The sequence below is a fragment of the Bos grunniens genome, chromosome 29 (genome assembly GCF_055505025.1).
Source record: "Bos grunniens cultivar Pamir isolate PY7600 chromosome 29, Bosgru_T2T1.0, whole genome shotgun sequence".
NCBI lineage: Eukaryota > Metazoa > Chordata > Mammalia > Artiodactyla > Bovidae > Bos > Bos grunniens.
Window position 1 is genome coordinate 12,194,395 of NC_141193.1, and position 72,089 is coordinate 12,266,483.

General features: G+C 41.5%; 1 pseudogene; it reads left to right on the forward strand.

Moving 5' to 3' along the window:
- Positions 1-15,455: 15,455 nt before the first annotated feature.
- Positions 15,456-54,037, forward strand: LOC147342109 (pregnancy-associated glycoprotein 1-like; annotated as a pseudogene).
- Positions 54,038-72,089: the final 18,052 nt, after the last annotated feature.

Sequence of the window (72,089 nt, forward strand, 5' to 3'; positions counted from 1 at the left end):
TGGGATCAAAGGGCCTCTGGGGGAGGCTCTCCCTCTCCCTGTGACTCATTAGCAGTGAGTACAGCTCTCTCCCCTCCACATCTGGAGCAGGAATTCCAGCAGGAAAGACACAACCTCCAAGTTTAACCGGAAGACTCAAGAAGGTCTGGTCCTCAGGGAGGCCCTTTTCTTTTCCCAGTGCTTCTTCCTTCCCTCCTGGGTTCTGTGCAGGCTGCCCACCTCCTGGTTACTGCACTCTGAATTCCTGCTCATTTCACTTCCAAATATCTATGCAGTCCCACTTGTGCCTTCCACCCTATCCAGGCCCAATCCCTCACCTGCAGATGGCACTAAAGAAGGGAAAGCCAAGACGGGTCTTCCTAGTTCATTCTTCCTAAAAATGTATGCATTCCTTCTGCTTCCAGACCCTGTCCTGAATCATCAATATCTCCACTAGATGACTCAGCTTAGCAGAGGAATGGAGATGCAGATGGGAGAGGGGGGCAGTAAGGGTGTCAGGTGTGGGGGAGAGTTTTCAGATGACAAGAGATAAGTTGGAGTAAGGAGCATATGGTCTTGCAACCACTCATTCATTGGGGACCTGCTTGAATCTGTTATCTTGGTCTCCTCAGGGTATCACTAAGACAGAAATTTCAAAATGGACTTTCTATAAACTTCTTACTGCAAAACAATTTCAAACATAACAAATATAAGAAAGAAGAGTGTTATACACCCTACATTTCATCATTCGGCATCAGTAACTACAAAACTAACCTCTTAGTCCCACAGGTTGTCATAGACTGGAGACTATGCAACATCAAAGTGGTGGACAATTGAGTTCACAGGAAGACATTCTTGACTTGCATCAGTCTTTCTCTTCTTGTTATGTTCTCACATGTGGTGGTTGAAGGGAACAAGAAGAGGGAAAATGAGAGAGGAAAAAGAGGGAGAAGCTAATCCCATCATGAGGGACCACCATCAAAACCCCATCTCAACCAGAATACCTCCCAAAAGTCCTACTTCCTCATACCATCATATTGAGAGTCAAGGGTGGACACAATTCAATCCATAGCAGCTATGCATAGCATAGCAGCTATCTGTTTTTAAATCAAGACAGACTGTCATTTCATTCTCTTTTACTCCTTATTCATTTTTCCTTAAGTATTTTAGGACGAATGAACATTTCATAAGATATACATAATGAGTATTTGTGGTCGAATGATAGGATATGAAAAAAAAATGCTCTTTTGTTCCCAATAAAAGGAATATTTAATATCCAGTCCATGTGAAAATTTCCCTGATTCTCAAAAAGCAGATGTCTTTTCACAGTTTATTGAAAGAATGTATTCATATATTGCACTTGGTTGTTCTCCTTTAGGACTAAATAACTGTTCCTCTCCCAATTTTAATGCCATTTGTTTGTTCAGAAACAAGGAGGAAGCAGGGTGGTTTGTCTTACAGAATGTTCCTATTGGGACAATATCCCAATGTCACTATTGGGTTTAGAGCAGGAGTCCATAATACCAGCACAGTGGGTCAGGAACAGTACCAGTCCTTGGTCTATTAGGAACAAGACCTCCACAGCAGGAGGTGAGCTGCAGGCCAGTGAGTGAGGCTTCATTTGTATTATAGCTGCTCTCCATCACTCTCTCATCACCCCTAGAAGAGACATTCTAGATTCTTTTCCTGGAACTGTTTGTAGTTACATAACCTATGCTTAATAGAAACAAAAATAGCTTAAATATTGATGATTATTTTTCTCTCTCAGTGCTCAGAATAGTGAGTTGGTGCCCCAGTAGTCTATCACAGTGACAAATTGGATGTTGCCTATTAACATTTGGACACATTAAGACAGCTTAAAATTAAATATTAAAAGCCCCATCCTTTATGGCAAATAGAAGGAGAAAAGGTGGAAGCAGTGACAGATTTCTTCATCTTGTAAAACCACTGTGGATGGTGATTGCAGCCATGAAATCAGAAGGCATTTGCTTCTTGGCAGGAAAGCTATGAGAAACATAAACAGTGTGTTGAGAAGCAGAAACATCATTCTGCCCAACAAACTGGTAGATGTTTGGCCTTTTCATTTGGATTCCTAAACTTTCTCTCCAGTCCCCATTGGTCTCTGAAGTCCCTCAGCTTTCAGGTCCTTCAGGAATCCCAAGATTAATTTGAGCATTTCTTTACCCAGTACTGAAATTAGCCATCTCTTTAAGATCGTCTGATGAGAAATGTATTTGGAAGCTAGATGTTAGACCTCAGAATAGTCCCTGTTATCAAGTTGTCATTCCTTTTAGGCTTTACAGTGGTCGTAGGAGGAAGTACACATTTTCCTTAAAAATTAAAATAAAAAGGAATATAATTAGTTGGTACAAAATTATGCTTTCAGTTCAAGATTTAAGACAGCAGGGTTTGAATTAAACTTCTATATGTTACGTATGAACCTCTTTTTCTAGCCACTGAAAGGCTTACTTCAGAACATTAGTTTTAATTGTTGTCGTGCTTTTACCTGTTAATATACATACGATTCTGTCACAATAACAGAAACAATATGAGGAACAGTAAGTTGTTGAATTATTGCTCGCCACAGCTGCGATGGTGGTGCAGATGCATGGCAGCTGCAACAAGAGCGCAGATGCATGGCAGAGAGGAACTACCCCACGTCCACATCAGGGGCAGCAGCCGAGAGGAGCTACCCTACTTCCAAGATAAGGACCAGCAGCTGTACTTTGCTGGAGCAGCTGTGAAGAGATACTGCACGTCCAACATAAGAGAAACCCAAGTAAGACTGTAGGCACTGAGAGAAGGCATCAGAGGGCAGACAGACTGAAACCATAATCACAGACAACCAGCCAATCTGTCACACGGACCACAGCCTTGTCTAACTCAATGGAACTAAGCCATATCCTGTGGGCCCACCCAAGAAGGACGGGTCATGTTGGAGAGATCTGACAGAATTTGATCCACTGGAAAAGGGAATGGCAAACCGCTTCAGTATTCTTGCCTTGAGAACCCCATGAACAGTATGATAAGGCAAAAAGATACGATAATGAAAGATGAACTGCCCAGGTAGGTAGGCACCCAATATGCTACTGGAGATCAGTGGAGAAATAACTCCAGAAAGAATGAAGGGATGGAGCCAAAGCAAAGACAACAACAAGTTGTGTATGGGACTGGTGATAGAAGCAAGATAAGATGCTATAGAGAGCAATATTGCATAGGAACCTGGATTATTAGGTCCATGAATCAAGGCAAATTGGAAGTGGTCAAACAGGAGATGACAAGAGTGAACATAGACATTCTAGGAATCAGCGAACTTAGATGGACTGGAATGGGTGAATTTAACTCAGATGACCATAATATTTACTTCTGTGGGCAGGAATCCCTTAGAAGAAATGGAGTAGACATCATAGTCAACAAGAGTCTGAAATGCAGTACTTGGATGCAATCTTAAAAATGAAAGTATGATCTCTGTTCGTTTCCAAGGCAAACCATTCAATATCATGGTAATCCAAGTCTATGCCATGATCAGTAATACCAAAGAAGCTGAAGTTGAACAGTTCTATGAAGACCTACAAGACCTTCTAGAGAACACCCAAAAAAGGTGTCATTTTCATTATAGGGGACTGGAATGCAAAAGTAGGAGTCAAGAAACACCAGGAGTACACACAAATTTGGACTTGGGGTACAGAATGAAGCAAGGCAATGGCTAATAGTTCTGCCAAGAGAATGTGCTGGTCATAGCAAACAACCTCTTTCAACAACACAAGAGAAGACTCTACCCATGGACATCAACAGATGGTCTACACCCAAATCAGATTGATTATATTCTTTGCAGCCAAAGATGGAGAAGCTGTATACAGTCAGCAAAAACAAGACTGGGAGCTGACGGTGGATCAGATCATGAAATCCTTATTGCCTAATTCAGACTGAAATTGAAGAAAGTGGAGGAAAGTACTAAATCATTCAGGTATGACCTAAATAAAATCCCTTAGGACTATACAGTGGAAGTGAGAAATAGATTTAAGAGACTAGATCTAATAGACAGAGTGCCTGATGAACTATGGACGGAGGTTCACGACATTGTACAGGAGACAGGAATCAAGACCATCCGCATGGAAAAGAAATGCAAAAAAAGCAAAATGGCTGTCTGAGGAGGCCTTACAGATTGCTGTGAAAAGAAGGGAAGCAAAAAGCAAAGGAGAAAAACAAAGATATACCTATTTGAATGCAGAGTTCCCACGAATAGCAAGGAGAGATAAGAAAGCCTTCCTCAGCAATCAATGCAAAGAAATAGAGGGAAACAACAGAATGGGAAAGACTAGAGATCTCTTCAGGAAAATTAGAGATACCAAGGGAATATTCCATGCAAAGATGAGCTCAATAAAGGACAAAAATGGTATGGACCTAACAGAAGCAGAAGATATTAAAAAGAGGTGGCAAGAATACACAGAGAAACTGTACAAAAAGGATCTTCACGACCCAGATAATCACGATGGTGTGATCACTCACCTAGAGCCAGACATCCTGGAGTATGAAGTCAAATGGGCCTTAGGAAGCATCACTACGAACAAAGCTACTGGAGGTGGTGGAATTCCAGTTGAATTACTTCAAATCCTGAAAGATGCTGCTGTGAAAGTGCTGTACTAAACATGACAGAAAATTTCAAAAACGAAGCAGTGCCCACAGGACTGGAAAAGGTCAGTTTTCATTTCAATTCCAAAGAAAGGCAGTGCCAAAGAATGCTCAAACTACAGCACAATTGCACTCATCTCACACACTAGTAAAGTAATGCTTAAAATTTCCCAAACCAGGCTTCAGCAATATGTGAACCATGAACTTCCAGATGATCAAGCTGGTTTTAGAAAAGGCAGATGAACCAGAGATCGTATTGCCAACATCCAGTGCATTATCAAAAAAGCAAGAAATTCCAGAAAAAACACCTCCTTCTCCTTTACTGACTGTGCCAAAGCCTTTAACTGTGTGGATCACAATAAAATGTGGAAATTTCTTAAAGAGATGGGAGTACCAGACCACCTGACTTGCCTCTTGAGAAACGTGTACGCAGGTCAGGAAGCAACTGTTAGAACTGGACATGAAACAACAGACTGGTTCCAAATAGGAAAGGAGAATGTCAAGGGTGTATATTGTCACCGTGCTTATTTAACTTATATGTAGAGTACATCATGAAGACTCTGGGCTGGAGGAACCACAGGCTGGAATCAAGATTGCCAGGAGAAATATCCATAGCCTCAGATATGCAGATGACACCACCCTACTGCAGAAAGTTAAGAAGAATAAAGAACCTCTTGATAAAGGTGAAAGAGGAGAGTGAAAAAGTTGGCTTGAAGCTCAACATTTAGAAAACTAAGATCACGGCATTGGGTCCCATCACTTCATGCCCAGTAGATGGGTAAATAGTGATGACAGTGGTTGATTTTATCTTTCTGGGCATCAAAATCACTGCAGATGGTGATTGCAGCCATGGAATTAAAAGACATTTACATCTTGAAAGGAAAGTTGACACCAATCTAGACAGCATATTGGAAAGCAGAGACATTACTATGTCAACAAAGGTCCATGTAGTCAAGGCTATGGTTTTTCCAGTGGTCATGGATGGATGTGAGAATTGGACTATAAAGAAAGCTGAAGCCCAAAGGATTGATACTGTTGAGCTGTGGTGTTGGAAAAGACTCTTGATTGTCCCTTGGACTACAAGGAGATCCAACCTGTCCATCCTAAAGGAAATCAGTCCTGAATGTTCACTGAAAGGACTGATGCTGAAACTGAAACTCCAATGCTTTGGCCACCAGCTCTTGCAAAGAGCTGACTCATTTGAAAAGACCCTGGTGTTGGGAAAGATGGAGGACAAGAGGAGAAGGGGATGACAGAGGATGAGATGGTTGGATGGCATCACCAACTCAATGGACCTGAGTATGTGTGGACTTTGGGAATTGGTGATGGACAAGGAGGCCTTGTGTGCTGCCATTCAAGGGCTCACAAATAGTCGGAAACGACTGAGCAACTGAACTGAACTGAAGTTCTTGAATATAGTTTCAGATTTCTTTCCTTTTTTTCTTTTTTTTAAATTTAAATTTATTTATTTTAATTGGAGACTAACTACTTTACAATATTGTACTGGTTTTGCCATACATCTACATGAACCCACCATTGGTGTACACGTGTTCCCCATCCTGAATCCCCCTCCCACCTCCCTCCCTGTACCATCCCTCTGGGTCATCCCAGTGCACCAGCTCCAAGCATTCTGTATCCTGCGTCAAACCTGGACTGGTGATTAGTTTCTTATATGATATTATACATGTTTCAATGTCATTATCCCAAATCATCCCACCCTCGCCCTCTCCTACAGAGTCCAAAAGACTGTTCTATATATCTGTCTCTTTTGCTGTCTCACATACAGGGTTATCCTTACCATCTTTCTAAATTCCATATATATGCGTTAGTATACTGCATTGGTGTCTTTCTTTCTGGCTTACTTCACTCTGTATAATAGGCTCCAGTTTCATCCATCTCATGAGAACTGATTCAAATGTATTCTTTTTAAAGGCTGAGTAATACTCCATTGTGTATATGTACCACACCTTTCTTATCCATTCATCTGCTGATGGACATCTAAGTTGCTTCCATCTCCTGGCTATAATAAACAGTCCTGTGATGAACATTGGGGTACACGTGTGTCTTTCAATTCTAGTTTCCTCAGTGTGTATGCCCAGCAGTGGGATTGCTGGGTCGTAAGGCAGTTCTATTTCCAGTTTTTAAAGGAATCTCCACACTGTTCTCCAGAGTGACTGTATTTGTCTGCTTTCCCACAAACAGTATAAGAGGGTACCCTTTTCTCCACACCCTGTCCAGCATTTATTGCTTGTAGACTTTTGGATCACAGCCATTCTGCCTGGTGTGAAATGGTACCTCATTGTGGTTTTGATTTGCATTTCTCTGATAATGAGTGATGTTGAGCATCTTTTCATGTGTTTGTTAGCCATCTGTATGTTTGGAGAAATGTCTGTTTAGTTCTTTGGCCCATTTTTTGATTGGGTTGTTTATTTTTCTGGAATTGAGCTGCATGAGTTGCTTGTATAATTTTTGAGATTAGTTGTTTGTCAGCTGCTGCATTTGCTATTATTATCTCCCATTCCAAAGGCTGTCTTTTCACCTTGCTTATAGTTTCCTTTGTTGTGCAGAAGCTTTAATTAGATTGCATTTGTTTATTTTTGCTTTTATTTCCAGTATTCTCAGAGGTGGGTCATAGATGATCCTGCTGTGATTTATGTCGGAGAGTGTTTTGCCTATGTTCTCCTCTAGGAGTTTTAGTTTCTGGTCTTACATTTAGATATTTAATGCATTTTGAGTTTATTTTTGTGTATGGTATTAGAAAGTGTTCTATTTTCATTCTTTTATAAGTGGTGACCATTTTTCCCAGCACCATTTGTTAAAGAGATTGTCTTTTCTCCATTGTATATTCTTGCCTCCTTTGTCAAAGATAAGGTGCCCATAGGTGTGTGGATTTATATCTGGGCTTTCTATTATTTCCATTGATCTATATTTCTGTCTTTGTGCCAGTACCATACTGTCTTGATGACTGTGGCTTTCTAGTAGATCCTGAAGTCAGGAAGGTTGATACCTCCAGTTCCATTCTTCTTTCTCAAGATTGCTTTGGTTTCAAGGTTTTTTGTATTTCCATACACATTCTGAAATTATTTGTTGTAGCTCTTTGAAAAATACTGTTGGTAGCTTGATAAGGATTGCATTAAATCTATAGATTGCTTTGGTTAGTATACTCATTTTCACTATATTGATTCTTCCAATCCATGAACATGGTATATTTCCCCATCTATTTGTGTCCTCTTTGATTTCTTTCACCAGTGTTTTATAGTTTTCTATATATAGGTCTTTCAGTTTCTTTAGGTAGATATATTCCTAAGTATTTTATTCTTTTCATTGCAATGGTGAATGGAATTGTTTCCTTAATTTCTCTTTCGATTTTCTCATTATTAGTGTATAGGAATGAAAGGGATTTCTGTGTGTTGATTTTATATCATGCAACTTTACTATATTCATTGATTAGCTGTAGTAATTTTCTGGTGGAGTCTTTAGGGTTTTCTATGTAGAGGATCATGTCATCTGCAAATAGTGAGAGTTTTACATCTTCTTTTCCAATATGGATTCCTTTTATTTATTTTTGTGCTCTGATTTCTGTGGCCAAAACTTCCAAAACTAAGTTGACTAGTAGTGGTGAAAGTGGGCACCTTTGTTGTTCCTGACCTTAGGGGAAATGCTTTCAATTTTTCACCACTGAGGATAATGTTTGCTGTGGATTTGTCATATATAGCTTTATTATGTTGTGGTATGTTCCTTCTATCCCTGGTTTCTGAAGAGCTTTATGATAAATGAATGTTGAATTTTGTCAAAGGCTTTCTCTGCGTCTATTGAGATAATCATATGGCTTTTAATTTTCAAATTGTTATTGTGGTGTATTACACTTATTGATTTTTGGATATTGAAGAACCCTTGCATCCCTAGGATAAAGCCCACTTGGTCATGGTGTATGAACTTTTTAATATGTTTTTGGATTCTGATTGGTAGATTTTTGTTAAGGATTTTTGCATCTACTTTCATCAGTAATATTGGTCTGTAGTTTTCTTTTTCTGTGGCATCTTTGTCAGGTTTTGGTATTAGGGTAATGGTGGCCTCACAGAATTTGTTTGGAGGTTTACCTTCCTCTGCAATTTTCTGGAAGAATTTAAGTAGGATAGGTGTTAGCTCTTCTCTAAATTTTTGGTAGAATTCAGCTGTGAAGCCGTCTGGACGTGGTCTTTTTCTTTGCTGGAAGATTTCTGATTACAGTTTCAATTTCCGTGCTTGTGATGGGTCTGTTAAGATTTTCTATTTCTTCCTGGTTCAGTTTTGGGAAGTTGTACTTTTCTAAGAATTTGTCCATTTCTTCCACGTTGTCCATTTTCTTGACATATAATTGCTGATGGTAGTCTCTTATGATCCTTTGTGTTTCTGTGTTGTCTATTGTGATCTCTCCATTTTCATTTCTAATTTTATTGATTTGATTTGTCTCCCTTTGTTTCTAGATGAGTCTGGCTAATAGTTTATCAGTTTTATTTATCCTTTCAAAGAAACAGCTTTTGGCTTTGTTCATTTTTGCTGTGTGGTCTCTTTTGTTTCTTTTGCATTTATTTCTACCAGAATTTTGAAATTTCTATCCTTCTACTAACCCTGGGGTTCTTCATTTCTTCCTTTTCTAGTTGCTTTAGGTGTAGAGTTAGGTTATTTATTTGACTTTTTCTTGTTTCTTGAGGTATGCCTGTATTGCTATGAACTTTCCCCTTAGCACTGCTTTTACAGTGTCCCACAGGTTTTGGGTTCTTGTGTTTTCATTTTCATTTATTTCTGTGCATATTTTGATTTCTTTTTTGATTTCTTCGATGATTTGTGGTTATTCAGCAGCGTGTTGTTCAGCCTCCATATGTTGGAATTTTTAATAGTTTTTCTCCTGTAATTGAGATCTAATCTTACTGTATTGTGGTCAGAAAAGATGCTTGGAATGATTTCAATATTTTTGCATTTACCAAGGCTAGATTTATGGCCCAGGATGTGATCTATCCAGGAGAAGGTTCCGTGAGCCCTTGAGAAAAAGGTGAAACTCATTGTTTTGGGATGAAATGTCCTATAGATATCAATTAGGTCTAAATGGTCTATTATATCATTTAAAGTTTGTGTTTCCTTGTTATTTTTCTGTTTAGTTGATCTACCCACAGGTGTGAGTGGGGTATTAAAGTCACTCACTAGTATTGTGTTATTGTTAATTTCCCCTTTCATATTTGTTAGCAATTTTCTTACATATTGTGGTGTTCCTATGTTGGGTGCATATATATTTATAATAGTTTCATCTTCTTTTTTGATTTATCCTTTGATCATTATGTAGTGTCCTTTGGCTCTTTTCACAGCCTTTGTTTTAAAGTCTATTTTATCTGATATGAATATTGCTACTTCTGCTTTCTTTTGGTCTCTATTTGCATAGAATATCTTTTTCCAGCCCTTCAGTTTCACTCTGAATGTGTCCCCTATTTTGAGGTGGGTCTCTTGTAGACAGCATATATAGGGGTCTTGTTTTTGCCCATTCACCCAGTCTTTGTCTTTTGGTTGGGGCATTCAACCCATTTGTGTTTAAGGTAATTATTGATAAGTATGATCCCATTGTCATTTGCTTTATTGTTTTGCATTCGAATTTATACACTCTTTTTGTGTTTCCTGTCTAGAGAATATCCTTTAGAGGATTTGTTGGAGAGCTGGTTTGGTGGTGCTGAATTCTCTCAGCTTTTGCTTGTCTGTAAAGCTTTTGATTTCCCCTTCATATTTGAATGAGATCCTTGCTGGGTACAGTTATCTGGGCTGCAGGTTATTTTCTTTCATCACTTTAATTATGTCTTGCCATTCCCTCCTGGCCTACAGAGTTTCTATTGAAAGATCAGCTGTTTCTTTATGGGAAACCCCTTGTGTGTTATTTGTTGTTTTTCCCTTGTTGCTTTTAATATTTATTCTTTGTGTTTGATCTTGTTAATTTGATTAATATGTGTCTTGTGGTGCTTCACCTTGGGTTTATCCTGTTTGGGACTCTCTGGGTTTCTTGGACTTGAGTTATTATTTCCTTCCCCATTTTAGGGAAATTTTCAATTATTATCTCCTCAAGTATTTTCTCATGGTCTTTCTTTTTGTCTTCTTCTTCTGGGACTCTTATGATTCCAATGTTGGAGCGTTTAATATTCTCCTGGAGGTTTTTGAGATTGTCTTCATTTCTTTTAATTCATTTTTCTTTTTTCCTCTCTGATTCATTTATTTCTACCATTCTATTTTCTACTTCACTAATTCTATCTTCCGCCTCCATTATTCCATTTTTTGTTGCCTCCAGAGTGTTTTTGATCTCATTTATTGCATTATTTATTATATATTGACTCTTTTTATTTCTTCTAGGTCCTTATTAAACCTTTCTTGCATTTTCTCAATCCTTGTCTCCAGGCTAGTTATCTGTGAGTCCATTTTGATTTCAAGATTTTGGATCATTTTCACTATCATTATTTGGAATTCTTTATTAGGTAGATTCCCTATCTCTTCCTCTTTTGTTTGGTTTGATGGGCATTTATCCTGTTTCTTTGCTTGCTGAGTATTCCTCTTTCTCTTCATCATGTTTAGATCTCTGAGTTTAGGTTGGCCTGTCTTTATTCTAGCAGTTTGTGGAGTTCTTTTTATTGTCGAGTTTCCTCATTGTGGGTGGGGCTGTACGGGTGGCTTGTCAAGGTTTCTTGGTTAGGGAAGCTTGTATCAGTGTTCAGGTGGGTGTAGCTTGATTTCTTCTCTCTGGAGTGCAGTGAAGTGTCCAGTAATGATTTATGAGATGTCAATGGTTTTGCAGTAACTTTGGGCAGCCTGTATATTGAAGCTCAGGGCTGTGTTCCTGTGTTACTGGAGAATTTGTGTGGTATGTCTTGCTCTGGAACTTGTTGGCCCTTGGGTGGTGCTTAGTTTCAGTATAGGTATGGAGGCGTTTGATGAGCTCCTGTCGATTAGTGTTCCCTGGAGTCAGGAATTCTCTGGTGTTTTCAGTATTTGTACTTAAGCCTCCTGCTTCTGGTTTTTACTCTTATTTTTACAGTAGTCTCAATGCTTCTCCTTCTATACAGCACCATTGATAAAACATCTATGTTAAAGATGAAAAGTTTCTCCTCAGTGAGGGACACCCAGAGAGGTTCACAGAGTTACATGGAGAAGAGAAGAGGGAGGGAGGATGGATTTAGAGGTGACCCAAACGAGATGAGGTGGAATCAAAAGAGGAGAGTGCAAGCTAGCCACTAATCACTTCCTTATGTGCACTCCACAGTCTGGACTGCTCCTAGATGTTAACGGAGTTATACAGAGAAGAGAAGATGGAGGAAGGAGACAGAGGTGGCCAGGAGGATAAAAGGGGGAATCAAAAGTAGAGAGACAGATCCAGCTAGTAATCAGTTCCCTATGTGTTCTCCACCATCCAGAACACACTGGTGATTCACAGAGTTGGGTAGAGAAGAGAAGGGGGAGGGAGGAGACAGAGGTGAACTGGTGGAGAAAAAGGAGAGTCCAAAAGGGGAGAGAGCAGTCAAGCCAGTAATCTCGCTCCCATGTAAAAATGGGCCTGAAGATTGGGTTCTCAAAGGTACAAAATTTATAACAAATACCAAAAAGCAAAGATTAAAACACTAGACTAGAGGTTGGATTTTCAAAAATACAATATTAAAGAAAAGAAGAAGAAGAAGAAAAAAAAAGAAGACAAAGTCACAAGAATTATAAATATGAATATATATATATATATATGTTTGCTATAAAAAATAGGGTCTTTTTTGCAAAGTAATAGGTTATAAAAATGAAAATTAAAGGAGTAATAGAGGACTTAAAATTTTAGAAAAATTAAAAAAATAAAAGAATGATTGTAAAAATAGTAAAAATATATCTAGGACTTTCTCTGGTGTTGTAATGGGCAGTGTGGGGTCCGTTCGTTTTTGGATAGTTCCTTGGTAGGGCTTATATTTCTCAAGATCTATAGGCCCCTTCCTATGTAGTTGGTACTAACTACAGGGTTTTAATCTATTGCCCCTGTCACTTCCAAGGTGGTTCCCTCTGTTTTAGCTTCTTCTCTTTGCTAGTCTCTTCAGTGTCTGATTTCCACCCTAACACAAGGGGGGCTGTAGTGGACACTTTTTTAGGATCACTTGTTCAGTCGTGCTGTGGGGAGGGAGGGATGCTGCAAACAAATAACACTGGCGTGTGCTCGCACTGTCTCAGCCACACTGAGCCTGCCTTCTCTCAAGGCTCATGTGCCCTCCCTTCCCACAGTGCTCAGGCTGTGGTTGTTCTGCCGGGACCGTCGGAGGCCGGCCCTGGGCTGCATGTACCTCCCAGATCTAAGCCACTCAGGTTCAGGCGCTTGGGTAGTCCTCAGAGGCTCAGACTCTGTTGGGCCTGCGTTTTGTGCCCTTCCCAGGTCCGAGCAGCTCAGGTGATGAGGTGTTTGGTGAGTGCTGTCACTGAGACTTATCACCTCCCCCGTCCCTGCCACTCGGTTTTCTGGGTGTACAGCCGGCACACCTTCTCAGGCAGATGTTGACCATCCAGAACCCCAAGAAGTTTTAGTTAGCAAAGAAGCCTGCTTGCTGTTTGGTAGATAATGCCTCTCTAGGGCTGCGATTGCCCCCTTCCAGTTCTGGCTGCCTGTCACCAGAGGTATGGTCTGCAGCTGGCTAGTTCTGTTCAGTCCTTTGTTCTGTGCATGGGCCTGGCGATGTCTTAGATTAGGGCTTTGCGTATGGTAGCTATCCCAGAGTCTGATTTTCTAGCCCAAGTTAGTTTGCTCAGATTGCCCTCGAGGCATTCAGGCCCGGTCCTTACTCTAAGCAATGAAGCCTGTGCCTCCCTGCTCAGCCCCCCATTGCTAGTGGCGGGTGCAGACATCTGTGGTGCTTCTCCACTGGGGGAGTTACCACTGGGCTCGTAATCTGTGGGTTTTAATTATTTATTTCTTCTTCCTCCCTGTTATGCTGCTCTCTGTGCTTCCAAGGCTTGAGGGTGTTTCCTGGTGTTTGGAAACTTCTCTCTTTTTAAGACTCCCTTCCCAGGATAGAGCTCCATCCCTGCCTCTTTTGTCTCCGTTTTGTCTTTTTTATTTTTTGCTACCTCCTTTCGAAGACACTGGGCTGCTTTTCTGGGTGCCTGATGTCCTCTGCCGGCATTCAGAAGTTGCTATGTGGAATTTACTCAGCGTTTAAATATTCTTTTGATGAATTTGTGGGGAAGAAAGTGGTTTCCCCATCCTATTCTTCCAACATCTTAAGACCACCCCCCTCCTTTTTTTCTTTTGGTTTTCTTTGGTTTTGTTTTTGATGGGCTGTATTTTTGTTTTTCCTTAGAAGATATTCCACTCTAAATGTAGAGTCATAAGAGGAATTTTAAAGCCACTTAAGTAATGTGTTGTTATAGATAGCTAATCAGCAACCTGATGCCATTACCTTTATTAGTCTTTGTTCTCAATTTGTTCAGTTCAGTCCAGTCCTTCAGTTGTGTCCGTCTCTTTGCAATGCCATAGACTGCAGCATGCCAGGCTTCCCTATCCATCACCAACTCCTGGAGCTTGCTCAAGCTCATGTCCATCGACTTGGTGATGCTATCCAACCATTTCATCCTCTGTTTTCCGCTTGTCCTCCTGCCTTTAATCTTTCCTAACATCAAGGTTTTTCTAATGAGTCAGCATGTTTAGTATATATTCAGTCTCATTTTAAGTCAACCAACATGAATTAAATTCCTCTCTGTCCCTACTGCACTCCCAACTCTAGGCCAGAAACAAAAAATTGCAGAGACTGAAGGCTGATTCCAGCACATCACTGTGGAGATTTCGTCCCCCCACCCCCCTTTTTTTTCCCAGAAAAACAAAAATTAGTTGCTAACATTAAAATCAGTAGATTGAAAAAAAAAATCAGTATATTGTACATAAATATCCAAACATCTGATTCTCTTGAAAACATGACCAACTTGCCTGCGTTCCAGCATGGGTGAAGTGGAGGAAAGGCTGCTCCCAGAGATAAGGCCTGTGCTGCCCAGATTCCAACATGGCCACCTAGTCCTAGTATCATATCTCCTGCCTCCTGGGGCCACGAGCTTGTGAGAGCTAGACTTCTAGATCTCTTAAGATAAAGACTACTTTTGTCTTGATCAACTTTGACTTTGAAGCCTTTAACCCAGAACCTAGCACACAGTTCTTCCTTATACAGTTGTTGGATGGATATAAAATATCTTGTGGATGCATATGACATTTCTTCCAGTACTGAAACCATGCAATTGAAGTATTGTTCTGCCCTAAATCTTTGATGCAGACTGGCATCATAGGTGACCCTGATGTCTGCCAATAGACCCACTACCTTAAGCCAGTTGTATGTCCCTGGGCTGTCCCTGAAGTCTTCACTTTGCCATTTTTCAATTTATCCTCCTAGCAATCTCTTCTCCAATGAAGACAGCAATGCATATCTCATGAAATGGCTAGGAAGATGACATGAAACCACAAATGTCGAGCATAGACCCTAGTATCCATTTTCATGATGTTCTTAGAAGTTGTTTTTTTTTTTTTCCATGTAGGCAAGGTTCTCTGTCTTCTTAGATGTCCATGCAGATCAGTTTGATTTTCTAGCTAAGCTTCAAGGAAGAGATTACAGTTCAATTCTCTGTATTCTGAGAAGCTTCAAAGGCCACTGACCAAGGACACTGAGGAAGGTAAAGATTTTATCAAGACCTTTGTGTTTTTTTTTCAGATCTTTTAGTGGCCTAAAGAGAAAAACTCAGGTAGGTCAGAGTATATATAACTGGGGGCTCCTGGTCACCACTACATGCTATGAACCCAAATGTCCCTGAGTACTTGGAGCCAGGAAAGAAGCATGAAGTGGCTTGTGGTCCTTGGGCTGGTGGCCTTCTCAGAGTGCATAGTCAAGTAAGTATAGGGACTGCAAGTCGCATCATATTCCTTTCTCAGATTTTTTTTTTTTCATCTGATTATTGGTCTACCTCTCTGGTCTAGAAGGGAATGGAATATTTCCCCATAGAGTCTTAAAGCTCAACTCTTACTTTCTGATAAGTAACTTGCTATAGGAACTGTGGATCCCAAGGTCTTGGTTGGGTTGCACAAATCTTGGGGTCCAATCATATCATGACCTATTGAAAATGCAACACCTTGTAACTGTTCAGTGCACAGTCAATGCAGATGTCGATGTGGTCTTGTGGAATAGCACTTTCTATATTTTATTCAACATGTCCTCTTTTTTCCCTGCCTACTGCAGTGTGTATATGCCTATGTCTGCATCTCTGTATCACTGTCGTTTATCACTCCATCTCTTTGGAAGTCAGTGGAGTGTATTTCTCTTTGTGTTGTTTTCTTTTAATTTTTCACTTGACTCTTCCTTCCTTCTCAAGCCTCTGAATTTCCCTTACTTGTTCCCTATATCTTGGATTCTTCTTTCAACTCTCTCTTCTCTGTCAACTTGGAGATAGATACACTGTTTTATATCTGACAAGCAGTGTGACCACAGCCAACTCAGAAACCTCTTGCATTTCAAATTGCTCCCTTGTAAAAGAGGATAAGAGTCCCCCTTCTACCTTCTTCCTTGAGATTCTATGAGAAGGAATGAATGGGATGGCAACAGCAATGCTAATGGCTATCATTGTTGAGACTGGAAGATCCTCTGGAGAAGGAAATGGCAATCCACTCCAGTATTCTTGCCTGGAAAATCCCCCTGGTGGGTTACAGTCAATGTGGTCGCAAAGAGTGGAACACGACTGAGCGACTTCCCTTTCACTTTCACTGTATATACATCACTTCACTTATCCCCAAGGTATCCTATTTGGAGGGTTTGTATTGTTACATTCTACTATTTTGCCGAAGGGGAGACTGAGACATCACATGGTCATATGGCTTATTCAAGACTGCAGAACAGAACCTGTATTGAAATCTATGTCTTTGCCATGGTATATGCATAAAATTCTGATAATAATGTGCCTCATAAATATGATTAGAAAATACACAAGGCCATAACAATGCAGTTATACCTTAACACTGACAGCTAATTGTAGCATCTTCTTTGTTTTCTTTGTCAAATGCTCAGTGAAAGAATACCTCTAAGGTGAGTGAAGACCATGAGAAAAACCCTCAGTGGAAAAAACATGCTGAACAATTTCCTGAAGGAGCATGCTTACAGACTGCCCCAGATCTCTTTTCATGGCTCAAATCTAACTATTCATCCACTGAGAAACAGCATGGATGTGAATATTTTGGGAGGATGGTATTCCACAGTGCCCCCTGGTGCTCTAGCTTAGCACTGGGGCTCATCTGGAATTGCCAGGTGGGATGTTGGGGTTAGGGTTCCTGAGGAGGCAGAGACACTGGAAAACAGGGACCCCCCCAACCAGAGAAGAAGGCACTCTCACCCTCAACTGTTGGTCTTTGTGACTGTGGCCTGGAAATTATCAGGTGTCAGGTAAATATCCATTTCTGTGTCAAAGATGTGTCATTTGTTTGAGGGCGATTGTTCTTTCTGAACTAAGTGAACCACTCAGTTACAGATGAAGAGTGAACCACCACTGATCATAAGTTAGAACCAACTGGAAAGCAATTGTGAATCCCCAGGCAGAGGAATTCAGTTTCCGCAGATGCAAGAACGACAGCGCTAAAAAGTTACTGAACCTGTATTCTGTGTATGGACATAAGAATCACTGTGGTTACTGTTTTTAGATTAGACCAAGGGCTTATTTTTACTTCAACAGTGCCCGTGCCAGCCTGAGAAATAGACAAAGAGTAAATACATTTCAAATGAAAGGATCACCTGTGTGGTGTTGATTGATTGCGGTCTGAGTTTGGAGGGAGTGGCTGGGGTTGATCAAGAAGGACCTCCTGGAGACGTGAGTGCTAAGGCTGGGTTTGAAGAGACACAGAACTTCTCAAATGAAGGCATCAGGACTTCCCTGGGTGTCCAGTGGTTCTGCAATCCCAGTGGTTATGCCTCTGGGCTTCCCATACAGGAGGTACCAGTTCAACACCTGGTCATAGAGTCAATATCCTGCATAATGTAGCACAGGAAAAATATATCAAATGCAGATACCTCTGTGACCAAAGTCTGTGAGCTGCACAGTGGTTAGAAGTTGATATCAAGGGATATGTGACACTGAGCGGGAGGCATCAGTGTGGGAATAGAGGGTAGCCAGTTCTGCACTAACCCACTCCTTCTTTCTCCCTGTAGTTGGTCTACCTGGGTAGCATCACCATTTGAACACCCCCTCAGGAATTCCAGGTTATCTTTGACACAGGCTCATCTGACTTGTGGGTGCCTTCTGACTTTTGCCCCAGTCCAGCCTGTTGTGAGTACAGACACCCTGTACCCGGACCATCCTTCACTTGCCCTGCCACCCTGTTTCCACCCTTGGCACCTGATGACACTCATCTCTTGTTTCTGCAGCTATACATGTTAGGTTCAGACATCATCAGTCTTCCACCTTCCAGCTTACCAAATAGACCTTCAGCATCACCTATGGATCTGGGAGAATGAAAGAAGTTGTTGCTCATGACACAGTTTGGGTAACAGTGTAACATATGCTGAGTCAGGACTGGCTAGGGAGTGACCACTACTTGCAAAACAGATGCAGGACCATCTGGCAGGACCCTTCCTAGCCTAACTCCCATAGATATTGGCCATCTTATCCACAGGATCATGTCTCTGGGGAGGCAGTGCCCATGGTGACACACAAGCAAAGAAATTAGGTAACCCAGAGAGTGGCTTGAGGTGTGGACTTGCAGCTCTTCTGCCCATGAGCAGTTCAAGGTTCATTTTGCTGGGAGTGAGAAAAAAGGATAAAAGCACCCACTTTTATATTCACGGACTGTTCCAGGCACTTTCAGGTGATAACTGGTTTAATCCTGCATCAACCCCACACAGAAGTTACTCTGGTTAGCTCATGAGACATATGAGGAAACAGTGCAGACAGCAAGAGCCTTGCTGAGGGCACACATGTGGTAAAAGGTGGAATTAGGCTGGCTTATCAGACTGAAGTTGCTGTGGGGTGGTTGGGGACAGGATAAAACTGATCTGAGGACCCTGGGGGAAGTCAAGGGCTTCAGGTATCCATAGTGGGAAACTGGAGGCCTGAGAAGTCAAGGGGCCTGATAAATGAGTTCTCACTCTAGAGGACCCTTGAGAGTCTAATTAACCTATGGCCTGCCTCCTCCAAATTATTTGAGTAGTTCCACTCTCTCACTTTCTCTCTCATACACACTCACAGAAATATACACATATCCCCAAAAGTGATTTCCCCAGGCAGTAATTTCATAGAACCCTGCAAGCAAGATTGTGTTTTCGGCTTCTGTCTTCCTGGACAGACACAGAATATACCGTACATTACAGAGAATGCAGTCCATTCCTGTCATTAGGTCACAGTGATGCCAAACAGAAGAGTATCTTGCTCTCAATTGTTTTGTCCATAAGGTGGCACCACTGGGACCTGGCCTAACTCTTAGTTGCCCCACTTGTACAGAAGCCACGAGACCAATTTGACTCAGTCAGGTGGTATTATTCAGAGGGGCAGATGTTATAAAATTCACAGCCTCTCTCAAATGGAACCCCAATTACCCTCCCAACTTGGTCTAACCATCTTTGGGCCACCACAGACAGAGCCCAGCCTCAATTCTTCTCTGAGGATCTAATGGCAATGCATCTCAGGCCAGTCCTAGCCCCACTTCATGTATCATGTATCATGTATCATGTAAGTGGGAACACTCTTTTTTTCCCACAGACTGGGGACCTTGTAAGCACTGACCAGCCATTCGGTCTAAGCATGGTGGAATACGGGTTGAGGATATATGTTTTGATGGTGTCTTGGGCTTGAACTACCCCAACATATCCTTCTCTGGAGCCATCCCCATATTTGACAACCTGAAGAATCAAGGTGCCATTTCTGAGCCTGTTTTTGCCTTCTACTTGAGCAAGTAAGTCTGAGATGGACAATCCCTTTCTCCAAATTAGCTGTAAGATGCTTTCAGGTGCATGGAAATTATAGAACACTTGATAAAGAAGTATCCTGAGTGATAACCTAACCCAGGATAACTATGGACCCAGGACCCTACCTGGCTTCACCCCTGGCTTTTATAAATAAAAGTTTATTGGAACACAAGCCTACTCCTGGGCTCAAGATCAGTAACTTGGTCTGGGCGGGGGGCGGGGGGGGTGGGGCGCGGCGGTGAGTGAGGAGAAAGGCTAATGGAAGGCAACAGGAAACAAGTTTAAGTAAAAGGCATTAGGTTATGCTTATGAATTTGATCAGGAAGGAAGGAGAAGGATGGTGGATATCTTTCCTTTCTCATTAGTATTTCACTGGGAGCCCAGGACCAGCTACCCAATTTGTAGGAGCCAGTGAGAAATGAAAGTGTGGGACACAAAAGTGTGGGACCCCTTGCTCAAGAAATATTAGGCACTTCAAGACAGGGAGAGCAGAGGTGGGGTCCCTTCTGTGTTTGGGGCCCTTTTGACAGTAGAGGTCACAGGCCATTGGAGCCAATGCTGGGTGACCTGAACCCACACCCTTAGAATTCCCAGGCCTTGATTTTCCTTAAAAAATGACAAGGGGGAAGCCAAAACACTTTAGCACCCTGTCCTCTGAGGGTGTCTGAGCACTCAGGTTGCTGGAGATCCAGGGCGTCTTCAGAAGACATAGTGGGTGGAGCCCAGCCAAGTGATTCAGCTTCTAACCTCCTCTGTGCCACTCATTAGTCAGTAACAGACTTCAGTCTCGATCTCAATCTCTCCTAGACTCAATTTCTGCATCTGTACATGGGGACCTTATTAGGGCCTTGATGGGTGGACAAGCACAGCTGTCAGACAGTGCTATTGTTACTGTCCTCCAAGGATCGCTCCTCACTTCTCTCTACAGAGATGAGCAGGAGGGCAGTGTGGTGATGTTTGGTGGGATGGACCACTGCTACTACAAGGGAGAGCTCAACTGGGTACCATTGATCCAAGCGGGTGACCGGAGTGTACACATGGACTGGTAAGCCTCTTCCTCTGAGGGTCAGCCCAAGTGATGCTCCCACTACTGTACATGGACACAGAGAGACACACACAAATGTATTCTCAGACACACAGTCACACAGACATATACACTACCCACAATGACACAGACAGACACACAGACACATGGAAACACACAAGCAGACATGTATAAACCTACACAGAGACACATATAAACATGCATAGCTAGTCAGAGATGCACAAGCACACACAGAGACACATACAAACACACATACAGACAAACACACAAGCACATAGATATACAAACAACCCATGGGTTCATAATCCCCAGGCCATCTGAGCATGGCTCTGATCATGGTCCTAAAAGGCACCAGAGAGGTCTGTGTACCTGGGAGAGGGCTGTACCCACTTCCCTTTGAGGTGGGGAGCATGGTTAGAGGATTTTACCATGTGGTGACAGAGGACCAGGGAAAATATCTCCAGCCTGAACAGAGTTATGGTAAGATGACCAACTGTCCAGGGCTACCTAGGACATAGGAAGTTCTCAGTACAGATAAATTTCAATTAGGAATCAGAGACAGTCCCGAGAAAATGGGGAAAACTGGTCCACTTAGGCAGCAGCTACCCAGCAGTGGAGAGAGGTTGGCTGCAGTCTTAAGATGTGAAAGCAACTAATAAAAAAGACACACCAAGTTCTTGGGCACACAGTGGGACAGGGGCTATTACAGAGAATCAGGAAGGTGGGATCCAGGAGTGACCTGAGGACAAGAGGCATAATTGATAGGATTCTGTGTGATACCCACAGACAAAAGTTGACCTGTCCTTTGGAGTTTCTGTGGCCTCATCATGTATTTCCTGGCCAGGGTCTCAGGGTCTGAGCTGGTTGTAGGAGTAGTGCTGGGAGACACCCTCAACCAGAGAAGCCCCTCTCTCTCCCTACTATGAGAATCTGCTGCCCCTGTGAATCTGCATCTTCACTCTGTGTGTGACCTGTTATTTGTTCCCCACCAGATACAGCTCTCTGAAGGTTTCTTATTGTTTTCTCAGTCTTCATTCACTCATTGGACAGACAAGCTTTGGACATCCACTGTGTGCCAGGCACTTTAGGGAGGCAAGGAGAATAAAACTCGCCTTCACATCTAAGAAGGCAGATGTACATGAAGTGACTTGCCCACAAAGTGAATTGTGACTTTGGTACATGCTAGACATGCAGCAGACTTAGCAGCAGCAGACATGAGGAGGAGAAGGCAATGGCAACTCACTCTAGTACTCTTGCCTGGACGATCCCAGGGACAGCGGAGCCTGGTGGGCTGCCCTCTATGAGGTCACACAGAGTCGGACATGATTGAAGTGAGTTAGCAGCAGCAGACATGAGGAAGGGTCTACAGAGAGTGACTAAGACAGGAGACTGATAAACACTGGGGAAAAGACTTCCTGAAAACAATACAATTAAGCTGGATTCTGGAAGATGAGAAGAAATTTGCTAGTCAAAGTGCAGTGGAATCTTCTAGGAAGGAAGACCAGCTTGTGTCAAGGTACAAAAGATCCTTGTGCATTCAAGTACTGCATTCGAGGATGTCAAGAAAGGTGCTATGTCGAGAGCAAAGGAAAAGAGGGTGAGAGACGAAGGGCTGTTTAGGAAACAGTTGGGAAGGGGACAACTCTGGGGAGGCTCAGAGTGACCTTGATGCCCACTTTCTTCCTTTGTCTCTCAGCATCTCCTTTGAAAGAAAGGTTATTGCTTGTTCTGGAGGCTGCAAGGCCTTTGTTGACACCGGGGCAGCATTCATCGAAGGCCCAAGAACACTGGTCGATAACATGCAGCTCATCGGGCCCATGCCACCAGGTTCCAAGGTGAAGGGTCATGCTCCAGGGTCACTCCTAGTCTCCACACATAACAAGAATCACCAGGGCCAACCTCTCACCCTCTCTCTCTAACAGCACTATGTTTCATGTTCTGCAGTCAATACACTGCCCTCTATTATCTTCACCATCAATGGCATCAACTACCCAGTGCCAGGTCGAGCCTACATCATCAAGGTGAGGGGACAATACTGAGGGTTGGTTCTCAAACTGGAGCTTGCAGGAACCCTTGGGCAGCAGCAGCTGGGAGGAGGGCGCCCTCTGGAGGCCATGTCAAACCATTGCAGGTGCTGCTGAGCCCTGTAGCTGTGCCAGTGACTCCCACAAAACCAACCAGTTGAGAGCAAAGGGCCGTGTGGGACACTGATCTTTCTGAAATAAATGTGGAGAGGCCACACCATATGTCATGGTGGGAGTCAGGGAGAGGGGAACACTAAGGTCCTCAGTCCACAAAGAGCTTCAATTCAATCTGAACTCAGAGATGCATGAACATGAAATTTAGCACTTGCAGTCCCTGAAATAGGCCATGTTACAAGGAGAATGGCTGGGGACAGTCCCAGTGTGATGTCCCAGCATAAGTTAACAGGCTCCCTTCCCTTCTCAAAGTTTTCCTTGTTTGGATGATAAATTACATGGTCAGCCTAGTTCTTGGTTGCATCGCCCCTTGCTCCGGCCAGGTGCCTCTTTTGTGAGTTGGGGTACCCGACCCCTCTGTGGTGACGTTGGATGCTAACGTGAATAAAGTGTGCACTGTGACTGCTCAGCCATGGCACTGTGTGGAGGCTTCATGTCAGCTCCCAGTGGGAGTTCAGAGCAGGCTGATGGGGTCAAAGAGAGCTTTGAGGAAGGCAGAGAATTTCAGGAATTCTAAAACCAGAAACTCATTGAGCCATATGGAGGGTTGCTTGGTTCTAGGCAAAACTGCACTGGATTCCATGCAAATGGCATCTCAAGATGGTCTGCACTGGGGCACTGGGGACTTACTTGGGGTGATGAGGGCTACAGACTGACCAGTGGGGTTGGGGAGCCAGAGTACGTTACCCAACCAATCCTGGAGTGGCCAAAGAGGGTGAGTGTGGGCTGAAGGAGGTTTCTCAGAGTTCCTGAGTTAAATCTTAAAGACAGTGTTGTGGGCACTGCTCTATTTAAGATGGATAACCAACAACGAGTTGCTGTGTAGCACAGGGAACTCCACTCAGTTATATGACAGCCTGGATGGGACGGGTGTCTTCGAGACCAGGACACCCGGATACATACGGTTGAGTCCCTTTACTGTCCACCTGAAACTCAGAATATTGTTAACCAGCTATCATTCCAGTTCAGTCGCTCAGTCATGTCCGACTCTTTGCAACCCCATGAATCACAGCACACCAGGCCTCCCTGTCCATCTTCAACTCCCGGAGTTTACTCAGACTCATGTTCATCGAGTCAGGGATGCCATCCAGCCATCTCATCCTCTGTTGTCCCCCTCTCCTCCTGCCTCCAATCCCTCCCAACATCAGAGTCTTTTCCAGTGACTCAACTCTTTGCATGAGGTGGCCAAAGTACTGGAGTTTCAGCTTCAGCATCATTCCCTCCAAAGAAATCCCAGGGCTGATCTTCAGTACGGACTGGTTGGATCTCCTTGTATTCCAAAGGACTCTCAACACTCTCTCCAACACCACATTTCAAAGGCATCAACTCTTCGGTGCTCAGCTTTATTCACAGTCCAACTCTCACATCCATACGTGACCACTGGAAAAATCATAGCCTTGACTAGATGGACCTTTGTTGGCAAAGTAACCAGCTATACTCCAATACAAAATAAAGTTTTTTTAAAAATAAAGTACAGATTGTGGGGACGCAGGAGGAGAACTAGCATTCTCTGCAGAGAAAACAAGGAGCAGGAGTCAGAAGGAAAGAAACAGGGAGTGAGGAGAGCTATGGACACAATTGTTCTTTTTGAAAAAATTATATTGAAGTGTGGCTAATCTTCAGTGTTGCATTACATTCTGCTGCACAGCAGTGTGACTCAGTTATACACATAAAAATATATATATTTTCTTATTCTTTTTCATGGGACTTATTGCTGAATACTGAATATAGTTTCTTATGCTCTACAGAAGGACTTTGTTGTTTTTCATTCCTCTGTTTCCCAACTACCACTCCTCCCCTCCCCCACACCCTTCCTCATGGCAACCTCATGTCTTGGACCTCTTTGGTTTTGGATGAACTCTCATATCCCCAGATGCTGTGAAAACCCCTTGATACTTACCAAAAGAGGGAAATAAAACAAAGAATTGTGCTTGGTCTGGATATTGCGGGGAGTCTCCGGTAAGGTCTCATGCTGACTGGTGTGTGTCTCTGGCTCCCCCAGGATTCTAGAGGCCACTGCTATACTGCCTTTCTAGAGAACACTGTGAGTCCATCTACAGAGACCTGGATCCTGGGTGACGTCTTCCTGAGGCTGTATTTCTCGGTCTTTGATTGAGGAAATGATAGGATTGGCCTGGCACAGGCAGTGTACATTCTTGGAGTGGTTGAGGAATCAGTAAGGCTGCTCAAGACACACACTCACTTACACTTTGGGCACTTCTGCCCAGGATGATGGTGAACTGTGTTTGGTGGTCTGCACACCTTATTCTCAGTAAAGAATAAAGTGTTTCACTCTTAATGGTGCTGAAACAAATGGTTGCCTCTGTTTGTGTCTGGGAGTGCAGTATCTAGAACCAAGTCTGTAAAAATTGAGAGGAGTCCTATTCCAACTGGCTTAAAGGAAAAGGAAGACTCATTGAAATGATTCTTGGAACCCAGGACACAAGACTCAGAGCAAATAAAAAGATCTCAGTAACTGGACCCAAGAAATCAGAAGTTATCAGTTCTCTCTATCTTACCCTCAGTTTTTCCCTTCCCTCTTCTTTGATGGTCTTAGCCTGACAACTTTCTTCCTTTAGGCTTCTACACCTAGTGATGGCCTCCAAGCTACCTGCCCTAGGTTTGTATATCCTGAAGGCATCCCCTAGTAAGGAAAGAAGCTTGGAGCCATTAGAGTTCAAGGGTGTTCCCTGAATGACCCATCTCAGTTCACATGTACAGCCCGAGATCAGCCATCCTGGCAGGGCCATGGGGTCCTATGATTGGCTTTACATGGTCACTGGCCATGACACAGCAGCACACATGATTGTCAAATTCCTCCAGAACTACATGACTGAAGCTGGAGAGACAGCCCCAAGGATAGCGACTGGGGGATGGTCTAGGCCATGGAAGAGTTTGTGATGACCCACCAACTCAACCACCTTCTCATTCAGAGGAATTATAAGGGGTAATGAAATAGACTCTTTTCATTCCATCTCAGATGATCTTATCACTGGACTTCTCCTCCAGGGGATTTTGGGTGAAGTCCTTCATGCAGAGCTGGTTCCCTCTTGTTCCCACACCCCAGTCATCAGCTCTCTGCCACATAAGCCTGCTCTGTCCTTTCCAGTCCTACTTGGTAAATGGTGGCCCCAGTGGATCCCTAAGCCATCTCTCTCCTCCAGGGCCCAGAATGCCCCTTGCTTGGCCTCCAATGCTGCTGGGGAGAATGCAATGCATGTATCGGGGGACCCTGGGTACACAGAGCCTTCAGCCTTTCTGAGCTTCCTCCAGGGGTGGAGCTACAAAGTATTTGCTTGGAGCTGCCCTGGTTAGGCACTTTTGCAGTGGGAGCATCCGTTCTTTCCACCTGGACCCCTCAGTAGATGCCTCAGCTAAGACAGCATGGGTCAGAGGTTGATTTCCTTTCAGATTGACTGGTTTGATCTCCTTGTTGTATAAGGGACTCTCAAGAATCTTCTCAAGCATAACAGTTAAAAAGCTCAATTCTTTGGCATTCACCCTTTCGTATGGTCCAGATCTCACATCTGTACATGATTCCTGGAAAACCATAGCTATGACACTACAGACCTCTGTAGCAAAACGAGTCTCTGCTTTTTAATACACTGTCCAGGTTTTTCATAGCCTTTCTTCCTTCCAAGGAGCAAGTGTCTTTTAATTTTGTGGCTGCAGTCAAGGTCCATAGTGATTTTGGGGTCCAAGAAAATAAAATCTGCCACTGTTTCCACTTCCCCCTCATCTATATGCCATGAAGTGATGGGACTGGATGCCATGAATGTTGAGTATTTTTTTGTGAATAGTTTTTTGAATGTTGAGTTTTAAGCAAGCTTTTTTCATCTCCTCACCTTATCAATTGGTCTTTAGTTGTTTGCTTTCTGCTATTATGGTGGTGTCATCTTCATATCTGTGGATGTTGATATTTCTCCCAGCAGTTTTGATTCCATCTTGGGATTTATGCAGTCCAGCATATCGAATGATCTTTCCTACATAAAAGTTCAATAAGCAGAGTGACAATGTATACTGTGTCATGCTCCTTTCCCAATTTTAAATCTTGTAGTTGTTCTGTGTCTGATTCTAACTGCCAATTTTTGACCTACATACAGACTTTCAGGAGATAGGTAAGGTTATCTGCTACTCCCATTCTCTTAAAAATTTTCCTCAGTTTGCTGTGGTCCACACAGTGAAAGGCTTTAGCACAGTTAGTGAAGCAGATGAAGATGTTTTTCTGGAATCCCCTTTCTTTTTCTCTATGGTTCAAAGGATTTTGGCAATTTGATCTCTGGTTCCTCAAACCAGTTGTACATCTGGAAGTTCTCATTTCATGTACTGTGAAGCTTAGCTTGAAGGATTTTGAGCATTATCTTGCTAGCAAGTGAGATTAGTGCAATTGCATAAGTTGAACATTCTTTGCAATTGCCTCTTTTTTGAATTGGAATGAAAACTGACCTTTTCCAGCACTGTGGCCACTGCTGAGTTTTCCAAATTTGCTGACATATTGAATGCAGCACTTTTACAGCCTCATTCTTTAGGATATTTTAAACAGCTCAGCTGGAATTCCATCACCTCCACTAGCTTTGCTTTTAGTGATGTTTCCTAAGGCCCACTTGACTTCATGCTCTAGTATATCTGGCTTTACATAAGTGACCCAAACATCATCTCTATCTGGGTCATTATGACCATTTTTGTATAGTTTTTCTGTGCATTCTTGCTACCTGTTATTAATCTCATCTGCTTCTGTTAGGTCTTGGACTTTTCTTTCCTTTATTGTGCCCATCTTTGGATGAAATATTCCTATGGTATCTCCAATTTTCCTGAAGAGATTTATACTCTTTACAATTTATTGTTTTCCTCTAATTCTTGCACTTTTCATTTATGAAGACTCTATTATCTCTCCTTGCTATTCTCTGGAAGTCTGCATTTCATTGGGTATATCTTTCCCTTTCTTGTTTGCTGTTCACTTCTCTTCTATACTTAGCTGTTTTCAAGGCCTCCTCAGGCAACCACTTTACCTTTTCACATTTGTTTTTCTTGGTGATGGTTTTGGTCACCAACTCCCATACATGTTACAAACCTCCACTCATAATTCTTCAGGCTACCAGACCTAATCACTTGAATCTATTTTTAATCTCCACTGCATAATCATAAGGCATTTGATTTACATCATAGCTTAATGGTCTAGTGGTTTTCCTTACTTTCTACAATTGAAGCCTGAATATTGCGTGCTTCTGCCTAAGCAAGTGCAGATTATAGTGCCAGATTACCACCCACCACTCCGTGTAGGTATGGAACAAAAAAGACAGTTTGAGGACAATACAGTGGAAGTGAGAAATAGATTTAAGGGACTGGATCTGATAGACGGATTGCCTGATGAACTATTGACAGAGGTTCATGACATTGTACAGGAGACAGGGATCAAGACCATCTCCATGGAAAAGAAATGCAAAAAAAGCAAAATGACTGTCTAAGAAGACCTTACAAATAGCTGTGAAAAGAAGAGAAGTGAAAAGCAAAGGAGAAAAGGAAAGATATAAGCATCTGAATGCAGAGTTCCACAGAATAGCAAGAAGAGATAAGAAAGCCTTCCTCAGCGATCAATGCAAATAATAGAGGAAAACAACAGAATGGGAAAGACTAGAGATCTCTTCAAGAAAATCAGAGATACGAAGGGAACATTTCATGCAATACTGGGCTTGATAAAGGACAGAAATTGTATAGACCTAACAGAAGCAGAAGATATTAAGAAGAGGTGGCAAGAATACATAGAAGAACTGTACCAAAAAACAGCTTCATGACCCAGATAAACACGATGGTGTGATCACTGACCTAGAGCCAGACATCGTGGAATGTGAAGTCAAGTAGGCCTTAGAAAGCATCACTATGAACAAAGCTAATGGAAGTGATGGAATTCCAGTTGAGCTATTTCAAATCCTGAAAGATGATGCTGTGAAAGTGCTGCACTCAATATGCCAGCAAATTTGGAAACTCAGCAGTGGCCACAGGACTGGAAAAGGTCAGTTTTCATTCCAATCCCAAAGAAAGGCAATGCCAAAGAATGCTCAAACTACTGCACAATCGCACTCGTCTCACATGCTAGTAAAGTAATGCTCAAAATTCTCCAAGCCAAACTTCAGCAATATGTGAACTATGAACTTCCAGATGTTCATGCTGATTTAAGAAAAGGCAGGGGAACCAGAGATCAAAGTGCCAACATCTGCTGGATCATGGAAAAAGCACGAGAGTTCCAGCAAAACATATATTTCTGCTTTATTGACTGTGCCAAAGTCTTTGACTGTGTGGATCACAATAAACTGTGGAAATTTCTGAAAGAGATGGGAATACCAGACCACCTGACCTGCCTCTTAAGAAACCTGTATGCAGGTCAGGAAGCAACTGTTAGAACTGGACAAGGAACAACAAACTGGTTACAATAGGAAAAGGAGTATGTCAAGGGTGTATATTGTCACCCTGCTTATTTAATTTATATGCAGAGAACATCATGAGAAACGCTGGGCTAGAAGAAGCACAAGCTGTAATCAAGATTGCCAGGAGAAATATCAATAACCTCAGATATACAGATGACACCACCCTTATGGCAGAATCTGAAGAGGACCTAAAAAGCCCCTTGATGAAAGTGAAAGAGGAGAGTGAAAATGTTGGCTCAATGATCAACTTTAAGAAAACTAAGACCATGTCATCTGGTCCCATCACTCATGGGAAATAGATGGGGAAACAGGGGAAACAGTGTCAAACTTTATTTAGGGGGCTCCAAAATCACTGCCGATGGTGACTGCAACCATGAAATTACAAGACGCTAACTCCTTGGAAGGCAAGTTATGACCAACCTAGATAGCATATTGAAAAGCAGAGATATTACTTTGCCAACAAAGGTCCATCTAGTCAAGGCTATGGTTTATCCACGGATCATGTATGGATGTGAGAGTTGGACTGTGAAGAAAGGTGAGCGCCAAAGAATTGATGCTTTTGAACTATGGTGTTGGAGAAGACTCTTGAGAGTCCCTTGCACTGCAAGGTGATCCAACCAGTCCATCCTAAAGGAGATCAGCCCTGGGTGTTCACTGGAAGGACTGATGCTGAAGCTGAAACTCCAATACTTTGGCCACCTCATGCGAAGAGTTGACTCACTGGAAATGACCCTGATGCTGGGAGGGATTGGGGGCAGGAGGATAAGGAGATGACAGAGGATGAGATGGCTGGATGGCATCACCGACTCGATGGAAATGAGTTTGAGTGAACTCCGGGAGTTGGTGACGGACCAGGAGGCCTGGCATGCTGTGATTCATGGGGTTGCAAATGTCGGACATGACTGAGCAACTTAATTGAACTGACCCTAGGTTTGTTCTGGCGTTTCACATACATAGCTGTGTGACCTTGATCAAGTCCCTTAACCTCTGTTTTCTCCTCTGGAAAATGGGCACCGTGATGATACTTTAACCTTTTAGATTGCATATGTGCCTGCAAGGAGCAGGCGGCCCTTAGAGGACTTTCTGGTTCCTGAGTTTGGAACAAATGTGAATTATTTTGCCACCTGGGGAGAAGGAAAATTTCTGTTTAGAGGTTATGCCTGCCATCCCCAAGGTTAAATACTGATTCAAGCCAAATGACATCTATTTCTGAGCCATAACACAGAACTGAGTTGATGTTTCTGTTTTCTGGGGTCCCACAACAGCTAATGATTACTGTCTCAGATTCCTCCCTCCCTCAGCCTTACCAGTCAGCCTTTCCTTGCTAACTACTTCTAGACTGAAATCAACTGCAAGGAGAGTTGTAAGGCGTTTGGTCTCTTTTCGGTTTCCCACATCTCCAGTGTAGCAACAAGTAGCTGTTTTGGCTTCTTGTCATAGCAACAACTATGGCAACTTGCACAGTCCAATCTCAGCCTGTTAAATTTAACTGTCCCCATATGGCCCCTCGTGGTTAAAATACCTACAGTGGCCTTAGAAACCTGCCTATGCCCACTGTTTAATGAGGAAATATGTGTGGACCTGATCTAGTTTGCTTTCCCAAGCATGATTCTAACCATGCATTGAAGGAACCAGACATTTAGTCATCTAACTACAAACAGGAATTGACTAAAGCAAACCACCCTGTTGGGGGCCGGCATGAGGCACTCCGCCCGTGACAAAGGTCATGAGGAAGGACATACGCAAAGGCGGGATCGAGCCTCAGGAGTCCCCCTGGAAATCCTCGAGCATCTACCCCCATAAAGTAGAGCCTGCCTACTTTACTACTTTGTGCTCATCTACACCTCTGACTTTACGGGGGACTGTCCCCCACCACCTCTTTCGGAGAAGGAGTTAACTTAGAGCTCCATTTAATAAAAACTCCTGGGCGTGATAAGAGTGTTTTAACCTACAAACTCCTCTGAAGGTTCTCTAGCCTACCTGACAGGCTTGTCCAGCCACATGTGATTGCTCACAGCCTCCCAACCATGAGAGGCATGAGATGCTTTAAACCTTCTGAAAACAGGTTATTTAGAGAAGTTAGAAAATTATTAGTATAAGTATAGTGGGCTGATTAGAAATTGTATTGGTGAAGGGTTTTTCATTTGTTGAGCCAATGTTTACTGCTAAGTCTCTACATCCCCTGCCCTTATACACATTAATGACTATATAGAAGAAATAAGTATTAACCTTTGATATAAATCACGTTAGACCTTAGGCCAAGTAAATTCTTTCCTTAACTAAAACCCACTACACCCTCACCCTATAGGAATGTAACTTTATTTGAGTGATGTCTGTTTTAAGAATAATCACCCTTGGAGAAATAAGTGTTGACTGACCACTGTCACAAGGAGAGGGTCATAAATCATCAGCAGGCCCCCCTGGCCAGAAGATGATGTAACACCCCTAAGACCTCTGTATACATTTGTGTGAACCACCTGACTTTAATAAAAGTCAGGACTGCTGTCCCCGCGTGACTTTTGTATAACATCTCAGTGTATAAAAACAGACTCTGGAAAATAAAGAATTGAGATCAGTTTCTCGAAATACTGGTCTCCCCATGTCGCTCTCTCTCTCACTCTGGCTGTCTCCATCTGGAGTGCGGAACCCACCATGCTTACTAATTATGCCTGGGCTTCTAAGATCTGACCAGGGAGGCCTCAGTGTCTCCTTTCCTTCGGGAGAACGGAAGGACGCTTGCAGCCTATGTAAGTGGTGCAAGCTTCTTTTCTTGAAGTTTTATTGGTCTCCCGCATAAACCAAGCTACTCAGCCTCTTTTCTCCACTGAATTTTCCTACTGAGCTATCCTCATTCTATTACTCTTTATATCTTTGATGAATATTTAAATAGTCGCCGACGCCATCCCCGCTTCGAATACCCTGGATCAGCCGGGGCTGGACCCCGGCACCACCCATCATGCATTTCTCGCTTAACTCAAAACAATATTGAAGTGATCTGCCATGACAATCTCTTACATTGGCATGTACACTCTAGATGGGACACTTTTCCTCTGGACTCGTTTTTCACCTAGTGCAGCATGTCTACCACGAGGCTGGCCCTCACCTGGGTTTTGCAGACTTAGCCCACTCCAGATCCCTTCCACATCCGTCAGTAAAATCTAGAGAAAAAACTCAGTCAAAGCTCTCACTTATGCAGAAAAACAGCTTTTGTCTTTTTTAGAAAACAGTGTTTGGTAACACATTCAAAATTTTGTGCTCCTTGCCTTAGATTCAAGGACTTGTACCAGAGGATGGGAAGCTTCCCCTTTGATCTAAATCTTTCTCTACTCCCACCAGGGCCAGAGGCTTCACTGGATCCTGTGCCCTCACTGGTATTGTTCAGTTGCTAAGTCATGTCTGACACTTTGTGATTACATGTATGGCAGCAAAACAGGCTATCTCGTCTTTCACTATTTTGCGGAGTTTCCTCAAACATGTCCATTGAGTTGGTGATGCCATCTCATCATCTCATCCTTTTGACACCTCTCCTTCTGCCAACAATCTTTCCCAGCATCAGGGTCTCTTCCAATGAGCTGGCTCTTCACATCAGGTGCCCTAAATGTTGGAGCTTCATCTTCAGCATCAGTCTTTGCATTAAATATTGCTCTACCACTTCCAAAACAAAACTCATGTTTCCAATCACCTAACAATATTGAGCATTGATAAGGTTTCATAGAACAAGGATATTGTCCCCTGGGAAATCCCAGAACTGCCGCCCTGCCTTTCTCTTACCATTCTCTCCACCTGGCATAGAATTGTTTCCCTACAGCTTCTCTTGCTTGAAAAGGCCTACCAACCTATCATTGTCAGCTATCCAGGAGCTGTTCCTTCCTCTTTACCCAAAGACTTCTGCCTGCTCCCTGATTGTCCTCTGTACGTCAGTTCAGAGGACTTGCTATATCATGCTAACTTCTTGCTATATCATGGGGTGCAGCACACCAGGCTTCCCTGTCCATCACCAACTTCTGGAGCTTGCTCAAACTCATGTTCATCAAATTGGTGATGTCACCCAACAATTTCATCTTCTGTCTTCCCCTTTACCTCCTGCCTTTAATCTTTCCCAGCATCGGGGACTTTTCTAATAAGTCAGTTCTTCCCATCAGGTGGCCAAAGTATTGGAGGTTGAGCTTCAGCATCGTTCCTTCCAATGAATATTCAGGACTTATTTCCTTTAGGGTGGACTGGTTGGATCTCCCTGCAGTCCGAGGGACTCTCAAGAGTCTTGTCCAACACCACAATTCAAAAGCATCAATTCTTTGGTGCTCAGCTTTCTTTATGGTCCAACTCTCACACCCATCACAACTTCTGGCAAAACCATAGCTTTGACTATACAAACCTTTGCTGGTAAATCAATGTCTCTACTTTTTAGTATGCTGTCTAGGTTTTTCATAGCTTTATCTTCCAAGGATCAGTGTCTCTTTTTTCACAGCTGCAGTCACTATTTCCAGTGATTTTGGAGCCCAGGAAAATAAAGCTTGTCACTGTTTTCATTGTTTCCCCATGTATTTGCCATGAAGTAATGGAATGGGATGCCATGGTCTTCGTTTTTTTGAACTGTACATACCATTTCAATATCATCCCTAAGAAAAAGAAATGCAAAAAGCTTGTCTGAGAAGGCCTTACAAATAATTTACATAAGAAGAGAAGCAGGAGGCAAAGGAGAAAAGAAAGACATACCCATCTGAAGGCAGAGTTCCAAAGAATAGCAAGGAGAGATTAAGAAAAAAAAAAGCCTGCCTAAGTTATCAGCGCAAAGAAATAGAAGAAAACAACAGAATGGGAAAGACCAGAGATCTCTTCAAGAAAACTAGAGATAGGGAGGGAACATTTCATGCAAAGGTGGGCATAATAAAGGACAGAAATTATATGGACCTAATAGAATCAGAAGACATTAAGAAGAGGTTGAAAGAATACATAGAACTGTACAAAATAGATATTAATGACCCAGATAACCACAATGGTGTGATCACTCACCTAGAGCTAGACATCCTGAGATGCACATCAAGTGGGCCTTCAGAAGTATCACTAGGAGCAAAGCGAGTGGAGGTGATGGAATTGCAGTTGAGCTATTTCAAATCTTAAAAGATGATGCTGTTCAACTGCTGCACTCAGTATGTTAGCAAATTTGGAAGACTCAGCAGTGGCCACAGGACTGGAAAGGTCATATTCATTCCAATCCAAAAGCAAGGCAATTTCAAAGAATGTTCATCTCCCACACAGTTGCACTCATCTCACATGCTACCAAAGTAACTTCTCGAAGCAAGTCTTAAACAGTACAGGAACTGCGAAATTCCATAAGTTCAATCTGGATTGACAAAACACAGAGGAACCAGAGATCAAACTGCCAGCATCTGCTGGATCATAGAAAAAGCAAGAGAATTGCAGAAAAACACCTAACTCTGCTTCATCGACTTTGCAAAAGCCTTTGACTGTGTGGATTACAACAAGCTGTGGAAAACTTACAGAGATCGAAATACCAGACCATCTTATATGCCTTCTGAGAAATCTGTATGCAGGTCAAGAAGCAACAGCGAGAACTGAACACGGAATAGAGTGGTTCCAAATCAGGAAAGGAGTATGTCAAGGTTGTATACTGTCACCCTGATTACTTAAATTAGATAAAGAGTACATCATGAAAAATGCCCAACTGGATGAAGCACAAACTGGAATCAAGATTTCTGGGAGAAATATCAATAACATCAGATATGCAGATGACACCACCCTCATGGCAGGAAATTAAGAGGAACTAAAGAGCCTCTTCATGAAAGTGAAAGAGGAGAGTGAAACATCTGGCTTAAACTACCCATTCAGAAAACGAATATTATGGCATCTAGTCCCATCACTTCATGGCAAATAGATGGGGAAACAATGGAAACAGTGAGAGACTTTATTTTTAAGGGCTCCAAAATCACTGCATATTATGACTACTGGATGCTTGGGGCTGGTGCACTGGGACGACCCAGAGGGATGATATGGGGAGGGAGGAGGGAGGAGGGTTCAGGATGGGGAACACATGTATACCTGTGGAAGATTCATTTTGATATATGGCAAAACCAATACAATATTGTAAAGTTAAAAAAAAATAAAAAAAAGTAAAAGATGCTTGCTTGTTTGAAGAAAAGCTATGACAAACCTAGACAGGATTTTTAAAAGCAGAGACATTCAGAGGTTATTTGATATAATCAAGATTGCTGGATATATAAAAGTATTAGAGATTTTTATCAATGATGTCATAATGAAGCAACCACTGCCATTATGTCATGTTTTGAAACTTAGTCTGTTTCATTTGTATTTTAATCCTTATGTAAATGAACTTTTGAGTAAAATTTCCAATTTCCTTAAATCATTTATTTTTATTTTTAAAATTATATTCCTTCATGAAGTTCTTATCTGGCAACTGGAAAGAACACATACTTCCCATAAAATAAGGAAAAAAATGTTTTACATTAGTAATTGTGGTATATTGCCTTTCAGTTCTGGTTGCTTTTAGTTATGATCAAGAGTTATTTCTACAAAAACTTCAGAATGAATACTAGTTGTTTTGATTGATGGCAAAATGAGAGATGATAATATGACATAATGATTGTGACCAAGTAGGTAATATTAATAAACTTTTCTTTTAAATGCATAAGTCAAGATAAAAATCTTAAATATAGACTATTTGCAAAGCTAATGCAAATAATTTTTCTACTGTTAGTATGAAGAAAGTTTTCATTGACTTTCTATATGTAGGAGACTGCTTGAGATTATATGCTGAGATCAAAGTGGGTTCTGACATTTGGGAGGCATGCCCCTGTCAATGAAAAAGGATAGTTATCCTTAACTAAAAATAATCCTTTTAAAGGATGTTGAGTTTTTTTTGTTTAACACAATAGTTCTTTGAATTAATATTAAGATTGTTCACTGGATTAGAATGAAATCTCTGTAAAGATAAAAATAGCCAGGGAAACAAAATATTAAAAGATTCCAAACAACTTATAAAATATATTCTTTCAAAATATAATAAATTTGACTATACTAAAAAAAAAAATAAAAGCAGAGACATTTTGATATATGGCAAAACCAATACAATATTGTAAAGTTAAATAAAATAAAATTAAAAAAAATAAAAGCAGAGACATTACTCTGTATAATCAAAGCTATGATTTTTCCAGTTGTCATGTATGGATGTGACAGTTGCACCATAAGGACTGGTGAGCAGTGAATTGATGGCTTTGAACTGCGGTTTTGGACAAGACTCTTAGAATCCCTTGGACTGCAAGGATATCCAACCAGTCAATGCTAAAGCAAATCAATCATGAGTATTCATTGGAAGCACTGAATCTGAACCTGAAGCTTCAATACTTTGGCCAACTGATGTAAAGAACAGAGTCATTAGGAAAGACCCTGTTGCTGGGAAAGATTGGAGGATGAGATGGTTGGATGGCATCACTCACTTGATGGACATGAGTTTGAGCAAGCTTCTGGAGTTGGTGAAGGACAGGGAGGCCTGGCGTGCTGCAATCCATGAGGTTGCAAATAGTCAGACATGACTGAGCGACTGGACTTAATTGAACATACCTCATAGAAAATACTATTTGTAATTGGCATGTTTCTCCAGAAAGACTGGGGCTCCCTAAGGCCCCAACACTTATACCCAGTAAAGTATGAGCCCATTCACAGAATTCAGCACCTAGCATTCACAAGGCATTCAGCGAGTTCTGATTGCAGGGGGACCTCCATTTTGGTAGACATAGAGGAGCAAAAGACACATTTATCCTCCTGGATCAAATAACTCCAAAATAGACAAGATAAACGAAAGGGTAGTTTTTACATCAAACATCTAGCAGCAGAGAATGGATTCGTGGTGGTGGTGGGGATGCAGCAAGCAAGGTGAGTTCTACAATTGCCCCAACTCTAGAAATAGTTTCCAACACATACATGGAGGGGTTATCTAGGCAGAGAAAACAGTCTCCCCAAGAATAGAGATTTGAGACTCTACATAGTTAAGAGTTCACAGGAGAAAGCTACACAGATAGAACTGTGGGAAGGTACAGATGAAAGCCCTGCAGTTTTCAGTGGAGACTTAATAGTACTGGTTCGAATTATAGGGAACAACCCTTGAGCCTCAAATTGAGCCAAATCTAATTGTGTCCTCACCCACCAGAGTGGAAATTATTCATAATTCCCATGACATAAGTAGGGCCTTGAAGACAATATTGCCTTGCTAGTGGGGAATAATAAACCTGGTCTAAAGGCTGGTCTCATTTCAGCTTAAAAAACTGAACAGCAAGCCTTCCAAAAGTACAACTGTTTCCAAGAAATTAACCCTGTTTGCAAACAGTGCCAGGAATAATTTATAATAATTAAAAAACATCTAGTATCCAAAGGGTAAAAGTGACCACATTCAACATCCAATTTAAAATTTCCATATAAATTGTGAAAGTATTTGTCCTAGTTTCTTCACAATATTGTAAAGTAATTATCCTCTAACTAAGATACATAAATTTAAAAAGAAAAAAATTCCAGATGTGCAAAGAAACAAGAAAATATCCAAAATAAGGGGAAAATCAATCAGTAAAAACATGCTCAATCACTACAAAAATATCCGGATGGTATTTGCCGAGTCTTTCACATACACCAGTCAAAAATTGTTTCCTCCTCTTTTACACTTCTGGCTCTTTTCAACCAACCATGGCTCTTGTGCCACGTCCTGGAATCTTGGTCCTCTGTCACTTGCAGTTATGTCCTAGTTCCATCAGTATATTGTAAAGTAATTATCCTCATATTAAGATGAATAAATTTAAAAATAAAAAAATTCAGGATGTGCAAAGAAGCAAGAAAACATCCATAATAATGGAAAAATCAACGAGTAAAAACACAGTTAAAAATATATATTACGTAATTAGTAGGGAAGGACATTAAACTGTGTACTACAATAGTAATCCTTATATTCATGAGGCTGAAGAGTATTGTGTATGTTAAATAGACACATGGAAAATAATAATGGAAAGAATGTGGGAGAAATTAATTGTCCATCACAGAACTTTGAAACAACTTTAAAAATACTAAAATATATGTAGATGGAATCCAACAGGAAGTTAGAGACAAGAGAATAGAGAAAAGAACTTCATAAGTACTGGCTGAAAAATTTCCAGATATGATGAAAACTTTAAACCCACAAACACAGAAGCTCAATTAACTCAAGGACAAGAAGTATGACAACTATACAAAGGCACATCATAATTCATTGCCTAAAACAATCAATCAAAGAAATGTAACCAGAAGGAAAAACAGACACAGCAGAACAAAAACTGGGAATGACAGCAGATTAGGCATATGAAACAATGTTAGCCAGAGGACACTGGCACCACATCTTAGAGTGCTGAGAGAAATATAATTGACTCAGAATTCTATACCCAAGAAAAATATATATCAAAAACAAGATAAAATACTTTCTCAGATGTACAACAACTACAAGACTGCATCGCCACTAACAGACCAATCTGATAAATGTTTTATAAAAGGTCTCAAGTCAGAAGAAATTTAAAAGGAAGGGGAAATCTGGATCTACAGGGGGAAGGAACAGTACCCCAAATGATAAACATGTAATATATATTAAAAGGTAAATATAATGACTTTCCCAGTGGTCCAGTGGTTAAGGATCTGTTTTGCAATGTAGGGGATGCTGGTTTGTTTCTTTGTCAGAGAGCTCAAATCTCACATGCCACTGAGCAATTAGGCCTGCGTGTCTCAAATAGAGGTTATATGCTGCAAGTACTGAGCTTGCCCTCCTCAAATAGAGAGTCCCTACCACAAGGAAGATCCTGGATGCCACACTAAGCCTCAACACAGCCAAAGAAATGATAAATAAATATATAATTTAATAATTATTAATAATTATCATAATTAATAATGATAGACTGGAAAGTTAAAGATGCACACCATGGATCTTAAAACTACTTTAAAAAAGTTACAGTTAATAAAGTGATAAAGTCGGAAAAAGGGAATCATAAAAACTACTCAGTAACAAAGAAGTCAGGGATAAAAAGAGACATGGGAAGAAAGAACATGGGACAAACTGAAGATAAAGAGCAAGATGATAGAATTAAACCCAACTAGAGTTAACCCCTCAGATGTGAACCCAGACTGAAAATAAATTGCAGGCCCCAGATGACAGCAGATCCCCATACACTGCACTCTGTAGCCGAAAATGAGTCTGCCAGGCTTCAGGGCCCCATGTGCCTGGGCACAGAACAGCACCAAAAGTTTATATGGAACAGTAAATTAGAAAACTTCAATCATATGATAAACATGTAATATATACATGTTTATATATCCTCTGTTTATAAAGAAAGTAGATCCTCTGTTTATAAAGAAATTTCATTAGAAATCAATGTTCACTGGACAGAAGAAGAATAAGGTGCTAGCATGGTGTGGACCTTCCCTCCTTTACTACTTTAATTCTTTCCATGAAGGAGCAGATAAATTGACAGGACTTACATCTCTTCAATACTAGGTATACTTGACCTGGGACACATGTTTGATTTTCATGGTTCATTCTCCTCTCTTTGCTCATACTGAGCAACAGAGACTGCTCCTCTAAAGACAGCTCAATAACTACAAACAAATCCAGATGATATTTGCCAAGTCTTTCACATAAACCAGTGAAAACTGTTTTCCTCCTAATTTGCACTCCTGGCTCTTTTCAAACAACCATGGCTCTTGTGCCACGTTCTGGAATCCTGGTCCTCTGTCACTTGCAGCATTGTTCCCATACACCAGGCCTCAGTTATGCTCAATGGAATTCCTATTCAGAGTGGCCATAATACATGCAAGAATGGAAACAACAGGCAGCTCCTTACTCTCCTCTCTTGTTCATTCACTACATACATTCACTGAACACCTGTGTAGCAAGTCTGTTACAAACAAACCTTCAAGTTGAAAACTTTCAAACATGTAAAACTGCATTTTAATGTGCAATCACATAAGTTAGTTCACAGATCTGACACACATTTTCTTGGGCACATCCCAGACAAGTGGGTATGCTTTTGTATACTTTACTGTACAGAACTGTATGGAGCACAATAAGTGTTAGTTGCTCAGTCAGGCCTGGCTCTTTGCGACTGCATGGACTGCAGCCCACCAAGCTCCACTGTTCATGAGATTTTTCCAGCAACAATAGTGGACTGCATTGCCATTTCCTTCTGCAGGGGATCTTCCCAACCAAGGGATTGACCCCGGGTCTCCTGCACTGCAGGCAGATTCTTTACCGACTGAACTACCAGGGAAGCTGATGGAGTACAATAGTGCGGTATTTTTATTTCAAGCCTACGGTGTCTGAAAGGAAGCACAAATGCAGTGGTAATATAGATGGTACTACTGTTCTATTTTTAAAAGTGTTCTTAGTTGCTCAGCTGTGTTCAACTTTGGCAACATATGGACTGTAGTCAGCCAGGCTCCTCTTGCCATGGGGATTGTCCAGACAAGAATACTGGAGTGGGTTGCCATGCCCTATCCAGGTACTGCAAGACTAAAAATGTATCTTTTTCTGTTTGTGTTTGTTTTTAATGTATTATTTGTGTTAACAGTATCATAAAGCTAATAAACTAGAGTAATATATAGCCATTTGTCTTAGTTGGCTGTCTAAGTAACTTTTCTGGACTTATGAACATATTGGGATGTTTGAACACCCTTTTGAAATGTAACTTGTTCATATACAAGGGACTTACTCTCCTGCTAAAACCTGTGGATCCAAAAGTGAGTGCATCTCCTCTAGGTCCAAGGAAGTCACATTCTTGGTTGGGATTTTAGAGGAAACTTGAGATCTCCATAATTCTAGCCATATCAGTCCTTCAAAAGACCTTGATCAGGAGAAACTAATGTTAAAGTGGAAATAGTCATTGTGTTTCTACACACTTCTAGAAAGTGTTGCTAACTCCTCAGTACTGGATCTTGTAATGCTGGTGACTGGGTGGTGAAGTGATGTGAACAAAAGTAAGGAAGGTGAGACAGGTAGGTCAGAATGTGAGGTAACAAAGTCAAGGTGTTTAGAAGCTGAAGAATTGAGAGAGATTTGTGACCTGAGTTGGAAAAGCAGTTTTCAGAACAAATTGGGTCCTGTGGTATGTATAAAGATCTCTACTGACCAGTCTGGCTTTTTTTTTTTTTTTCTGGAGCACAGTTCAGATCCATCCAACTGTCTCTCATTGCTGCTGCTTCCTCCTGGCTCCCACACTGTGCCTAGCTGTTCAGCCTTATATATTCAGAAAAGGTTTGTTCTTTAAGGCAGACTCTGCTGGCTGCCTACAAAATGATCTATTCTCTGCTTCTCTTTCAAAACTGAAAATAGTTTGTTATATAGCCATAAGCCCAGTAGCTACAGGACTGCATTTCCTACCCACCGGTGCTTTTGGTCATGACTGGTGCCTGAAATGCAAGCAGACCTATAAGAGGGATTTCTTGGAAGATTGCTTTCAAGGAGCTGATTTAGCTGAGAGATGAGTCTCTTCCCTTCCCTACCTTCTTCCTAACTGCTCCCTGGATTTTAGTTGTGATGGCTGGAACTCCTGCATTTGTATTGGACAATCATGTAATGCTGGAAATGGATACCACCCAAGATCTCACTGGGCCACCTCCAGCTTTGGTTCAGTAGGAGAGAAAAATCAATTTTACCTTGCTAAAGTTATGGTTGTTTTAGTTTTTTGCAATGTGCATCCAAACTAATCCTGATACTACTATGTGTTTAATGTGATATAGCCTTATTATTTTGTTGGGTTTAGTGAATATATTTAAATTTTACATTTCTCTTATTTTTTATTTTATAAATTGATTCACCAATGACAGGTATACCTAAATTGTATAACTGCAAAATTATGATTATAAGCATACTTTCCTATAGATTTTGCATTTTTATACTTTCTTATTTTCTTTCCTTTCTTATTTTCTTCATATTTGTACAGCCTGGGCCATTTCTCTCTTATAACCTCATCCATATCCATATTGCAGACCAAAACAGGGTTAAAGCTGTGTGGGGAGAACCAAAGAAGAATGAATTACAGGGACATGAATGAAGGGTAGTGGCCTTTTTTACTCAACATGAATGTTCTGTAGTAGGATCACATTCCTCTGCCCAGCTGTGGACCTACCACTCCAAGATTTGCCATGACCATGGAAGATACCTCAGCCAGTGGGATTTGAGTAGAGGTGATATGTCACTTCCAAATGGAAGTATTATTTTCCTGTCCAATAAGCTGAAATGCAGATATAATGACAGGAGCTGGAACAGCCATATTAGACCAGACGTAAGTAGCACAGGTGGAAGCTGTGACAAGAAAGAAGTGGGTCTTCATTCCTGTGGAGAGACCTGCACTAATATTATATGAAAGAGAATTGAAATTGCATTGTATTTAAGACAATGTCATTTAAGGTTCGATTACAGTAGTTGAACCAGTAATCTAACACTCATAATAGTATAACTGATCTTTGTGTTAGCCTTGTCTTGACATTAGAGTCTGGTATAATGAGACAAGATCTACTGACGTATACTTACAAGTGAGTCAAGTGAAGCCCTACCCTCTGGAAGCTGTGATCTAGTGTGGGTTTCAGAAACTCAAGCAAGAACAAAGTGGCATGGTGGGGACAGCTTCAAGATGCTGTAGGGACATTTGGGAGGGAAACCTAAATCAGTCCTGGTCCCAGGAAGTTGCTTGAAGTAGCGGACTATGCTCTATTGGTCTCCTTAAAAATAGGCCATGGTGCCAAGTTTCATGCAAAAGTGATGTATTTCAAATTCCTTCCAGAGTGTTTTCCCTTTTGATCCAGTGCTTAAGATATGTGTTAGAGACCTGGCTTGGGAAAATTTCAAATGCCCCAGGGCAACTAAACTGGCAGGCCACAACTACTGAGACTGAATGCCCTAGAGCCTGTGATCTGCATCAAGAGAAACACAGGATTTAAAAGCCAGTGTAGTGAAATTACAGAGTAGCCCCAGCTCGCTGCAAATAGAGAAGTCCTGAGCAGCAATGAGGACCTAGTGCAGCCAAAATTAAAAAAAAAAAAAAAATATATATGTATAGGGAAAAAAACAATAAACAAGAATTGTGGGAAACTTTTATATCCCACTCACACCTATGGATAGATCAACTAAACATGGAAATAACAAGGAAACACAAACTTTAAATGATACCATAGCCCAATTAGGCCTAATTGATATCTATAGGACATTTCACCCCAAAACAATGAATTTCACCTTTTTTGCAGGTGCACATCTATCTCCAGGATAGATCACATCCTGGGTCATAAATCTAGCCTTGGCAAATTTAGAATAATTGAAATAATCCCAAGTATCTTTTCTGGCCACAATGCAGTAAGATTAGATGTCAATTACAGGAGAAAAACTATTAAAAATTTCAACATATGGAGGCTGAACAACATCCGGATGAATAACCAACAATTCAGAGAAAAAATAAAAAAGGAAATAAAAAAATGCGTAGAAAGGAATACAAATGAAAACACAACAACCCCAAAACTATGGGACACTGTAAAAGCAGGGTTAAGGGGAAGGTTCATAGCAATACAGGCTTACCTCATGAAACAAGAAAAAATTCAAGTAAATAACATAAATCTACACCTAAAGCGCCTAGAAAAGGAAGAAATGAAGAACCCCAGGGTTAGTAGAAGGAAAGAAAACTTAAAAATTAGGGCATAGATAAATGTAGAAGAAACAAAGGAGACCATAAGAAAAATCAACAAAGTCAAAAGCTGGTTCTTTAAGAGGATAAATAAAATTGACAAACCATTAGACAGACTCATCAATAAACAAAGGGAGAAGAATCGAATCAACAAAATTAGAAATGAAAATGGAGAGATCACAACAGACAACACAGAAATACAAAGGATCATAAGAGACTTCTATCAGCAACTATACAACTATCAGCAACAATAAAATAGACAACTTGAAGAAACGGACAAATTCTTAGAAAAGTATAACTTTCCAAAACTGAATCAGGAAGAAATAGAACAGCTTAACAGACCCAGCACAGAAACTGAAACTGTAATCAGAAATCTTTCAGCAAACAAAAGCCCAGGACGAGACAGCTTCACAGCTGAATTCTACCAAATATTTATAGAAGAGCTAACACTTATCCTACTTAAACTCGTCCAGAAAATTGCAGATGAAAAAAAACTGCCAAACTCATTCTGTGAGGCCACCATCACCCTAATACAAAACCAGACAAAGATGCCATATATAGGCCAATATCACTGATGAACATAGATGCAAAAATCCTTAACAAAGTTCTAGCAAACAGAATCCTACAACATATTAAAAAGATCATACATCATGACCAAGTGGCCTTTATCTCAGGGATGCAAGGATTCTTCAATATTCACAAATCAATCAATGTAATACACCACATTAACAAACTGAAAGATAAGAACCATATGATTATCTCAATAGATGCAGAGAAAGCCTTTTTAAAAATTCAACAACCATTTATGATAAAACCCTCCAGAAAGCAGGACTAGAAGGAACATACCTCAACATAATCAAAACTATATATGACAAACCCACAGCAAACATTATTCTCAATGGTGAAACATTGAAAGCATTTTCCCTAAGTCAGGAATAAGACAAGGGTGCCCCCTCTCATCATTACTATTCAACATAGTTTTAGAAGTTTTGGCCACAGCAATCAGAGCAGAAAAATAAATAAAAGGAATCCAGACTGGAAAAGAAGAAGTAAAATTCTCACTGTTTGCAGATGACATGATCCTCTACATAGAAAACCCTAAAGACTCCATCAGAAAATTACTAGAGCTAATCAATGCATATAGTAAAGTTGCAGGATATAAAATCAACACACAGAAATCCCTTTCATTCCTATACACAAATAATGAGAAAATAGAACAGAAATTGAGGAAACAATTCCATTCACCATTGCAATGAAAAGAATAAAATACATAGGAATATATCTATCTAAAAAACAGAAGCTGTATATATAGAAAACTATAAAACAATGGTGAAAGAAATCAAAGAGCACACTAATAGATGGAGAAATATACTGTGTTCATGGATCAGAAGAATCAATATAGTGAAAATGAGTATTCTACCCAAAGCAATCTATAGATTTCATGCAATCCCTATCAAGCTACCAATGGTATTTTTCACAGAACTAGAACAAATAATTTCAAAATTTGTATGGAAATACAAAAACCTCGAAGAGCCAAAGCAATCTTGAGAAAGAAGAATGGAACTGGAGGAATTAACCTGCCTGAATTCAGACTCTACCACAAAGCTACAGTCATCAAGACATTATGGTACTGGAATAAAGAAAGAAATATATCAGTGAAACAAAATAGAAAGGCAAGAGATAAATCCACTCACCTATGGACACCTTTATCATTGACAAAGGAGGCAAGAATACACAATGGAGTAAAGTCAATCTTTTTAACAAGTGTTGCTGGGAAAACTGGTCAACCACTTGTAAAACTGAGACTACAACACATTCTAACACCGTACACAAAAATAAACTCAAAATGGATTAAAGATCCAAACATAAGACCAGAAACTGTAAAACTCCTATAGGAAAACATAGGCAAAACACTCTCTGACATAAATCACAGCAGGATCCTCTATGACCCAACTCCCAGAGTATTGGAAATAAAACAAAAAGAAACAAATGGGACCTAATTAAACTTAAAAGCTTTTGCATAATGAAGGAAACTATAAGCAAGGTGAAAAGACAGCCTTCAGATTGGGAGAAAATAATAGTAAATGAAGCAATTGACAAAGAATTAATCTCAAAAATATACAAGCAACTCCTGAAGCTCAATTCCAGAAAAATAAACTATTCAATTAAAAAATGGGCCAAAGAACTAAACAGACATTTCTCCAAAGAAGACATACAGATGGCTAACAAACACATGAAAAGTTGGTCAACATGGCTCATTATCAGAGAAATGCAAACCAAAAACACAGTGAGGTACCATTTCATGCCAGTCAGAATGGCTGCTGTCCAAAACTCTACAAACAATAAATGCTGGAGAGGGTGTGGAGAAAAGGGAACCCTCTTACACTGTTGGGGGGAATGCACACTAGTACAGCCACAATGGAGAACAGTGTGGAGATTCCTTAAAAAACTGGAACTACAATTGCCATATGACCCAACAATCCCACTGCTGGGCATACACACTGAGGAAACCAGAATTGAAAGAGACTCGTGTATCCCAATGTTCATTGCAGCAATGTTTATAATATCCAGGACATGAAAGCAACTTAGATGACCATCAGCAGATGAATGGATAAGAAAGCTGTAGTACATACACACAATGGAATCTTCAGTTCCGTTCAGCCACTCAGTCGTGTCTGACTCTTTGTGACCCCATGAATCACAGCATGCCAGGCCTTCCTGTCCATCACCAGCTCCCAGAGTTCACTCAGACTCACCTCCATCGAGTCAGTGATGCCATCCAGACATCTCATCCCCTGTCCCCTTCTCCTCCTGCCCCCAGTCCCTCCCAGAATCAGAATCTTTTCCAATAAGTTAACTCTTCACATGAGGTGAGGTGGATAAAGTACTGGAGTTTCAGCTTTAGCATCATTCCTTCCAAAGAAATCCCAGGACTGATCTCCTTTAGGATGGACTAGTCGGATTTCCTTGCAGTCCAAGGGATGCTCAAGAGTCTTCTCCAACACCACAGTTCAAAAGCATCAATTCTTTAGCTCTCAGCCTTCTTCACAGTCCAACCCTCACATCCATACATGACCACTGGAAAAAACCATAGCCTTGACTAGACGGACCTTTGTTGGCAAAGTAATGTCTCTGCTTTTGAATATGCTATCTAGGTTGGTCATAACTTTTCTTCCAAGGAGTAAGCCTCTTTTAATTTCGTGGCTGCAGTCACCATCTGCAGTGATTTTGGAGCCCCGTAAATGAAGTCTGACACTGTTTCTAATGTTTCCCCATCTATTTCCCGTGAAGTGATAGGACCAGATGCCATGATCTTCGTTTTCTGAATGTTGAGCTTTACGCCAACTTTTTCACTCTCCACTTTCAATTTCATCAAGAGGCTTTTTAGTTCCTCTTCACATTCTGCCATAAGGGTGGTGTTACTGCATATCTGAGGTTATGGATATTTCTCCTGGCCATCTTGATTCCAGCTGTGCTTCTTCCAGCCCAGCGTTTCTCATGATGTACTCTGCATAGAAGTTAAATAAGCAGGGTGAAAACATATAGACTTTATGTACTCCTTTTCCTATTTAGAAACAGTCTGTTGTTCCATGTCCAGTTCTAACTGTTGCTTCTGGACTTGCATATAGGTTTCTCAAGAGGCAGGTCAGGTGATCTGGTATTCCCATCTCTTTCAAAATTTTCCACAGTTTATTGTGATCCATAGAGTCAAAGGCTTTGACATAGTCAATAAAGCAGAAATAGATTTTTTTCTGGAATTCTCTTGCTTTTTCCATGATCCAGCAGATGTTGGCAATTTGATCTCTGGTTTCTCTGCCTTTTCTAAAACCAGCTTGAAGATCTGGAAGTTCATGGTTCACGTATTGCTGAAGCCTGGCTTGGAGAATTTTGAACATTACTTTACTAGCGTGTGAGATGAGTGCAATTGTGCAGTAGTTGGAGCATTCTTTGGCATTACCTTTATTTGAGATTGGAATGAAAATGAACATTTTCCAGTCCTGTGGCCACTGCTGAGTTTTCCAAATTTGCTAGCATATTGAGTACAGCACTTGCACAGCATCATCTTTCAGGATTTGAAATAGCTCAACTGGAATTCCATCACTTCCACTAGCTTTGTTCATAGTGATGCTTCCTAAGACCCACTTGACTTTACATTCCAGGATGTCTGGCTCTAGGTCAGTGATCACACCATCGTGATTATCTGGGTCATGAAGATCCTTTTTGTACAGTTCTTCTGTGTATCCTTGCCACCTCTTCTTAATATCTTCTGCTTCTCTGAGGTCTATGCCATTTCTGTCCTTTATAGAGTCCATCTTTGCATGAAATATTCGCTTGGTATCTCTAATTTTCTTGAAGAGATCTCTAGTCTTTCCCATTCTGTTGTTTGCCTCTATTTCTTTGCATTGATCGCTGAGGAAGGCTTTCTTATCTCTTCTTGCTATTCTTTGGAACTCTGCATTCAGATGCTTATATCTTTCCTTTTCTCCTTTGCTTTTCACTTCTCTTCTTTTCACAGGTATCTGTAAGGCATCCTCAGACAGCCATTTTGCTTTTTTGCATTTCTTTTCCATGTGGATGGTCTTGATCCTTGTCTCCTGTTCGATGTCAAGAACCTCCATCCATAATTCATCAGGCACTCTGTCTATCAGATCTAGTCCCTTAAATCTATTTCTCACTTCCACTGTATAATCATAAGGGATTTGATTTAGGTCATACTTGAATGGTCTAGTGGTTTTCCCTACTTTCTTCAATTTAAGTCTGAATTTGGCAATAAGGAGTTCCTTATCTGAGCCACAGTCAGGTCCTTGTCTTGTTTTTGTTGACTGTGTAGAGCTTCTCCATCTTTGGCTGCAAAGATATAATCAATCTGATTTCAGTGTTGACCATCTAGTGATGTCCATGTGTATAGTCTTCTCTTGTGTTGTTGGAAGATGGTGTTTTATATGACCAGTGCATTTTTCTTGGCAATACTCTATTAGTCTTTGCCCTGCTTCATTCTGTATTCCAAGGCCAAATTGCCTGTTACTCCAGGTGTTTCTTGACCTCCTGCTTTTGCATTCCAGTCCCTATAATGAAAAGGATATCTTTTTTGGTTGTTAGTTCTCAAAGGTCTTGTAGGTCTTCACAGAACCATTCAACTTCAGCTTCTTCAGCATTACTGGTTGGGGCATAGACTTGGATTACTGTGATATTGAATGGTTTGCCTTGGAAACGAACAGAGATCATTCTGTCGTTTTTGAGATTGTATCCAAGTACTGCATTTCGGACTCTTTTGTTGATCATGATGGCTACTCCATTTCTTCTGATGGATTCCTGCCCGCAGTAGTAGATATAATGGTCATATGAGTTAAATTCATCCATTCCAGTCCATTTTAGTTGCTGGTTCCTAGAATGTTGACGTTCACTCTTGCCATCTCCTGTTTGACCACTTCCAATTTGCCTTGATTCATGGATCTGACATTCCAGATTCCTATGCATAATTTCTCTTTACAGCATTGGACTTTGCTTTAATCACCAGTCACATCCACGGCTGGGTATTGTTTTTGCTTTGGCTCCATCCCTTCATTCTTTCTGGAGTTATTTCTCCTCTGATCTCCAGTAGCCTATTGGGCACATACTAACCTGGGGAGTTCCTCTTTCAGTATCCTATCATTTTGTCTTTTCATACCGTTTATGGGGTTCTCAAGGCAAGAATACTGAAGTGGTTTGCCATTCCCTTCCCCAGGGGAGCACATTCTGTCAGATCTCTCCACCATGACCCGCACATCTTGGGTTGCCCCACGGGCATGGCTTAGTTTCATTGAGTTAGACAAGGCTGTGGTCCTAGTGTGATTAGATTGACTAGTTTTCTGTGAGTATGGTTTCAGTGTGTTTGCCCTCTGATGCCCTCTTGCAACACCTACCGTCTAACTTGGGTTTCTCTTACCTTGGGCGTGGGATATCTCTTCATGGCTGCTCCAGCAAAGCGCAGACATTGCTCCTTACCTTGGATGAGGGTTATCTCCTCACCACTGCCCTTCCTGACCTTCAACGTGGGATAGCTCCTCTAGGCCCTCCTGTGCTGGTGCAGCCACAGCTTCCTGGATGTGGGGTTCGTCCTCCCAGCCATCGCCCCTGGCCTCGGGCGTGGGGACGTGGGGTAGCTCCCCCACCTGCCACCCCTGACCTTGGATGCTGGGTATCTCCTCTCGGCTGCCCCCCCTGACCTCGGATGCAGGGTAGCTCTTCTCAGCCATTCCTGCACCGTCGCAGTCTGGTACTCTCGGACGCTGCCCCTGACCTCAGACGTGGGGTAACTCCTCTTGGCCGTGCTTAGCGCGCCGGTCGCAGCCGCCTGTGATTAGCACGCCAGTCGCAGATGCTTCGGTCGTGTCTGACTCTGTGTGACCCCATAGACGGCAGCCACCAGACTCCCCCGTCCCTGAGATTCTTCAGGCAAGAACACTGGGGTGGGTTGCCATTTTCTTCTCCAGTGCATGAAAGTGAAAAGTGAGAGTGAATTCGCTCAGTAGTGTCCAACTCCTAGCTACCCCATGGACGGCAGCCTCCCGGGCTCCTCCGTCCATGGGATTTGCCAGGCAAGAGTACTGGAGTGGGTTGCCATTGCCTTCTTACACAGAGACACATAAAAACATGCATAGCTAGTCAGAGACACACAAGCACACACAGACACACACAAACACACATACAAACAAACACACAAGCACATAGATACACAAGCAACCCATGCGTTCATAATCCCCAGGCCTTCTGATCAGCTCTCTGACTAGGGTCCTAAAAGGGTCCGGAGAGGTCTGTGCAGCTGGGAGAGGGCTTCACTCACTGCCCTGTGAGGCGTGGATCATGGTTAGAGGATTCTACAGTGTGGTGAACAGAGAATCAGGGAGAATTTCTCCATCCTGAACAGAGGTATAAGATGACCAACTGTCCGGGGCTACCTGGGACCAAGGAAGTTCTCAGTACAGATAAATGTCAGTTTAAAAACAGGCAAAGTCCTGAGCAAATCGTGAGAACTGGTCTCCTAAGGGAGCAACTACTGAGAAGTGTATAGAGATTTGCTGGAGTCTTAAGATGTGAAAGCAACTAATAAAAAAAGACACGTCAAGTTCATGGGCACACAGTGGGGCAGGGGCTATAACAGAGAATCAGGAAGGTGGAATCCAGGAGTGGCCTGAGGACAAGAGGCATAATTGATAGAATTCTGTGTAATACCCTCAGACAAAAGCTGACCCGTCCTTTGGAGTTTCTGTGGGCTAGTCATGTATTTCCTGGCCGGGGTCTCAGGGTCTGAGCTGGTTGTAGGAGCAGTGCTGGCAGACACCCTCTCCCAGAGGAGGCCCTCTCTCCCACCACTATGAGAATCAGCTGCCCTCGTGAATCTCCATCTTCACCCTGCGATTAACCCATTATGTGTTCCCAATCAGATACAGCTCTATGGATGTTTCTCATTCATTATTCTCACAGTCTTCATTCACTCACTATACAGACAAGCATTGGGAATCCACTGTGTGCCAGGCACTTTAAGGAAGCAATGAGGTAAAACTTGCCCTTACATTAAGAAGGCAGATGCACAGGAAATGAGACACACACATAGTGAATTGTGACTTTGGTACATGCTAGACATGAGGAAGTGTCTACAGAGACTGTCAAGAAAGGAGACTGATAAACAGCAGGGGAAAGACTTCCCTGAAACCATGACAATTAGCTGAAATCTGGAAGATGAGAAGAAATTTGCTAGTCAAAGGGGAGGGGCCTCCTCTAGGAAGGAAGACCAGCTTGTGTCAAGGTGCAAAAAAGCCTGGTGTATTCAAGTACTGCATTCAAGAATGTCAAGGAAGGTGCCGTGTCACAAGCAAAGGAAAAGAGGGCAAGAGACAAAGGGCTGTTTAGAAGACAGTCAGGAAAGGGCAAGCTCTAGGGAGACTCAGAGTGACCTTGATCCTTCTCAGTCACACTGTCTCTCAGCATCTCCATGAAAAGAAAGGTTATTGCTTGTTCTGGTGGCTGTGAGCCCTTCGTGGATACTGAGACATCACTGACCTTTGGCCCAAGAAGACTGGTCAATAACATCCAGAAACTCATTGGTGCCACGCCAAGGGATTCCGAGGTGAAGGGTCATGCCCCAGGGTCACTCCCAGTCTCCATGCACAAGAAGGATCTCCAGTGCCAACCTCTCTCTCTCTCTGTCTCTAATAGCACTGTTTCATGTTTTATGGTCAGTATCCTGCCCTCTATTATCTTCACGATTAATGGCATCAACTACCCAGTCCCAGCTCAAGCTTACATCCTCAAGGTGAGGAGAGGACCCTGAGGCGTGGTTCTCAAATAGGAACTTGCAGAACCCTTGGGCTGCTACGTGGAAGAGGGTGCCCTCTGCAGGCCATCTCACACTATTGCAGATGCTGCTGAGCCCTGGGGCTGGCCAGACTCTGACAATAGGAACCACTTGAGAGTAAAGAGCCATCTGGGACACTGATCATCTTGAAATAAATGTGGAGACACCACACCATGCTGACATGGTGGGAATCAATAGGAGATGGGATCACTCAGTTCCTCATTGTTCAAAGAGCTTCAGTTCAATCTGAACCCTCAGATGGATGAACACTGGAGGTCAGCTCTAGCAGTCTTTGAAATAAGTCATGTGACAAGGAGAATGGCTGGGGATACTCCCAGTGTGCTGTCCCACTATAGGGATTAACAGTCTCCCTTCCCTTCTCGCAGTTTTCCTGGTTTGGATGATAAATTACACAGTCACTCTCATTCTCGGATGCATCTTCCCCTAGCTCTGGCTGGGTGCCCCCTTTATGAGTTAGGATACCTGACCCCTCTGTGGGAAGGCTGGATGCTAATGTGAATAAAGTGTACACAGTGATTGTTCAGCCCCAGCATAGGGTGGAGAATTCATGTCAGCTATCTAGGGGAGTTCAGAGCTGGCCGATGGGCTCAAAGAAGACTTTGAGGAAGGGAGGGAATTTCAGGAATTCTAAAACTGTAAACTCATGGAGCCATATGGAGGGTCGCTTGATTCTGGGCAAAACTGCACTGGATTCCATGCAAATGGCATCCCAAGGTGCTCTGCACTGGGGCACTGGGGACTTACTCAGGGTGATGAGGGCTACGGACTGTCCGGTGGGGTTGGAAAACCAGAGTACATTACCCAACCAAGCCTGGAGTGGCCAAAGAGGGTGAGTGTGGGCCAAAGGAGGCTTCCCAGAATTTCTAAGTTAAATCTTCAAAAATGTGTTGTGGGCACTGTTCTATTTAAGATGGATAACCAACAAAGGGTTACTGTGTAGAACAGGGAACTCCAGTTAATTATATGACAACCCAGATGGGAGGGGTATTTTTGCAACCAGGATACATGGATGTATATAGTTGAGTACGTTTACTGTTCCCCTGAAATTCAGAATATTGTTAATCAGCTATACTCCAATACAAAATAGAGTTTTTTAATTAAGTACAAATTGTGGGGATGCAGGAGGAGAACCAGAATTCTCTGCAGAGAAACCAAGGAGCAGGAGTCAGAAGGAAATAAATAGGGAGAGAGTACAACTATGGACACTTTTTCTTTTCTAAAATGTTTATTGAAGTGTGGCTAATCTTCAGGGTTGCGTTAAGATCTGCTGCACAGCAATGTGTCTCAGTTATACACATACAGAAATATATATTCTTTTTCTTATACTTTTTCATGTGGTTTATCACTGGATATTTAATATATTTCTTTATGCTCTACAGTAAGACTTTGTGGTTTATCATTCCTCTGTATCCACAACTCCCAGTCCTCCTCTCCCCCACACCCTTCCTCATGGCAACCACATATCTTGGCCCCTTCAGTTGTGGATGAACTCTCATATCCCCTGCTAAGGAGAAAATCCCTTGATACTTACCAAAAGAGGAAATAAAACCAAGAATTGTGCTTGGTCTGGATATTTGTGGGAGTCGCACGTAAGGGCTCAGGCTGACTGGTGTGTGTCTCTGACTCCCCCAGGATTCTAGAGGCCACTGCTATACCACCTTTATAGAGAACACAGTGAAGACATCTAGAGAGACCTGGATGCTGGGTGACGACTTCCTGAGGCTGTATTTCTCAGTCCTGAATTGAGGAAATGACAGGGTTGGCCTGGCACAGGCAGTATAAATGCTTGGAGTGGTTCAGGAATCGGTAAGGCCGCTCCAAGCAAACACTAAATCACACTTCGGGTACTCCTGCCCAGGATGCTGGTGAACTGTATTTTGTGGTCTGAACACCCTATTTTCAATAAAGAATAAAATGTTTTACTTGTAATGGTGCTGAAACAAATAGGTGCCTCTGTTTGTGTCTGGGAGGTGTACAATGTTTGGGAAGGATCCAGAACCAAGTCTGAATCACAGTTGAGAGGAGCCCACTTCCAACTGGCTTCCAGGAAATGGGAGACTCATTTAAATGATTCTGGGAATCCAGGACACAAGAATCAGAGCAAATACAAAGATCTCAGTGACTGGACCCAAGAAATCTGAAGTCATCAGGTCTCTATTCCACACCCTCACACTTTCATTCCCTCTTCTTTGATGGTCTTAGCCTGACAACTTTCTTCCTTAAGGCTTCTACACCTAGTGAGGGAGTCCAAGCTACCTGCCCTAGGGTTTTATATCCTGAAGGAATCTCCAATAAGGAAAGAAAAGATTGAAGACATCAGAGTTCAAGGGTGTTCTCTGAATGACCCACCTCAGATCATGTGTACAATCCTAGATCAGCCATCCTGGCAGGGCCATGCTGTCCTATGATTGCTTTACATGGTCGTGTGGCCCTGACCCAGCAGCACACATGATTGTCAGTTTCTTCCAGAACTACATGACTGAAGCTGGGGAGAGGCAGCCCCAAGGATAGTGACTGGGAGATGGTCTAGGCCATGGAAGAGTTTGTGATGACCCACAAACTCCACCACCTCCTCATTCAGAGGAATTATGAGGGGTAATGAAATAGACTGTCTTCATCCCATCTCAAATGATCTTATCACTGGGCTTGTCCTCCAGGGGAGTTTGGGTGAGGTACTTCATGCAGAGCTGGTTCCATCTTGTTTCCACACCCCTGTCACCAGCTCTCTGCCACGTATGCCTGCTCTGTCCTTTCCAGTCCTACTTGGTAACTGGTGGCCCCAGTGGACCCCTGAGACACCCCCCTTCTCCAGGGCCTAGAATGCCCCTTGCTTGGCCTCCAGTGCTGCTGGGGAGAATGCAACGCCTGTATCAGGAGACTCAGGGTACTCAGAGCCTTCAGTCTTTCTGAGTTTCTCCATGGGTGGGGATACAAACTGTTTGCTTGGAGCTGCCATGATCAGGCACTTTTGCAGTGGAACCATCCGTTCTTTCCACCTGGAGGCCCTCAGTAGATGCCTCAGCTGAGACAGCAGGGGTCAGAAGTTAATTTCCTTTCAGATTGACTGGTTTGATCTCCTTGTTGTATAAGGGACTCTCAAGAATCTTCTCAAGCACCACAGTTCAAAAGCTCAGTGCTTTAGCATTCACTGTTTCTTACAGATATCATGCCTGTACCTGATTTCTGGAAAAATCATAGCTTTGACACTACAGACCTCTATAGCAAAGTGAGTCTCTGCTTTTTAATACGCTGTGCAGGTTTTTCATAGCCTTTATTCCTTCCAAGCAGCAAGTGTCTTTTAATTTTGTGGCTGCAGTCAAGGTCCATAGTGATTTTGGAGCTCAAGAAAATAAAATCTGCCACTTTTTCCACTTTTCCCTCATCTATATGCTATGAAGTGATGGGACTGGATGTCATGAATGTTGACAATATTTTTGTGAATAGTTTTTTGAATATTGAGTTTAAGGTAGTTTTTCATCTCCTCTTCTCATTGAGAGGCTCTTTAGCTCTTTTTTGTTTTCTGCTATTAAGGTAGTATTATCTTCGTATCTGTGGATATTGATACTTCTCCCAGCAATCTTGATTCTAGCTTGGCATTTATCCAGACCAGCATATTGAAAGATGTATCCTACATATAAGTTAAATAAGCAGAGTGACAATGTATACCTTGTCATTCTCCTTTCCCAATTTTAAATCTTTCAGTTGTTCCATGTCTGATTCTATCTGCTGCTTTTTGACCTACATACAGACTTGTTAGGAAAAAGGTAAGTTGATCTGGTACTCCCATTCCTTAAGAATTTTCCACAGTTTGTTGTGGTCCACACAGTGAAAGTCTTTAGCATAGTCAGTGAAGCAGATGGAAATGTTTTTTTCTGAGATTCCTTTGCTTTCTTTATGATCCAATGGATGTTGGCAATTTGATATCTGCTTCCTCAAACCAGTTTGTATATCTGGAAATTCTCAGTTCATGAACTGTTGAAACTTAGCTTGAAGGAATTTAAACATTACCTTGCTAGCAAGTGAGATGAGCACAATGGCATGATAGGTTGAACATTCTTTGGAATTGCCTTTCGTTTGGACTAGAATGAATATTGACATTTTCCAGCACTGTGGGCACTGCAGAGCTTTCCAAATTTGCTGACATATTGAATGCAGCACTTTGACAGCCTCATTCTTTAGGATTTTTAAACAGCTCAGCTGTAATTCCATCACCTTCCCTAGCTTTTCTTGTAGTGATGCTTCCTAAAGCCCACTTGACTTCATACTCCAGCATATCCGGCTTTATGTGAGTGACCTCAGCATCATACCTATCCCGGTCATTATGACCATTTTTGTATAGTTCTTCCATGCATTCTTGTCACCTCTTCTTAATCTCATCTGCTTCTGTTAGGTCTTTGACTTTTCTCTCCTTTATTGTGCCCATCTTTGCATGAAGTGTTCTTCTTGTATCTCCACTTTTCTTGAAGAGATCTATACTCTTTACAATTCTGTTCTTTTCCTCTAATTCTTGCACTATTCACTTATGAGGTCTTTCTTATCTCTCCTTGCTATTCTCTGGAAGTCTGCATTCAATTGGGTATATCTTTCCCATTCTCCTTTGTCTTTCACTTCTCTTATTTTCTCAGCTGTTTTTAAGGCCTCCTCAGGCAACCACGTTGCCTTGTCACATTTGTTTTTCTTGAAGATGGTTTTGATGACCACTTCCCATACAATGTTACAAACCTCCATCCATAGTTCTTCAGGCTAACAGACCTAATTCCTTGAATCTACTTTTCATCTCCACTATATAATCATAAGGGATTTGATTTAGGTCGTAGCTGAATATTCTAGTGGTTTTCCTTACTTTCTTCAATTTAAACGTGAATATTGTTTTCTTCTGCCTAAGCATTGCTTCCAGATCACCACCCACCACTCCCAATAGGCCTGGAGCAAAAACACACAATTTGAGGACTGTTACCCTGGGTTTGTGCTTGGCTTTTCACATGCTTAGCTGTGAGCTTGACCAAGTCTTAACCTCAGTTTTCTCATCTGAAAAATGGGCACCATGATGACAATTCCACTTTCTAGATTGCGTGTGTGCCTGCAAAGAGCAAGTAGCCCTGAGAGGTCTTTCTGGGTTCCTGAGTCTGGAACAAATATGAATTATTCTGCCACCTTGGGAGAAGGAAATCTGTTTAGAGGTTATGGCTGCCATTCCCAAGGCTAAATATTGATTCAAGCCAAATGACATCTATTTCTGAACACTGGCCCAGAAATCTGAGTGGATGCTTCTGTTTTCTGGGCTCTCAGAAGCAGTAATGATTACTGGCTCAGATTATTCCCTTCCTCAGCCTTACCAGTCAGCCTTTCCTTGTCAACTACTTCTCCCCTGAAATCACACTGCAAAGAAAATTGTACAGGTTCTTGGCCTCTAGTCAAGTTTCCTACATCTCCAGCTTAGCAACAAGTAGCTGTTATGGGTACTTGTCATAGCAACAACTATGGCAACCTGTATGGTTCAATCTCAGCCCGTTAAATGAATCTTTCTCCATTTGGCCCCTCATGTTTAAATTACCTATAGTTGCCTTAGTAACCTTCCTATGCTTGCTGTTCAATGTCGAAATATGTCTGGACCTCATCTAGTTTTCTTTCCCAAGCATAATTCCAACCATGCAATTAAGTAACCATATATTTAGTCATCGAACTACCTACAAGAATTGACAAAAGCCAACCACCCATCATGCATTTCTTGCTTGCCCCAAAACACCATTGAAATGATCTGCTGAAACAATGTGATACATTGGCATGTACACTGCAGAAGGGACACTTTTTCACTGGATTTGTTTTTCACCTAGTGCAGAAAGTCTACCATAAGCCTAGCCCTCCAGTAGCTGGTCATCTAACTTTAGCAGACTCAGCCCACTCCAGATCCCTTCCACATCCCTCAGTAAAATCTAGAGAATAGACTCAGTCAAAGTTCTCACTCCTGCAGAAAACAGTTTTTTGTTTTTTTAGAAAACAATATTTGGTAATACATTCAAAATCTTGTGCTCCTTGCCTTGGATTCAAGGACCTGCACCAGAGGACGGGAAGCCTCCCCTTCCACCTAAATCTTTCACCACTCCCACCAGAGCCACAGGCTTGACAGGACCCCAAAGACTTCTGCATGCTCTCTGATGTCCTCAGTTCAGTTAAATCTCTCAGTCATGTCCAACTCTTTGCTATATCATGGGGTGCAGCTTTCCAGGTTTCCCTGTCTATCATCAACTCCCAGAACTTGATCAAACTCATATTCATCAAGTCAGTGATGCCACCCAACAATTTCATCTTCTGTCTTCCCCTTTGCCTTTTGCCCTTAATCTTTCCCTGCATAAAGGTCTTTTCTAATGAGTCAGTTCTTTCCATAAATTGGCCAAAGTATGGAGGATGGGTTCCTGAGGTAGGGAGCAAGCAAGGAGAGTTCTACAATTGCTCCAACTCTAGAAATAGTTTCCAACACATACATGGAAGGTGTACCTAGGCAAAGACAAACAGTCTCCCCAAGAAGAGAGATTTATGACTCTATTTAGTTAGAGTTCACAGGAGAGAGATACATACAGAAAACTGTGGGAGGTACAGGTGATGCCCTTCAAGTTTTTAGCAGAGAGCTGATAGTACTGGTCTGAATTATAGGGAACAATCATTGAGTCTCAAATTGCACCAAGCCTAATATGTCCCCATTCATCAGCATGGAAATTAGTCATTTTTAATATACATTTATTTATTTTAATTGGACTGCTAATTACTTTACAATATTGTATTGGTTTTGCCATACATCAACATAAATCCTCCATGGGTGTACACATGTTCCCCATCCTGAATCCCCCTCCCACCTCCCTCCCCATTCCATCCCTCTGGGTCATCCCAGTGCACCCACCCGTGCATCCTGTATCATGCATTGAACCTGGACTGGAGATTCATTTCACATATGATAATATACATGTTTCAATGCCATTCTCCCAAATCATCCCACCGTCGCTCTCTCCCACAGAGTCCAGAAGACTGTTCTATAGATCTGTGTCTCTTTTCCTGTCTCTCATACAGGCTTATTGTTACCATCTTTCTAAATTCCATATATATGTGTTAGTATACTATATTGGTGTTTTTCTGTCTTGCTTATTTCACTCTGTATAATAGGTTCCAGTTTCATCCACCTCATTAGGACTGAGTCAAATGTATTCTTTTAAATGGCTGAGTAATACTCCATTGTGTATATGTTCCAAAGCTTTCTTATCCATTCATCTGCCGATGGTCATCTAGGTTGCTACCATGTCCTGGCTATGATAAACAGTGCTGCGATGAACTTTTGCGTACATGTATCTCTTTCAGTTCTGGTTTCTTTGGTGTGTATGCCCAGCAGTGGGATTGTTGGGTCATAGTACTAAGTCAATTCAGTCGTGTCCAACTCGGTGCGACCCCACAGATGGCAGCCCACCAGGCTCCCCCATCCCTGGGATTCTCCAGGCAAGAACACTGGAGTGGGTTGCCATTTCCTTCTCCAGTGCATGAAAGTGAATTTGCTCAGTCGTGTTCGACTCTTAGCGACCCCATGGACTGTAGCCCACCAGGCTCCTCCGTCCATGGGATTTTCCAGGCAAGAGTGCTGGAGTGGGGTGCCATTGTCTTCTCCATGTTGGGTCATATGGCAGTTCAATTTCCAGTTTTTTAAGGAATCTCCACACTGTTCTCCATAGTGGCTGTAGTAGTTTGCATTCCCACCAACAGTGTAAGAGGGTTCCATTTTCTCCACACCATCCTCTGCATTTGCTGCTTGTAGACTTTTGGATAGCAGCTGTTCTGACTGGCGTGAAATGGTACCTCATTGTGGTTTTGATTTGCATTTCTCTGATAATGAGTGATGTTGAGCAACTTTTCTTGTGTTTGTTAGCCATCTGTATGTCTTCTTTGGAGAAATGTCTGTTTAGTTCTTTGACCCATTTTTTGATTGGGTCGTTTACTTTTCTGGAATTGAGCTGCAGGAGTTGCTTGTTTATTTTTGAGATTTTTTTTTTTTTTTTCAGTGGCTTCATTTACTATTATTTTCTCCCATTCCGAAGGCTGTCTTTTCACCTCGCTTATAGTTTCCTTTGTTGTAAAGAAGCGTTTAATTTTAATTAGGTCCCATTTGTTTCCTTTTTGCTTTTATTTCCAATACTCTGTGAGGTGGGTCATAGAGGATCCTGTTGCGATTTATGTCAGAGAGGATTTTGTCTATGTTCTCTGCTAAGAGTTTTATAGTTTCCAGTTGTACGTTTAGATCTTTAATCCATTTTGAGTTTATTTTTGTGTATGGTGTTAGAAAGTGTTCTAGTTTCATTCTTTTACAAGTGGTTGACCAGTTTTCCCAGCAACACTTGTTAAAGAGATTGTCTTTTCTCCATTGTATATTTTTGCCTCCTTTGTCAAAATAAGGTGTCCATTGATCCATAGGATTTTTGCATCTATGGTCATCAGTGATATTGGTCTGTAGTTTTCTTTGTTTGTGGTATCTTTGTCGGGTTTTGGTATTAGGGTGATGGTGGCCTCATAGACTGAGTTTGGAGGTTTACCTTCCTCTGCGATTTTCTGGAAGAGTTTAAGTAGGATAGGTGTTAGCTCTTCTCTAAATTTTTGGTAGAATTCAGCTGTGAAGCTGTGGACTTTTGTTTGCTGGAAGATTTCTGATTACAGTTTCAATTTCTGTGTTTGTGATGGGTCTGTTAAGCTTTTCTATTTCTTCCTGGTTCAGTTTGGGAAAGTTGTACTTTTCTAAGAATTTGTCCATTTCTTCCACGTTGTCCATTTTCTTGGCATATAGTTGCTGATGGTAGTCCCTTATGATCCTTTGTATTTCTGTGTTGTCTGTTGTGATCTCTTCATTTTCATTTCTAATTTTATTTATTTGATTTTTCTCCTTTGTTTCTTGATCAGTCTGGCTAATGGTTTGTCAATTTTCTTTATCTTCTCAAAGAACCAGCTTTTGGCTTTGTTGATTTTTGCTATGGTCTCTTTTGTTTGTTTTGCATTAATTTCTGCCCGAATTTTAAAGATTTCTTTCCTTCTACTAACCCTGGGGTTCTTCATTTCTTCCTTTTCTAGTTGCTTTAGGTGTAGAGTTAGGTTGTTTATTTGACTTTTTTTTCTTGTTTCTTGAGGTATGCCTGTATTGCAATGAACCTTCCCACAGGTTTTGGGTTCTTGTGTTTTCATTTTCATTTGTTTCTACACATATTTTGATTTCTTTTTTGATTTCTTCTCTGATTTGTTGGTTATTCAGCAGCGTGTTATTTAGCCTCCCTATGTTGGAATTTTTAGTAGTTTTCCTCCTGTAATTGAGATATAATCTTACTGCATTGTGGTCAGAAAAGATGCTTGGAATGATGAAAAAAAAATTTTTTTTCTGAGTTTACCAAGGCTAGATTTATGGCCCAGGATGTGATCTATCCTGGAGAAGATTCCGTGTGCACTTGAGAAAAAGTTGAAATTCATTGTTTTGGGGTGAAATGTCCTATAGGTATCAATTAGGTCTAACCGGCCTACTGTATAATTTAATGTTTGTGTTTCCTTGTTAATTTTCTGTTTAGTTGATCTATCCATAGGTGTGAGTGGGGTATTAAAGTCTCCCACTATTATTGTGTTATTGTTAATTTCCCCCTTCATACTTGTTAGCATTTGTCTTACATATTGTGGTGCTCCTATGTTGGGTGCATTTATATTTATAATTGTCATATCTTCCTCTTGGATTGAAATTTTGATCATTATGTAATGTCCTTCTTTGTCTCTATTCATAGCCTTATTTTAAAGTCTATTTTATCTGATATGAGTATTGCTACTCCTGCTTTCTTTTGGTCTCTATTTGCATGAGATATCTTTTTCCAGCCCTTTACTTTCAGTCTGAATGTGTCCCCCTTTTTTTTTGAGGTCAGTCTCTTGTAGACAACATATATAGGAGTCTTGTTTTTGTATCCATTCAGCCAGTCTTTGTCTTCTGTTTGGGGCGTTCAACCCATCTACATTTAAGGTCATTATTGATAAGTATGATTTTGTTGTCATTTACTTTATCATCTTGGGTTTGAGATTATACACCCTTTCTCTGTTTCCTCTCTAGAGAATATCCTTTAGTATTTGTTGGAGATCTCGTTTGGTAGTGCTGAATTCTCTCAGCTTTTGCTTTTCTGTAAACCTTTTGATTTCTCCTACATATTTGAATGAGATCCTTGCTGGGTACAGTAATCTGGGCTTTTTTTTTTTTTTTTAATTTCATCACTTTAAGTATGCTTTGCCATTCCCTCTTGGCCTGAAGAGTTTCTATTGAAAGATCAGCTGTTATCCTTATGGGAATCCCCTTGTGTGCTATTTGTTATTTTTCCCTTGCAGCTTTTAATATTTGTTCTTTGTGTTTGATCTTTGTTAATTTGATTTATATGTATTTTGGGTGTTTCACCTTGGGTTTATCCTGTGTGAGACTCTCTGGGTTTCTTGGACTTGCATGATTATTTCCTTCCCCAATTTAGGGAAGTTTTCAACTATTATCTCAAGTATTTTCTCATGGTCTTTCTTTTTGTCTTCTTCTTTTGGGACTCCTATGATTCGGATGTTGGGGCATTTAACATTGTCCCAGACGTCTCTGAGATTGCCCTCATATCTTTTAATTCTTTTTTTTTTTCACTCTCTGTTCCATTGATTTCTACCATTCTATCATCTACCTCAATTGTCCTATCTTCTGCCTCTGTTATTCTACTCTTGGTTCCCTCCAGCATGTTTTTTAATCTTATTTATTTTCTTATTTGTTTTATATTGACTCTTTTTTATTTCTTCTAGGTCCTTGTTAAACCTTTCTTGCATCTTCTTAATCCTTGTCTCCAGGCTATTTATCTGTAATTCCTTTTTGTTTTCAAATTTTTGGATCATTTTCACTATCATTATTCAGAATTCTTTATTAGGTAGATTCCCTATCTCTTCTTCTTTTGTTTGGTTTGGTGGACATTTGTCCTGTTCCTTTGCCTTCTGGGTATTTTTCTGCCACTTCATCTTGTTTATATTGCTGTGTTGGGGTTGTCTTTCCGTATTCTGGCAGTTTGTGGAGTTCTCTTTGTTGTGATGTTTCCTCTCTGTGGGTGGTGTTTGACGGGTGGCTTGTCGAGGTTTCCTAGTTAGGGAAGCTTGTGTCAGTGTTCTGGGGGGTGGAGCTGTATTTCTTCTCTCTGAAGTGCAATGAAGTGCCCAGTAATGAGTTATGAGATTTCAATGGGTTTGGAGTGACTTTGAGCAGCCTGTATATTGAAGCTCAGGGCTATGCTTCTGTGTTGTTGGAGAATTTGTGTGGTATGTCTTGCTCTGGAACTTGTTGGCCCTTGGGTGGTACTTGATTTAAGTTTAGGTATGGAGGCGTTTGATGAGCTCCTATTGATTAATGTTCCCTGGAGTCAGGAGTTCTCTGGTGTTCTCAGGATTTGGACTTAAGCCTTTTGCCTCTGGTTTTCAGTATTATTCTTACAGTAGCCTCAAGACTTCTCCATCTATAGAGCACCAATGATAAAACTTCTAGGTTAAAGATGAAAAGTTTCTCCATAGTGATGAACATCCAGAGAGGTTCACAGAGTTACATGGAGAAGAAAAGAGGGAGGAGGGAGACAGAGGTGACCAGGAGCAGAAGAGGAAGAATCAAAAGAGGAGAGAACAAGCTAGCCAGTAATCACGTCCTTATGAGCTCTCCACAGTCTGGATCCCTCAGAGATGTTTATAGAGTTACACAGAGAAGAGAAGAGGGAGGATGGAGATAGAGGTAAACAGGAGGAGAAGAGGGGGAATCAAAAGGGGATAGAGAAGCTAGCCAGTAATTACTTCCCTAAAAAAGGACCATGCCAATGCCAAGGCTGTACATTGTCACCCTGTTTATTTAACTTATATGCAGAGTACATCATGAGAAACACTGGGCTGTAAGAAGCACAATCTGGAATCAAGATTGCTGGGAGAAATATCAATAACCTCAGATATGCAGATGACACCACCCTTATGGCAGAAAGTGAAGAGGAACTAAAAAGCCTCTTGATGAAAGTGATAGAGGAGAGTGAAAAAGTTGGCTTAAAGCTCAACATTCAGAAAACGAAGATCATGGTATCTGGTCCCATAACTTCATGGGAAATAGATGGTGAAACAGTAGAAACAGTGTCAGAGTTTATTTATTTAGGCTCCAAAATCCCTGTAGATGGTGATTGCAGTCATGACATTAAAAGATGTTTACTCCTTGGAAGGAAAGTTATGACCAAAATAGATAACATATTGAAAAGCAGAGATATTATTTGGTCAACAAAGGTCCATCTATCAAGGCTATGGTTTTTACAGTGGTCATGTATGGATGTGAGAGTTGGACTGTGAGGAAAGCTGAGTGCCGAAGAATTGATGCTTTTAAACAGTGATGTTGCAGAAGACTCTTGAGAGTCCCTTGGACTGCAAGGAAATATAACCAGTCCATTTTAAAGTAGATCAGTCCTGGGTGTTCTTTGGAAGGAATGATGCTAAAGCTGAAACTCCAGTACTTTTGCCACCTCATGCGAAAAGTTGACTCACTGGAAAAGACTCTGATGCTGGGAGAGATTGGGGGCAGGAGGAGAAGGGGAAGACAGAGGATGAGATGGCTGAATAGCATCACCGACTCAATGGACATGGGTTTGAGCAAATTCCGGGAGTTGGTGATTGACAGGGAGGCCTGGCGTGCTGCAGTTCATGGGGTCGCAAAGAGTCGGACATGGCTGAGTGACTGAATGAACTGAACTAATGTGCTCTTCACAGTCTGGATCCCTCAGAAATGTTCACAGAGTTACACAGAGAAGAGAAGAGGAAGGAAGGAGACAGATGTGGCCAGGGGGATAAAGGGTGGAATCAAAAAAGAGAGACAGATCCAGCCAGTAATCAGTTCCCTAAATGTTCTCCACAGTCTGGAACACACAAAGAGATTCACAGAGTTGGGTAGAGAAGAGAAAGGGGCAGGGAGGAGATAGAGGCGACCTGGTGGAGAAAAAGGAGATCCAAATTGGAAGAGAGCAATCAGGCCGTGATCTCTCTCCCAAGTAAAAATGGTTACTGAAGATTGGGTTCTTAAAGGTACAAAATTGATACCAAATACCAAAAAGCAAAATTTGAAAATCTAGAGTAGAATTTGGATTCTCAAAAATACAATATTTAAGGAAAAATATATATATATATGAAGTTTGCTTTAAGAAATAGGGTCTTTTTTTTCCCCCCAAAGTAATAGCAGGTTATAAAAATGAAAATTAAAGGAGCAGTAGAGGACATAAAAATTAAAAAACAAAAATTAAATTTAAATAATGAAAATAGTAAAAAATATACCTAGGACTTTCTCTGGTGGTGTTGTGAATAGTGTGGGGTCAGTTCGCTTTCAGATAGTTCCTTCATCCAGCTTATACTTCTCAATATCTACAGTCTCCTCCCTATGTAGTCAGTGCTAACTGCAGGGTTTTAATCTATTGCACCTGTCACTTCCAGGGAGGTTCCCTCAGTTTTAGCTTCTTCTGTTTACTGGTCTCTTCAGTGTCTAATTTCTACCCTAACCCAAGGGGGTGGTGGTGGACAATTTTTTAGGCTCATTTGTTCAGTCATGCTGTGGGGAGGGAGGAACGCTGCAAACAAATATCACTGGCATGTGTGGGAATGCTCCCAGTGTCATGGGCAAACTAGGTTTGCCCCCGCTCATGGTGTGTGTGCTTTCACAGTCTACACTGCTCAGGCTCTAGGTTGCTCTGCCAGGAACTGTCTGAGGCGAGCCCTGCGTTGCATGCACCTCCCAGGTCTAAGCCTTTCAGGTTCAGGTACTCAGGTACTCCTCAAAGGCACAGACTTGGTTGGGCCTGCGTTTTGTGCCCTTCCCAGGTCTGAGCCGATCAGTTGAACAGGTGTTTGGAGAGCACGGTCACTGTGACTTATTGCCTCTCCCTTCCCTGCCGCTCATTTTTCTGGGTGTACAACTGGCGCACCTTCTCAGGTGGATGTTGACTATCCAGAATCCCAAGAAGTCTTGGTTAGCAGCAAACTCTGCTTGCAGTTTGGTAGATGATGCGTCTCTGGGGCTGTGATCTCCCCCTTCTGGCTCTGGCTGCCCTCGCCTCCCTGTCTCTGTCAGGGGATGGGCCTGTCCACACCTGGCTAGCTCTGCTCAGTCCTTTGCTCTGTGAGAAGGCCTGGTGGTGTCTTAGTTTATGGCTTTTTGCTGGGGTAACTATCCCAGGGCCTGGTTTGCTATTTCAAGTTAATTCCCTCAGATTGCCCTTGGGGCATTCAGGCCCAGTCCTTATTTTAAGCAATGCAGCTTGCACCTCCCTGCCAAGCCCCCTGTTGCTAGCAGCGGATGCAGGTGTCTGCGCTGCTTCTCCGCTGGGAGTTACCATGGGGCATGTAATCTGTGGGTTTAAATTATTTATTTATTTTTCCTCCCAGTTATGTTGCCCTCTGAGGTGCCAATGCTTGCCACAGACTCGCCAGTGAGAGTGTTTCCTGGTGTGTGGAAACTTCTCTCTTTTCTAAGACTCCCTTCCCATTATGGATCTTTATCCCTACCTCTTTTGTCTCTCTTTTTATCTTTTACATTTTTTCCTACCTCCTTTTGAAGACAGTGGGCTGCTTTTCTGGGTGCCTGATGTCCTCTGCCTGCATTCAGAACTTGTTTTGTGGCATTTACTCAGCGTTCAAATGTTCTTTTGATGAATTTTTTTTTTGGGAAAAAAGTGGTCTCCCTGTCCTATTCCTTTGCCATCTTAGGAGTGCCCTCGAAATTACTCCTATTTTCCATGAGATCAGTAGGGCCCTGAAGACAATATTGCCTCCCTAGTGGGGAATATTAAACATGGTCTAAAGGCTGGTTTCATCTCAGCTTAAAGAACTTTACAGCAAACCTTCAAAAAATGCAGTTGTTTCCAGGAAATTAACAGTGTTTGCAAACAGTGAAAGGAATACTTTAAAAAATTTAAAAAAAATCCAGCATCCAAAGGTAAAGTGACCACATCCACAATCCAATTTAAAATTTCCGTATAAATTGTGAAAGTATTTGTCTTAGTTTCATCTCAATGTTGTAAGATAATTATATTCTGATTAAGATAAACAATTAAATTTAAAAAGAAAAAAAAAATCCAGATGTGTAAAGAAGAAAGAAAATATCCATAATGAGGGAAAAATCAATTAGTAAAAATACAAGTAAAATATATATGACATAATTAGAAGGGAAGGGCATTAAAATGCTTACTACATCAATAATCCTTATATTCATGAAGCTGAAGAATATTGAGTATGTTAAATAGAGACATGTAAAATAGTCATGCAAAGACTGTGGGAAAAATTAACTGTGCATCAGAGAGATTTGAAGTAATTTTAAGAGTGTTAAAATATGTGTAAATGGAATCCCACAGGAAGTGAATGGCAGGAGAAATGTAACAAGAAGAAGAAAGACACAGTAGAACAAAAAATGGGGATGACAGCAGATTAGGCAAATGAAACAGTGTTAGCCAGAGGACACTGGCACCACATCTTAAATGCTGAGAGAAATATAATTGACTCAGAATTCTATACCCAAGAAAAGTACATATCAAAAACAAGATAAAATACTTTCTCAGACATACAACAACTACAAGACTGCATCACCACCAACAGACCTTTCATAAACGGTTCAAGTCAGAAGGAATTTAAAACGAAGTGAAAATCTGGATCTACAGGGGGAATGAACAGTTCTAAAAATGATAAACATGTAATATGTATTAAAAGGTAAATATATGGACTTCCTTGGTGGTCCAGTGGTTAAGAATCTGCTTTGCAATGCAAAGCATTTGCAAATGGCAAAGGTTTGTTCCTTTGCTGGAGAACTAAGATCCCACATGCCACTGAACAACTAAGCCTGCATGTCTCAAATAGAGTTTACATGCTGCAAGTACTGAGCTTTCCCTCCTCAGATAGAGAGTCCCTACCACAAGGAAGATTCTGCATGCCACACTAGGACCCAGTACAGACAAAGAAATGATAAATAAATAATGATTTAATAATGATCATAATAATGGTATACTGGCAAATTAAAGATGAATACTATGTATCTTAAAACTATTTAAAAACAGGTACACTTAATAAAGTGACAAAGGATATAAAAGAGAATCATAAAAAACTATTCAGTCACAAAGAAGTCAGGGATAAAAAGAGACATGGAAAGAAAGAACATGGGACAAACTGAAGATAAAGAGCAAGATGATCAAAATAAGCCCAACTGGAATTAACCCCATTGGTGAAGGAAATGGCAACCCACTCCAGTATTCTTGCCTGGAGAATCCCATGGACGGAGGAGCCTGGTAGGCCACAGTCCATGGGGTCGCAAAGAGTTGGACACGACTGAACAACTTCACTCACTTTCCGAGTTAACCCCTCAGATGTGAACCTAGACTGAAGATACAACCCAGGGCCCAGATGACAGCAGATCCCCATACACTGCACTGTGCAGCCAAAAACAGAGCCTGCCACGCCCCTGGGCCCCACGTGCTTGGGGACAGAACAGCACCAGAAGATTATATAGAAGAGTAAATTAGAAGACTTCAATCATACAAAGTACATCCTCTGTTTATAAAGAAATGGCATTAGAAATCAATGTTCACTGCACAGAGGAAGAATAAGGTGCTAGCATAATGCAGACCTTCCATCTTTTAGAACTCTAATTCTTCTCAGGAGGGAGCAGATACATTGACAGGACTTACATCTCTTCAATACTAGACATACTTGACAAACATAGACAATACTAGACATACATGTTTGATTTTCACGGTTCAGTCTCCTCTCTCTTCTCCTCTTTTGCTCATCCTGGGCAACAGGGAATGCTCCTCTACACCACAGCTCAATCACTACACACAAATCTGGATGATATTTGCTGAATCTTTCACACAAACCAGTGAAAACTTGTTTCCTCATATTTTGCACTCTTGGCTGTTTTCAACCAACCATGGCTCTTGTCCTAACTCCTGGGATCCTGGTCCTCTGTCACTTGCAGCCATGTTCCCATCCACGGGGCCTCAAATACACCCAGTGAAATTCCTATTCAGAGTGGCCATAATACATGCAAAAGGGAAAGAACAGGCAGCTCGTTACTCTCTTCTATTGTTCCTTCACTACAAACATTCACTGAGAACCTGTGTAGCAGGTTTGTTACATACAAACGTTCAAGTTGAAAACTTTCAAACATATAAAAGTGCATTTGCATGTACCATCACATCAGTTAGTTCACAGATCTGACACACATTGTCGTGGAAACATCCAAGACAAGTTGGTGTGCATTTGTGTACTTTACTGCACAGAACGTTATGGAGTACAATAGTGCAAGACTTTTATGTCAAGCCTGCTGCTGCTAAGTCACTTCCATCGTGTCCAACTCTGTGCGACCCCATAGACGGCAGCCCACCAGGCTCCCCTGTCCCTGGGATTCTCCAGGCAAGAACACTGGAGTAGGTTGCCATTTCCTTCTCCAATGCATGAAAATGAAAAGTAAAAGTGAAGTCGCTCAGTCGTGTCCGACTCTTCGAGACCCCATGGACTGCGGCCCACCAGGCTGCTCCGTCCATGGGATTTTCCAGGGAAGAGTTCTGGAGTGGGGTGCCATTGCCTTCTACGCTTTCTGAAAGGAAGTATAAATTAAGTGGTAATGTAGATGGTACTACTATTCTATTTTTAAAGGTGTGCTTAGTTGCTCAGCTGTGTCTGAATTTTCAACATATGGACTGTAGTCTGCCAGGCTCCTCTTTCCATGGGGATTCTCCAGACAAGAATAGTGGAGTGGGTTGCCATGCCCTATCCAGGTACTGCAAGATTAAAAATGTTTCTTTTATTCTTTGTGTTTTTTATGTATTATTAGCGTGAAAAGTATCATAAAGCTATCAACTACACTAATATATAGCCAAATGTCTTAGTTGGCTACCTAAGCAACTTTGCTGGATTTATGAAGAAAATGGGACTTTGAACACCCTTTTCAAAAGTAGTTTATTCATATACAGGGGACTTACTGTTCTGCTAAACGTGTGGATCCAAACGTGAATGCATCCCCTCCAGATTCAAGGAAGTCACATTCTTGGTTGGGATTTTAGAGGAAACGTGAGATCTCCATAATTCTAGCGATTTCAGTATTTTCAAAAGACTGTGATCAAGACAAACAAATACTAAAGTATAAACAGTCATTGTGGTTCTACCCACTTCTAGAAAGTGTTGCTACATTCTCAATACTGGATCTTGTAATGCTGGTGGACTAGATGGAGAAGTGATGTGAACAGAAATAAGGAAGGTGAGACAGGTAGGTCAGAATGTGAAGTAACAAAGACAAGGTATTTAGAAGCTGAAGAATTGAGAGAGATTTGGGACCTGGGTTGCAAAAGCAGTTTGCAAAACAACTTGGGTCATGTGGTATGTTTAATCCTCAGTTCAGTCCTTAGAAGTTCTCTACTGACCAGTCTACTTCTATTTTCTGGAGCACAGTTCAGATCCATCTAGCTGTTTCTCATTGCTGCTCCTTTCTCCTGGCTCCCACAATGTGTCCAGACGTTCAGCCTACTCCATTCTTTTTTGTTGTTGTTGTTTTTCTTTAAGGCAGGCCCTGCAGGCTACCTACAAAATGATCTATTTTCTGCTTCTTTTTCAAAACTGAAAATAGTTTGTTGTATAGCCATGAGCCCAGTAGCTACAGGACTGCATTTCCTGCCCACCCGTTCTCTTAGTCATGACAGGTGACTTAGAGATACAAGCAGATCTGTAAGAAGGATTTCTTGGAAGACTGCTTTCAAGGAGCTGATTTAGCTGAGAGATGTGACTCTCACCTTCCCTACTTTCTTCCTAACTGTTGTCTGGATTTTAGTTGTGATGGCTGGAACTCCTGCAGTTGTATTGGACAATAATGTAACCTTGGAGGTGGATAGCACCCAAGCTCTGGCTGGACCACCTCCAGCTTTGTTTCAGTGGCAGAGAAAAATCAAGTTTATCTTGCTAAAGTTATAGTTGTTTTAGTTTTTTGCAATGTGCATCCACACTTAATCCTGATACTACTATGTGTTTAATACGTTATAGTTTTAATATTTTTTTTGGATTTAGTGAACATATTTATATTTTACATTTCTCTAATTTTTTATTTTATAAATTTATTCATTAATCTTTATACCTAAATTGTATAAATGCAAAATTATGATTATAAGCATGCTTTTCTTTGGATTTTGAATTTTTATAATTTTGTATCTTCTTTCCATTCATGTTCCCTCCATATTTGTACAGCCTGTGCCATGTCCTCTCTTATAACCTCATCCATATCCATATCTGCAGGCCAAAACCGACAGAGAGCTGTGTGGGGAGAACCAAAGAAGAATGAATACAGGGATATGAATGAGAGGTGGTGGCCCTTGTAACTCATCATGAATGTTCTGAACTTTGATCACATTCCCCTGCCTTTTTGTGTGCCCACCACCCCCAGATTTGCCATGACTATGGAAGATTCTTTGGCTAGTGGAATTTGAGTAGAGGTATGTCACTTCCAAATGTAAGTATTATTTTCTGTCCCACTAGCTGGAATGCAGATGTAATGACAGGAGCTGGAGAAGCCATGTTAGACCAGAGGTAAGTAGCACAGGTGGAAGATGTGACAAGAAAGAAGTGGGTCCCCTGCACTAACATTATATGACAGAGAATTGAAATTGTATTGTATTTAAAATAATGTTATTTAGGGTTTGATTACCGTCATTGAACCTGTAACCTAACACTCATAATAGAATAACTAATCTTTGTGTTA